The sequence below is a fragment of the Drosophila persimilis genome, unplaced genomic scaffold, assembly GCF_003286085.1.
Source record: "Drosophila persimilis strain 14011-0111.01,24,50 unplaced genomic scaffold, DperRS2 tig00000191-arrow-pilon, whole genome shotgun sequence".
In the NCBI taxonomy this organism is placed as follows: Eukaryota; Metazoa; Arthropoda; class Insecta; order Diptera; family Drosophilidae; genus Drosophila; species Drosophila persimilis.
In genome coordinates, this window is record NW_020825298.1 from 2,048,811 (window position 1) to 2,119,682 (window position 70,872).

Below are 70,872 nucleotides of genomic sequence, written 5' to 3' on the forward strand. Positions count from 1 at the left end.
GTAAGAGCAATTCAGACCTCCTCCACTAAGGCCCTGTCTACTCGTATAGCGCGCGAGTATATGGAGCACTCTACTCTGGATACTCTAACACTGATTTTGTTTGCTTTGCCATTGGATTTGCAGAGAGCTCCAAGACAAAGAAATCTGCTTCTGCTTCTGCAATCCATTTCAATTTGCATGACGCAAATGCTTATGTATATCTCTGAAAACCCTGGCTGAAAAACATGTGTTTTCTTCATCAGAGCGCCGCTACTCCATGGGCCATAGAAAAGTCCTGCAAGTGTATTTAAAACTCGTTTCAAGAGCATGTGGGCACTCCTCCTTTTCTGCCCCGTCATGATTGTTCAAGTTTCCATTAAAGGAATTAGTTGGAAAATAATAAAAGAGCCCAGAGCCCCGAGCGCAGAGCAGTGCTCCGACAAGATGTAGACCCAATATAAGATCCTGTCGCTCCACATAAAAATTGTCTTCCAAGGAGTATGTGTGTGTGTGTCGGGTAGTTGGCTGATTTATAGAAGGTGACAGATGTGGGCACCGAGTGATAACAAGCTTTTCCCTCCACGAGCATGTGCACAAAAATTCCATCAAATGTTCGGTAGACAAAGGCAGCCACTGGAAAAATGCCTTTAGTTTGGTGTTGGAAATTTTCCTTTTTACCACTTTGGTAGCAGGACAGCCAGACGGAGGGTCAGGGGGTCAGAGGCCGAGGAGAGTGGCGAAAAAAAAAGGAATTGGCCCCGGCTGTCGGGTCTTGGTTCTCCTCTATAGTAACAGCTGCAACTGACGGGCATGAAAAGTGGTTTTTCGGAGGGCGCAAATACTAGAAAATGTTGGCACTGCCCTGGCCAAAAAACGAATGTCGCACCAAAGAAGGCTAAACGATGCGAGAGAGAGAGTGGAAGTATTTTCACAGTTTTGCTATAAATTAAAGCGATGACGTCGACATCGTCTCTCTCTCTCTCTCTCGTGGCCATGGTCTCTGGCCCGAGCTTCCTAGTAAAATTTATTATTATTTTATTATCAGCGGAAGTCTGCTGGCTGGAATGAAAAAGAGTGCTTTCCATATAGAAGAAATGATTTTTCTTTCGACTAATAGATTTCATTCGGCGGTTAAGGCTGCAGAGACTTCGAAAGAAATCCACAAAAAATGCTTTTAGCTCTCGTTCGCAGTGAAGCTGAATTTTGAATAGTATTTCCCTTCAAGGACCCTTCAAAAACTTTTACAATTCTTCAAAAATGTTATAGAAAAATTCCACTTTAATATTTAGAACAAATTCCAGGTCTAGAATTTATTAATAATTTTCTGGATAATTATGCGCAATATTTATTCACTTTTTGTGCCTGCTGCACTTGTTGTGCATTCGATCATCGGTTAAGTGGCTAGTTCATTATTTTCGCATTATTTTTCAATGTTCAAACAACTTAAAATTCGATTCAATCGATTATTTTAACAAGCTCTATTCAATTAGCATAAGCCACAATTTTCCACACATCAAACCAGTTTTCCACCTCTCAAAAAAAAAGGTTTCCAAGTGCTGGCTTGCTTCCTTCGCTTTTATCTGGAATATCCAATTCCAATCAATTTGCCACTGCAGGAGAAACGGGAACTTTCATTGAAAAACTTTTCCAGCACAACAGAAACTGGAACAACAAGGGCAATAAATTGGCCAAATGTTAAACACTTGTGCATGGGAGGGGGGCATGGGGGGGGTATCTGCAACGAACAATTGAATTTATTAAAATTGGCCAACTGAAAGCAGTAACAACTACAACAACTACAAAAACTACAACAAAAGATGTACATTTTTTTTCGAAAAGTTCTGTTGGGTGGAAAATGAACAATTTCCATTTTTTTAATTGCCTTTCAGTAACACGCAAAACATGGTAAAAAATCATTTAATGAATGAAAGCGGCAAAAAAATATTTAAAAAAAACCTATACAAAAACTGGAGTTAAAGAGCCATCAATGAAACGCTTATTGGACGTTTCAAAAAGGTACAGAATTACAGCAGGGGCCAGGGGCCAGGGGCAAGGGGAAAGGGCACAGAAAATGCAGCAATTAAATTCGGTGGAGCTTAATGAGTACGGGACGGGAGGGCACTCCTGAGGGCTGCCCCATGCCGCATCAAAGCAAATGAAAAGCCGAAACGAAATTGTTGCGAAAAATTGGCAACGTTGCATATCCATTCCCATTTCCATTTCCATTTTCATTTCGGAATACGTATACGTAGGGGTATCCTTGGGGTAGCCATGTTGATTTCATTTCATTTAGTCGACTCGATGCCGTTGTCGTTGTGCTCCTGTCTGGCTATTCTGGCCTGTACTAGGGGAAATGTGTGCCTGGAAAACGCCACGCGGAATGGACGCAACAATGGCCGCCGCCATCCTCGTCCGCGGCGATTGCACGGCCATTGTGCTGGTGTCGGGCAATGGCGTCTGGGCCGGCCATTAGTATCCCCGAGAACAAAAACGAAAACGAAAAAACAAACAACAGCGGCACAAAACGAGAGGCGGAGCGATGTCTGCGCGAAATTATTTATAAATTTATCGAAATATTTATAAAATATTTATGGCTGATTGGAAATCAATCCAGCTGATGGAATGCTTTTTATTTTATTTGTGATTTATAGGGCCTAATCGGCCCAGAATCATTGATGCCTTTTAGGTATTTATAAAGGGAATATTATGTATCACACATATCTGGCATTAGATCCATTATATCCGTCTATAGAAACGCTGAATCTGCAAGGGTATCTGTCGTTGCTGGCTCCAGAAATCGCTTCCTTAAAAAGACTCCCCTCTGACAGGGACATCATTATCTTGGCTCTAATAAATTGCTCGACATCAGCAGGCCGCAAACGTATTTCCGTGGGGATGGCCTCGGATCTGACCAGCAGTTAGATGGATGGCCCTGCAGGAGAGGGCCGAGGGCTGTGGGCTGTGGGCCGAGGGCTGAAGTGGCGTGGAGATGGACCGTTAAAGGACCAAAGTTGACCAAGTTGCTGGACGCGAAAGCGAAACAGGACAAGGGGCAAACATCAAATATGGCGACAGGCCCAAAAACACTGAGGACTCTCCCAGAACGCATTCAAATGCCCAAAATGACGAGAACCACTCAAAGAGCGAGGGAGATGGAGAGGGAGACCCAGAGTGCTGTCCCCTGTCCCCTGTCCCCGCACCAACCACTCCTCTCTCTCTCTGGCTTTTCCCGTAGTGGTAGTAGTAAAAAAAACCCGGCAAAAAGCAACAACCGGTAAAATCGAATGTTCACTTTGCACACAAACACACAGGCGCTCACCCACACCCACACCCACCCACACACACACACATATATGTACTGGTCGCTCCGCCCGCACAAGGGCCCTGCACACACACACATAAATATATTCACGGAGACCTGCTTATGTGTGAGTGTGGGGCCTGAAATTTTGCACACATTTACAATAATTGTAAATGTGTTGAAAATCGTTTGCACAACTGTGAGCAAAACACGTCGGAGTAGAAATCACTCTCTCTCTCTGTGTGTGTGGGTGGGTGTACGTGTGTGTGTGTGTGTGTGGGTGTGCGTATACTTGCTCATTTGTTGAGGGGAAATGGCCTTTGTCTGTCTCTCCAGCTGCTGCGGGTGTGGGTGCACGAGTGTGAGTGTGCCGTCCGTCCTGGCCGTGAGAGCAGCCATGTTTTTTCCACCAAGCAAAATGGCGCCTGCGCACGGGCATACACGGCAAGAAATTGGGGGATCTTTGAAGATTTAAGCAGAAAACAAACAACGCAATGGATTCTTCTTGGGGGATTAGGAATATGTTAAGGAATATAGATTTTATAGGGTTTATCAACTTATTAGACTATAAAGTATGTCATATTTTATGGACAGGAATGGTATTCATGCACAAATATTCTGTTTCAGATATGGGAAGGCTTAAACTGGTTTTATATATATTTCTGGCTCTTTATAGCCTTTCCCATAAGAACTCTCCAAATATTGAAGACTTTCCAAGAGACTTGAATACCCAGCTGCCAAATTCGTTCATTTATCTATGTTTTTTGTGCTTCCCCGCCACCTTCCCCCGAGATCCGGATAGCATCTTGAACCAATCAAAAGTTGAAATCTTCTTTGACACACCAGCTCTGCCGATATCTCCAGCAAATCCCCAAACTAACTAAAAACGTTGCTTTTTCTCGAGTTTAAGCAACTTTGATAAGCAAGACAAACAAAGCTGCAGCAGGAGGAGCAGCAGAGGCAGCAAACCACTCGAGAATCGGGTTGAGAGCTGGGCTCAGGGCTCAGGGCTCAGGGCTCAGGGCTCAGGGCTCAGGGCTCAGGGCTCAGGGCTCAGAGCTGTTCAGAGGAGTGCGCCATCCACAGGCCACCTGGCAACGGCAGCGGCAGAAGCAGCTCTGCGGCGAGCTGTACATGGCAACGCCTTTTATAGCCCAGGCCCCCAGCACTTGTGGTGCTGCGCACAACATGGCGTATGAGCAACACTCACCCACACACACAGCCAGAGACCGGATGGAACGGGGGCGGGAGCGGGAGCGGGGGCTGGAGAGACGGGATGCTCTCCCAGTTATTGCTATGGCAACCTTGACTACCTGGTGCTCATGCCCTGCCAGCTTAACCTCATCAGTCGCTGCTCCGGCCTGGTCGCATCTGCAGAGTACGCCACATCCTCATCCACCTACGAGTCCTTGAGTCCTTTTTTGGACCGCTGCCGTTGCTGCCGTTGTTGCTGCTGCGGCCATTTGCTATTTTACGTATTCGTGAGCAGACTTTGGGTTTTAATGGATCGATGAGTTCTCTTTCTCCGGGTACGGGTCTGGGTCCGGGTCTGGGTCCGGGTCTGGGTCCAGGTCCTGGCTTTGCTGGGCTGCGGTGTGTCAATGGTTTTTTTTTTGCGTGCCACTTTTCGGGGAGCCTTAGCTGGGAAAAACTTTTCTTTCATGTGGGTGCGACGGGTTTTGCATGTAACGAGGAGATATATCCACGCAGGAGTCTTCCATATATATAAATGTATGCAAGGGGCTGCTGGATATACTCTCTGGAGGCCAAAAGTGGAGTTGACAGGCATTTGCTTATTAGATTTTGGTGTTTTCAGGCTGCCAAGATGCGGTCAGGTGGCCGTAGGTTTGTAGGTTAGCCGGCTACCCCCCGCCCGCCGCCCGCCGCAGAACCCCCCGGAATCGACTTTAAGCTGAAACTTATCCCTGAATTAGGGCTTAGGGTTTCAGCTGCTTATTTGCCCTGCCCTGTGCAATTTGCACTTGAATGCAACTGCAAATAGAATCTATTCTGCAATTGAGATTCATTTATTTGTCCATTGCTTAAGCAGGGCAAACATGCAACTGAATAAATAAACGTGGCACGGAGTACAAAAGATACTCGTACGAGTGTGTGTATGCGTATTCCCTCCGTCTTGTCCATGACATGTGGCATCACCACGCTCCTCCTCCCCCCCCTTCCCCTTGCCCTGCTCAAGGATGCTCGAACACCCACTCTGCCGTCGCATCTGTGCAAGTTTCCCTATTTATTGCAAAAATATTTATTCAGTAAGTTTCTGTTCATATTTGCCGGGCCCCCCCCTCCCCCCGTCTGCTGTTTGAACTACTGCAGAAGTATTTTTAATATGCGCAAATAAATATTGAATTATGGGCAGAAAGGCAAGAGTGCAGAGGACCCGGCCAGATCGATGACAACAGCAGCAGAAACAGAAACAGCGACAAATAAGCAGCAAAATCGGCACAGGCCACAGGAACAGGAGCGCCCAGGTCTGGGGCCTCGACAAGGCGATACCTGGTACTCCCCGAGATCCAATGTAGAAGCCATTTCCATCCAATAGCGACCAGTGCAGGCCATACAGGACAATGTTTAACAAGTCTTCGATCCCTCTAAAGCGCTTCCCTCGTTCCACCTTTCTGCGAATAAAATATACCCCTCCTGTCCAGCGATTACCGGGTATAAAAACCCGCAACAGAAGCACAAGCACAAGCAGCTGTCGTTTGAAAAATACTAAGAATATTACATTTTCTCTGCTTTGAGGATTTATTTCTCTGGGAAAACAGAATGGGTTTATTGGTTGAGAAGTATATATATATATATATACTTTTTTAAGACTTCTAGGCAGCTTATCTTATTGCCGCTCTAAACCAATTAGAAAATGTTGCAACTTTAAGGCCCAGGCCTTGTGGGAGGGGGGGGAGGGACATTTGACGGGAACATTTTCAATTTGTGTAACGAGTCTGTGGGCAAAAGTTTTGCCCTTCGCCCTTCGACCCCAGAGCAGCCCACATATGGCAGAGCTGCCATCACAAAGCCATCAAATGCATAAAGGCTTAGTGCAAGCTTGTGGGAGGCGCCACCTCCAGCCACCCACTTCCACTAATGGAAAACAATTTTCGAACGTTGCGAATTTTCCGCGCTAATGAAGTGCGACAGAAGCGACAGAAGCGACGGCCGCGATGGCAACAAAGAAGGTCCTTGTTCATTCCTGTAGCTATTAAAAAACTTTTAAAAACAATTATTAATTTCCATGGATGAAATTTCTTTGGGTTTGGGTTTTTCGGATTGCGGGCACAGAAATCGCATAAAGTGCATCTCAATGATGCTTTATACTGGGTCTGCATATAAATTGGCTTAATTCGCAGAAAATGGCAAAACTGAATCACAACAGCAGCAGCGGCAGCAGCGGCAGCAGGATGAACACCATCTGCATCATGAGGAGACATCACCAGCAGCATTATTATCAGGCTCCTCCTGCTACCCCTCCCCCTCCTCCGCCCCATCTGCAGCAGCTCTGCCGTTGACAACAGCAGAACGGAAAATATGTGGGGTATACCGAGAAAAAGTTTCGCAAATGAATAATCCACAATTGTGTGTCGGAGCACAAATTGCAATTGTTGCTTGCAGCCAGCCAAGAAACGAATCAGTACACGAGTTGGATGGAAAACAGTGTGATTGGTGGGTCGATCGAGTCGCCGTCGCAGCTACCCTAACAAAAAGGGACGGAAAAACCATGGAAAACTCCTGCGACTGCGACTAGTGCACAGCGAGGTGTCGGTCAAGAAAGTACTGGGGCAAAGCGCTTAGAAATACAAACCATACCCCACTTGGGAAGGACTGGCGATGGAAAAGCATTGTTTTTGTATTTGCAACTGGCATGCTCAAGTGGAAAAAAGCATTGCGTATACGCCCGAGTGCACTTGGCAATAATAATTTGAGCCAGCAAGGCAGGCATGCCTAACAGTCAGCCAGAAACAGGCAGAGAGACAGACAGTCGGTCGCACAGTAGGACTGACAGATAGACAGACAGACAGCCAGGCAGGGCAGGTGGAAAGCAGGGGCCACCAGGAGGCTGGGACCTGGAGACTGAAAACTGGGCGCATTTCATCAGCATGGTCCATACAATGACATAAATCACCAATGGCTAAGCAAGTCATGCCGCACACGGGAACAAACAGTCAACAAACACACACTCGAATGCAATGCGGTGCCTGGCAACTGGCAATATGAGAGATATATGTATTCTCGTGTGTGGCAGATGGAAGGCTGGATGGATGGATGGATGGTTGGTTGGATGGGAAGCCCTCTCGCCTGGGTGACTGCAGCTAAGCTGGAGGCTTTTCTACGTTTATTGCCAAAGTCGAAGGTGTGGTCTAGTCCTTGGCTTTGTTGCATGCTGCCCACGCACCAGGACAGACAGCCAGCACTCACATCTCCATCAATCAATAAATGGATGCGAGTATACCTACACGCAGACATGCAAATCTCCGGTGCTGTTGCTGTTGCCGTTGCTGTTGCATTGCGAGTTACGGGTAGTATTAGGTTTAAGCCTTTCACCACCCATCCCTCCCTGCCCCTGCCCTGCCCTGTCGGTCCATTGTTAATGCATTTCATTTAAATTAGTTGCCTTGGAGCGGCCCTCGTGCGTCTCTATCTCCATCTCTGCAGCTGCAGTTTGTCTTTGGGTCCATTGTGCGGGGGATCATTTGTAAATGAACTTTGTTATCTCCCGACCGGGCCGTGGTGGTGAATGCACCAGGATTTGTCCTCAAAATAACCCTTGAATGGCTCTGCGGGTGGCAGAGCCGACTTGATTGATTCTTTTCGGGCTTCGGCTTTCAATTGGATTAAGTCCGATGTTAATAAGGAAAAGCAATATATTATCGCTTCTCTGGCAGCGATGTATCGCATCTGGGACAAGCACCCCCCCACCCCCCCCTCTAAAGCGGCTCATTTGTAAGTCCTTGGGAACCGCTTTACTTCGTTAGGTTTCAGGCAAGAAATGATTATTTAGAGTGAGGCAAACGATTATGTAAATATATCCTTCAATTAGGCAAAACTTTTTCAATTTAAAATCAATAAATAGTCCGTGGAGTGGGCGGGGGAGGGGGGGAGGCACTCCCTAGAAATCGTAAAATCAAATGCTACCCACCGTTTGGCGGCAAACTTTCGGCGAAAGTAAAATACAATTTTGAAATTTTATTACACTTTCCATTCTGTCAATTTTGTGCGGACTGCGAACTGCGGACCGGGCAGGCAGTGCGCCAGCAGGCATGCGAGGACTCCCTGAATATCCCTGAATATCATATCGTAAAATGGAAATGAAATTAAATGCTGAACATTATTTATGACGCTGCGCATATCAAATGGCGGCCTCACCACCCCACCCCACCCCACCCCGCACCCCGCACTCCGAATGCACCCCTTTATTATTGGGAAAGCACCCTTCTCGATCCTGTACAGCCCTTGGACCCGGGGACCCGGGGACCGTGCTACGTGCAGGGATTTGAGTGGAATTTATTTTGTTTTCCATTTACATTGCGCCGGCACTGCGTTCCTTTCATTTTTTCATTTTTTTTCACTATTATTTGTATCTAATTTGCATATCGCTGTCGACATCCGCGGCGCGCATCCTGATCCTGACATGCGCCGCTCCGTTATCGTCCGGAGGCCGCCGCCTGGTCCCCCCGCCCCCGTTGTCTGTGGCCGCCCCTGGTCCTGACAACCGCTGGCAAATTTGTTACCTCCGCTCGGCTTTTCCTTAGCAATGGAGAACGGACCCGGACCCCGGACCCCGGACCCCGGGCCATGTGCATCTGCATCGCTGCATCGCGTCCTTCGCCGTGGCTGTGGCGGCAGCTCCAGCGTCGACTCCAACTCCTTCTTCATTTAAAGTTTATTCGGTAACTTCAAGTGAAAAGTTAAGTCAACTTTTTGGGTCTGGCCCCCCCGGTCCGCCCCGCTCCACCCCGCTCCATCCCGCTTGTCCGCTTTCTTCGTCCAAATTGCACAAGAACACAAAATGCCATTTCCGTTTCCGGCAACTTTTGCCCCAGGAACAAAGCAAATGGAGAAACAAAAATGTCCAAGACCCAGAGATGGAAACCGAGAGATGAATGCCCTGCCATTTGAGGACTGTCCTGGGACTGGGCTGTGTTCTACGAGAATAAGCGCTCCCTTCAGAGCCTTGTATTCTCGTGGAACTCCAAGGCGTTACAAACTAGCCACGAAAGTGGGCATACCCCTTCTGGGACACCGCCTTCGAGTCAAACGAAGTTGCTCCACTCTCCCTCGCTGCATGCATAAATTCGTCTCGAATAATATTTGTGCTTGTTGTGGAGCTCATTAGTAGCTTCTGGCAGCAACAGACAACAGAACTGGGGGGCACAGACACGCACACACACACGCACACACAGACAGTGCGGGACAAGGGGCAGCCACAGGAGCAAGGGGGGGGCAGCCGGAAGCTGTGGGCGAGTTTGCCACACCCATGACAGGGTTCTTGGCATTTTCCACACACGTGCCGGGACAAGTCTTTACTCCGTCCTAAGCGCACTCTTAGCCAAGTCCCTCCACACCTGTTGGGTGCGGGGTGCCGGGGGTGCTGAGACCACGGATGGATCCGGAGCCAGCTTAACTTATGACTGCCGAAAAAGTTGAAACGCTACATAAATTAAATTACAAGTTGCTTGAGTACGTGAGTGTCTGTTTCGAAGTTTGAGGACTCCTCATCGTTTCTTTCTTCCCTCATTTTTTGGGCTTCGGCGCGGCTGTAGCTGCCACTTGCGGTTGACATTCATTTGTGGAAATTTATGTTAATTAGAATTGAATTTCGACGCATGCAAAGTTGGCTCTCCGTCTTGGAAAATGCTGCCCGGCATCTTTGTTCGTTCCTCATTTGATTCAATTTATTTGACGCTGTCAAAGAACGACAGTGAAAGACCCGGCCAGGATGGCAAAACAGAGCACAGAAGAAGCACAGAAGAGAGAGGAGGAGGTGGGAGGTGGGTGTGGGTGGTGGGTGGTGGAGGTGTCCCCCCTCGCCGAAACTTATTTTTCTTCAATTTTGCCTCACTGAAGTTGGCATCACATCTCCTTATCCCTCTCCCTCTCTCTCTCTCTCCCTCTCTCTGGCTGTCAGAAAGTTTTCCTCGGGTTTCGTATTTTGCGGTTGTGTCATAATGATTTGTGGAATTTCTTTATTGCTTGAAGACTTTCGCCTAGCGCCGGCATTCGGTTTTGTTAAATTTATCAGTGACATACAGTATAATGCCAAAAGTCTGGCTATTATGATTGTTTCTTGCTGCAGGAAACTTCTTGGTGACTCGAGCCTCGTGCCTCGTGCTTTTGTCATTTGTGTCACTGGAATTTCATTTGGTTTTGTGGTTAACCAAACAATTTGTTTGCGGCCAAGTCTGGATTGGAGTTGAAGTGTTCGTCGAGGCCAGGAGGGTGTTCTCTAAGAGGAAGATTCTGTAACCATATTCGAAGCTGTTTGAATCAACGATTTGCTATCTTTAAGCTCATTTGACATTCAAAAATATTCCACTTGCTGGGGTCTGCGGTTCTTAAAGGTCCTGCAGCTCCTGCAGCTTCCTGTTTTAATCTGCTGCATATTCTAAAATGTAAATGCCTTTCCTTTCACCGACTTACAATGAAAATGCAACATTTTCATATACTTTCCCCTCCCTTTGCCCATATCTTTCATCATTCTTTCCTTCGTTTCATTATTCGCTCTCGTCCCTTCGTTTCTTTTTCTTTTTCGCCAAAGCATAATCAGCGGGGATGGCACAAACGAACTGAGTGAACCGAGAAAAGCACACAGAGAGCGGGGAGGGGGGAGCGGGGAATATACATAAATACTGGCGGTAGAGAACGGGCCAAGCCCCGAGAAGAACGCAACTTCGCTTGTGCGCATAATTTTCCAGAACGCTCCTGGTTCCACTCCACCCCCAGCTCCACCCCCACCCCCAGCTCCAATGCTGGACCTGCAGGAAATGGCAGCTATTAGCATTTGACTGCTTCACTGATGATGTTAACGATGGCTGCCAGCGACCAAACCGAACCGAACCCATCCAACCATCCGACCATCCGACCGACCCACCGACCGTCCGTTCCCAGGCTCAGGGCCCTGCAGAAGGATGAGGACAAACACACAAAAAAAAAAAGAATGTTATATGCACATAAAGTTTTAAGTCCCAGGGAGGAGCAGGACAAAGTCGTCGTCGGTCGCCGGTCGGCAGTCAGCATTTATTATTGCACATTTTATGCGCTCGACTGCACAATAAAATAAATGAGAACGAGAATCATCCAAAATGCAAAAATGGAACCCTAGCCAGCCCCCCCACCCCCGCCCAGAAAATTGGGCATAAATGCCAAAATTATTTTGATGTCTTCTCATCGCCCTCCCCCCCTCCCACATGTCTCATGTGGCCAAATAATTGCCGACGTGACACATTTAACATTGAACTAGCCCAAGACGGATGCCCAGGCCAGGGGCCCAGGGGCTGTGCAGGGAATCCTGTGGCACGTAGGCGGATACAATCAAAATTCCATTTGGGGAAACGCTGAGAAACGCACAATCCGTCATTAACAGCGAAAAAGGAAAACTAAACAAAATTTGAGGCGGCGTCTCCCCCCGTCACACGTCCATTCGATTCAATTGAAGATGTGACTGATGTTCCGGACATCGCAGCACACCTCCGCCCTGTTCCCGGTTTTCCAATGTAGCTCTCGCGGTGGTTGGTCCACGGCGGGGGCGGGGGCGGGGGCGTGCCTGTCGGGTGGTTTCGCACTAAGTCTAATCAACATCAGCGCAACAATTTGTTATGAATCCCTGGCCCTGGCCCCCGGCCCCTGTCACATCGCAAGTCTTGCATCTGGCCTGTTGGCCATTAATGGATGTTGTGGGCGTCACTAACGCGAATCCCAACGGGCTAGTGGCCGGATGGCGAGTCCACTATTAGATGGGTAGCAGAGTTTTAAACGGGAGCGGCTTTGAGCAGGATTTAAGGCAATTTCGGAGAGATTTCAGAGGGTTCCCCTGGGTTGTTAGATGGTTAGTCGGTGTAAGTGGATTGCTGACTTTATTGGTAGTCCTCTCTCTGGATATTCTCTCTGAAGAGAGCGAAATCTGGTAGTTTCCGATTGCTGGAACATCCCGAAACTCAATAAGTCCTGATTCAAATAGATTCCCATGGGTTTCCCAACAAACATCCCACACTCCACGAGTGGATACATTGTTCAGAGCTCCTGCACGCTCTGAACCACACCTAAGGCGACGGCCAATCTCTGCGGCCGCTGGATGGAGCCCAGGGCCGTGTACGTACTGTGTTGAAAGCATTAGAAATAAGGACACATCATTAAAGCCAGGGCAGAGCCATTCGCTGCAGGAGAGACTGCAGACTGTCTGTCATTCCGGAGGCGACATCGACATCGACAACAGCCACACGGGCACCAGAGCTCGGGGAGTGCATAATTCATCAAAATCAGCAACAGGAACCGAACAAAAGTTGACTTTCAGCCAGAGAGGGGCCTCCGCTCCGTCTCCTCTCCGTCTCGGGTGATCATCGGGGTTGGAGGAGTACGCATATCGAATGACTTTGGCCGTGGCCGTTACCTGGGCAATGCGAGACTACGAACTGTAATTGCAGTCCATGGAGCGACCTTTTCGGTACCGGGGGCACAATCAAAAATGCGTGTGCCAAGCCGAAAACGAAGCATAATCCCAAAACGCACCAAGGGGCATCAACATCATCATCATCGTCCTCGTCATCAATGGTGGCGCATACACCGGGGGTGCGAGTGGTCCAGCACGGTCCAGGCCAGAGACCAGAGACCAGGGACCAGGGACCAAGAGCTGACTCAGCCGGCATTTATCGAGCTGTACTTGGCATTGTTGCGTCCATCTAGCCGCCCGACCTGAAACCCAGTCCGACCGCCCGCCCACCCTCTGTCGTGTCAAAGTTTGGCCCTTTGTTTTCGCCTTGTTCCTGGTTGCATTGGCTGTCCTTTGCGTGGTATTCCGTGCCTGCTATCTGTGTACCCCGTATCCGTGGGGTCTGATGTGCTCAACAAAGAAGTGTTTCCGATGTCAAATCTGATATTTGTTTTTTGGTGGAACAAGAAGTAGAAGCATAGCTCATACACCGCCTGTTTATCGGTCCATATCGATCCATATCGATGATCGTATTCCTTAGATGTACAACCAGAATGAAGATATTCAGAGTAATACACCAATTGTTCTTCATGGGGTACACTCGTTTATCTTATATGCTCGTTTAGGCCTCAACCTTAGGCAAAAAAACATATATAAGAATATTTAAGCTAAAAACCCACTTGAAGCCAACTATTATAATAATTTCTATGTACCCTAATATTGTAAGTATAACCAGTATCATATTATACTCCGTTTTTCGCTAATTTTTACGATTACATTTTGGGAAAATTCGCTTTGTCATTCCCTGTCATTAATTTATCCCCTGAAGTGTCCATTAGACTAATTGTATGCAATATTTATAATCACTTAAATTTAACTAACTTTTAACTTCTCTTTTTTTCTCCTTTTCAAATAAAGTACCATTATTAACAGATAATTGTTAATTTAATAAATAAATAAATAAATTCATCTTTGTGGGCTCCGCTTTTAGCAACTTTTTGCTAACGATAGTGTCTCATTCCCAAACTGTTTTTGGAAATATGTGTATATTTTTTTTCCCGCTCATAAAAATTTATATTTTTGAAGTCGTAAGCATCTTAGGATATGCGAAAACCTATAATACAAACTTAAACTAATCAAATTTAGCAACAATGGATCCTGGTACTGTTAGCTGTTAGATGTCAGTATCTAAATATCCTTTAACTATCATCTTAATCGGAGATTTACTAACTACTAATTTTATTAATTAAATAAACGTAAAAGTTAAGCATATACTGATGATACTCGTGCCCAGAGTTCTTTTGATGTTTTTACCAGGGTATCCCACAGTCTGGATACCGACTCTTTTCGCTCGACTTGTTTTTTACCTCTTCTTCCTCTCACGCTCTCCTCCCACTTTTTTTTTTTGGTGTTCGGTTCTGATTCAACTTCTTCCTTTTTTCGACTTCCACTCTGCCGCTCTCCCTCTGCCCGGCCGTCGTTCTGCTTTTTGTTTGTGTAACATTCCATATCCATTTGCAACAACGCGCGCAAAAAAAAAACCTCTCGCACACACACACACATACAGACATACACACAGAGAAAGGCACAAACACGATGCCGACAAACAACCCCTTTTGCGCCTGATGCTGGGGTGGTAGGTGGTGGCCCTGCAGCCTCCTCCGATCCGATCCGCACTCGCACTCGCATTCGCAAAATCATCCTTAATCCGCCCAAACACGATGACTTTTTCAACGATGTGTTATTCTATGATTTCGAAAACTGTTCGATAGGAAACTGTTTCCAGTATACTTCCATCGGTTTTAACTCTACAGAAATTGTGCAGGAGATATACTAAAGAAGGGATTGAGACATGTTTAAACCTAAGGAAAAGGAGGAAGGTTCTATCAAGCATTGGGGTCTTTAGATTCCGACCATCCAAAGGCATAGAGCCGCCCACTTTCATCTGCCAGAGCAAACAGAAGGGACTTCGTATTGGTTTTTTCCCAAGTGATTTGCAGGTTTTAGTATTCACACGATTCCATCGCTTTCTTCTCAAAATTCATCGGTGAAAAAGGTATCGTGTGGCAACAGCTTTAATATCCATCTCCCCCGTTCTCTCGCCGAATCGGCAGCATTTTAATTCGAATTGGTATTGCTCTGGCACTGTTATTGTTGTTTTGTAGCCGGCTTTACTCCCTCTCATGCAGTGCAGTCCCTTCCCCTTCCCGTTCCTCTTCCTTCCCCCTGCGACTGTTTGGTTTCCATTTGATGCTGATAAATTGTAAGTACGGAGATGGGTGGGTTGTGGTGTGGTGTTTCTGGCAATGGGGTGTTGTTAAGGCCTCGGAACAGCGGAGGATGCTGCATACATCGCATAATTTGATAAAATATTGCACGCTCTCCTTTTGTCTGAAATTATATTCGTTCTTTTTCTGTTTTTCGGGAGGGACGGGGACGCGTACGAGGCATGACGGGCATTAGATGTAATCAATAAAAGCTCAACGCAATCCATTCAGTTCGGCTAATGGATGAGAAATCCTATCAAATGTGAAATCAAATTTACGGATGGAGCACCCACACACTTCCCTGGTTTTCGTTTCCTGTTTCGAGGCATGCTTTCCATATAACATTTAGAATTATTTAGAGTGTGAAGTGGTGGGGTTTTCAGGCGATTCCAAAGCAAAGAGCACTCACTATACATCTATATTTGTTCACAAAAAACAAGGCAAATAATTCCGAAAGTCCAGATCTACGGAATGGGATCCACGGACTGGATGAATATCAATCCAATATGGGTATCCATGTTTCATAGAGACAAGTCTCAAGCAAAATATCCCTCTACTCCACTGACAATCCAATATTGCCCCACATACGAGTATTGGACGAAATGCTCAAACTTTCACCCGAAGAACTTTCGGCTGGAACTCCAGTCCGGCGGGAAATGCCATAAATATATCTTTATTCGTACGAGACGGCAGGGCACATTTCCCAAGCGTACAATTGACACATTTTTGTATTTCCTTGACGTTTGCATATAAAAATAACGAAATAAAATATGCGACTGTCGAGTGTCGAAGTGTGTGTCTGTCTGGATGGGTTTCGGGGCTCTAATGATTGCCGGGAACGTAGCTGCTACCTTGAAAATGATACGCTAGGGAATCATTAGGGGAAGCGTCATGGTGTGCCATAAATATTGCCAATAGACGACCCAAAGCCCATCGATAATAAGGTTAGAAAGCCATAAACCCACAAAGTCATCGACTATGCTACGGGGGGAGGGGCAGAGAAAGACTCTCATAAATGTGCCAAATTGGGTTTTCAACAATAAAATGCTAATGATTGATTCTCATGGCTCCATAGAGTGCTGTTAGTGGTGGATCCATCCCCATGCCCATCCCCATGCCCAATGGGGTTGTCTAATTTCTGCATAGCCGAACATTAAATTGGGGTTTTCGGTTTTCGGCTTCCTCCCGAGGCTTTTGCATTCGTAATTTTCTCTAAAGAAACAAGTGGAAGATGATCGAGAAGGGGTATGGACTGGCAATTACCCTTAGCTTTAAAGGGGCGGAATCGGAGTCAAATATACATTGGAAAATTCTAGGAAATTCTTTAAAAGCTAACGAAAGAGGGTATAGAACAGAAGATCATGATATATCTCTTTCGAAACCTCCAATTTAGACTCTATTCCATTGACATCGTCCCCGTGCAACCCATTAACCCTTGCACCATCATTCCGGATTACGAGGTATGACAGGACAGGAAAAATCCCTGTGTTGGCCATTTACAATTGGTCCGCAGTGCGGAACCTAAGCTAATGATGACTGGCATGCACAAATGTACAAATCTTAATTATGCAAATCACGGTCGCGCATAAATTATGCAAATTATAATGAAATTCCTCATTGCCAGCGACAGAGCTAGGACTCGGACCAGGACCCGGACCCGGACACCGAGCCCGAACCCGAACCCGGGCCCAGACCCAGAGGAGGACCATCTATATGTATATGTATTGATAAAAATGTGGCTATAAAATGAAAAAACCAAAAATTGTACATTTCCTTCTATTCTGTGATGCGGCGGCGGGGTTGAAAGTCGAAATTATTCCGGTGACCGACCGTTCGAGGGGCAGCGGAGGTTTAAACTAGGGTGGTGCCCGTAAATTGCAATGTAAATGCTGCATAAAAACTGAATTAGACCCGGAACAATTACAACAAGGGAGAGGAGAGTCCAAAGAGAGAGGGAGAGGGAACAGAGACCTATATAAAGAGAGAAAACTCTCACCATCACGGACCGAATGGTGCATTGCCTAGAGGGGCTGTCCAGATTACGGATTCTATTGAAAATAATGGCATACGGCTGCCACTGCACCGAACATCTGACACAATAATTTCCCCTACATTAATGCGGCCCGAAAGGCCACGGCGGAGGGGGGCAGGACAGGAAAAAGTCAAAGGACTGCCCGAAAGCCCACTTTGAGTAAATGCTCTGCCTCCTCTGGGAATCCTCAAACTTCGATCTCTAACAAGACGAAAAACTAATGTGTTTTGCTGAGACCACCCTTAAGTGCAGCTCATTTGGGAGATATACCCATAGATCCCATCAAAAATGCTGAATCCATGGATTGAAAAAACTTTCACAGGATTATATTTTCGGGAATGACTTTATTAATGCTTCTGGTACTTATTGAACATCGAGTCAAGTTCTGGTACGCTCTTGTGGCCTCCCAGCACTAGCCACTAGAGTATGGAAAGTGACACCGAAGCGTAGAATACACTTTCTTGTGATTGAAATATGAAAAACTCATTTCGAACTCTAGTTTCAAGTATATATACATATATCGGTGGTAATTGTGTGTTTTTGACTACTAAAACCTACTACTTTTCATACGAAATACTATCAGAACCCTTTTGATCTCTTTCCCTGAACCAAACAAAGTCTCTCATGGGCAATACCCCTTCAAAGTGTGTGAGAAAACCCACCGAAATATATTTGGCATGTGCCATTTATGGCATTGTTCCAACTTTGAACAATGCGATACCATAATTTCCAGGCAGCTCTCTCGAACAAATACATAGGACACCACCACCAGCAGCAGCAGCAGCGCCATCAGCACCACCGCCACACACAGATGCATCGAATGGCATGCAGATGTACTGTGATGTACGAGCTACGAGCTACGAGCTCTATGGCCTGTTCCTGTTCAACCCCCAAAGGCGATGGCTTTGTCGCCCTGCTCTCCTCCTCATCGCCATCGCCATCGTCATCATCGTCATCATCGGAATAGGCAGCGGGGCAAGGATCAGCAGGCAGCGAGCATGTGATTAGATTCAGTTTCAATGGAAATTGAAATCACAGACAAAGGACCCGGACCCGGACCCGGGCCCATGGACACGGGGATGAGAGGTAAGTGCCGAGCAGAGCAGAGCCGAGCAGAGCAGGGTTGCAAACAGGCAGGGGAGAGCGACGATAAAAATTCTTGGACAACAAGAAAAATTGCTATTTCAGAGAGCATTAAAAACTCTACTACCACTACCACTACAACAACTACTATTGCTGGCTGTGACTCATACAGTTTCGGCATTGAATTGGTACTGGGATTGGGAGATTATTGGGTGGGGGATGGGAGGAGGCTGCATTACAAGGGGACAACCACTAAACGTCAACCACCGGCGTCAACACCGAGGCCCGACCCACATTTTCATTTTTATATAGTGCTTCATAATATTCTCACACAGACGGAGATTAACACCCAGCCAACGACCAGGCCCGGAGCCCCGAGCCCGGCACAAATTTATAATCGACACCGACGCTGCGTCAGCGCTGCGCTGGCCGAGGCAGAGGCAGAGGCTGCTGCGACAGCGACAGAATCAGGAGAGCAGGAGCTAAAATGGAGAAGAAAAAAAATCGGAAAATCGTTATGCGACTACTGCTATAAACCACCACAAAATCGCGGTCGTCTGTTGTTGCCGGGAACCTCACACTCGCGCATCGCAGCGAATCGGACTCGGACTCGGACTCGGACTCGGAATCGGAATCCTCGGCTCTGACACGGCAGCCGCATTATAAATTGTTTGCGGTGCGTACGCTTTTAATATATTATTCGCATTTCTTTTCGGTCTGTGCGGTGGTTAATTTAAATAAATAATCCTTAAAGTGTGCCATCAAGAGAACATTGAAAAACAAGTGAAATACACAGAGGAATAAATTAATTATACAACAAACGATAAATATTTATTTATTTATGGCAATATATGTCTAGATTTGTGAAATGTTTACGTGTTTAATTGTTTAAAATATAGTTAAACATTTAAACTACAATATATAAACAAATGTTTCACTCTTGAGCGAAAAGCCACCTGGCAACAGCTTCGGGAAGCTCTAGTTTGCCCTAAAGCCCCGCCAGTTGGCGCCACGCCACCGCAGAGCTTCCACCCCCCATTGCCAGCAATTGAACAACCCTGGCAACTCTGCAAAACTGCTGTGACAGCAGTGACTACCCTGAAACCATTACACATCCCTTCATCTGGACAGCCCATCTTTATCCTTTCAGATCTGCAGAATCTACGAAATAAAAATGGATCCATCGAATCTGCCCTTCGGCTTTCCCGGGCTGCCAAACCACGGACACATGCCAATACCGCCGACGGCCAACATGCTGGGTGGAGGACATCCTGCGCCGACCGCCAGCCCACCCCAGAGCGTGCCCGGACGCCGCACTCCGTTGGGTTCCGTCGGTCTGGGGGGCTTCTACGCCCAGGGAATGGGCATGTCGCAGCAGAGCCTAGCACCAACGGATGAGAACAAGCCCGGACCGAGTGGACCGGACAAGCCGTTGAGTCCGACTGCGGCTGCGATTGCTGCCATCAGCGGCGGCACCACCACAGTGGCCCTGTCGAGTGGTTCGAGCGGCGGGCCCGGAGGCAGTGGCTCGAACGGGGGCAAGCAGAAGAACCGTCAGGGGAAAACCGTGCGATTGAACATAAATGCCAGGGAGCGCAGGCGGATGCACGATCTGAACGATGCCCTGGACGAGCTGAGGAGTGTGATTCCCTACGCCCACTCGCCGTCGGTGCGGAAGCTCTCGAAGATCGCCACCTTGCTGCTGGCCAAGAACTACATTCTCATGCAGCAGAATGCCCTCGAGGAGCTGCGAAGGTAAGACTGGATAGAATCCCACCTAAGTTCGGTTTCTCATGACATTCCACTTCTGTTGCAGACTTCTGGCGTACATTCAGACCACTACCGGATCCGCTCCTCTGGATTTGGGCGCCTTCCCGGCTGCGGCCAAGTTGCAGGCCCTGCTCCAGGGACCCCACCACGAGCCGCCCACCAGCAGCAGCAGTTAAACGTGTATTTCCCGTCTACGAGCATATGTTCTTCGGATAAGCAATCGATAAACAAGCAATTTTTTAAGTCAATTCGAAAAAGCCAAAAAATAATTCTAGTCAGACGAAACGGAGGTTGAGAAGATTCCTGTCCAGAGCAGCCCAGTGAGAATCTGTTGAGTGATATTTATTTCTTTAATAAGCAATTCTTTTGTGCGCATTTTTATGATGTCAGTGTACGATTATACGAGTACGAGTATGTATGCATAAGATGAACATTACCAAATAAAGTATTACGTATTTCATGATAAATCAAGAGTGGCATATACCATCTGGATCAAGTTTGAATTTGAGCGCATGAGAGTGTGGAAATTCCTTGTCCGCAGCTGCAATCCGCACTTTCGGATGAGCGGAGTTTTTAGTATTTGGCTCGTACTCGGTGTACGCGTGGGCGTGTGCGTTGTCTACCATTTTCTCTGAGAGTCCCCTCAACTGTTGACTGGTTTGATGGGTTGCTTCCCTTCCCAAACCTTAACCCTTTGAAATATCAAAATTCAAACACCACAATAACTATTAAAATACAATAATTTAATCTTAATTCCGTTTCAAGTCTTGACAAAACAATTTAAACACACAAAATATATAAATATTCGCTGAGCGACAGGCGATGATTAGGCAAAGGCGGTTTGCGGATTGCGAAACTGGAAACTGATTAGCTTTAGGAACGAAGTAGAATACTCTTAAGAGATACATATATATACAAATAACGTAGTACGAGTGTGTATGGGAATGTGCGTAGATGGACGGCGGCATTGCGAGTGGATCGAAGAGGAAGTGAAGTGAAGTGATCGGCGGATCGGTGGATCGGCTGACACTATTCCGGTATGCCCGAGGACAGCACCCTGTTGTTGTGGGTCGTCCGAAAGATGCGCTGCGGTTCGGGTAGCTCCCCGATCAGGAACTGGCGCATCTGCTCAATGGCAGCCCGGGAATGGCCAGTGCCGTGGAACGCAATGGTGGCATCGCGTCCGGCATGGTCCATGATCACATCGACACCGCCGGGGTGGTCGCGCAGGAACAGAGTGACGTCGTACACCCGATCGTAGATCACAATCCAGCAGTCGTCGTAGCTGTCGTGCTGGGCCACCTCCTCCAGCGCGATCTCCGGCAGCTCCTCTCCCTTGAGCAGCGTCTTCTCCGTGGCAACGACCACAACATTCTTGCTGGCTTTGCCGTGTCCCAGCGGCACAATGCGCAGAGATTGCAAGAGATTCGTCAGCGCCGACGACATTTTTACACGTGACAGATTCACTTTCACTTTTTTCCCGGTACTATGATTTCTGCAGTCGCCGTCGAAACCCGTCTTGTCTGAGTTGATGTTCTGCTTGAGCGGTTGGGCCTGGGGTCCAGTTTCGTTGCGTCTTGGGTCGCCACTGGCAGTCGAGTGTCATTCATGCCGACGATTGTAATCGTTTTATAAATGAAAACACGTGAATCGAGCGAATCGATCCAAACAGAGAGCTGATAAGGCTTCGGGATTGAACGATCGAAGAACCGAAGCACCGAAGCACCGAAGATCCAACGATCCGATGAGACGAAGCTCCGCTGCTTCGGCGATGACTATATTATATAGCTATTAATCCACATTAAGGCATTAAGGCAAACGTGTTTTCATTAATATTCATGGGAGGGCCTCCAATTGCGATGATATTTAATAACAATAACAATTACTAGAACTAGTACTAGTACTCCCACTAGTCGATAACAAACTTGTTCTCTTCGCAAACCTGTTAATTACCCAATTAATCTGGATTACTTAAAAGGGAAACACTTGGGGCCTTATCAGTATTTCAATTGATTTATTGGCCCAAGTCAAACGTGCATCGGTGCAACGCAAAAACATTTACAGGTTAATAGCTTCGAAAAAATGCTGAGAGGAGGCGTTCGAAAGCCCACCAATCAACGCAGTCCTACGATTATAACTACTCCGATCTGAGGCTTGTCCCCATTTTAAATTGAAATGGGAACAGCGATAACTATTTCTGTACTATCGCTGAATAAAACTTTGAACTTGAAAACGCTTGGCTTTGAGTTTGGAAATAATGCCACGCTTTTGAACTATTCAACTATCTGCGAGATTTTTCTATAATCAAAAGTTATGAAACCCCAGGGCTGATGAAATATATTCATCAATTTCTAGTAAAGCCAGACAAAAAATAACAAATCACAAATCACAAACTGCAAAGCAAACTAAAAATTCCCACTACGCCATAAATACATAGGAACAAAAAATAACTATAAGATTTTGCATAACAAAAATATTATTCACCTCTGGGAAAACGTCACAGAAATCTCGAATTTCGAATGATGTTCGGTTTTGGTAACTCAATAATCTAACCACACAAAATGTTTGATGAAAGAGATGGAGAACTGGGCTAAGGCTTGACTTTGACCTTGAGGTCGGTCTGCAGTCGTATGAAATATCGTTTGGAACAAGCCAGAGATCGATGCAGCCACAGTGGGTATACGGTGTGAATCTAGGCTCCATTTGAACCCCATTAGTGGGGTTATCACTCAAGAACTGTGCGTCAGATTTTGGGTAAGCGTCGATGTCATGTCCCAAAAAAATGATGTCGCGTCACAATCAGAATAGTCCAAATAAAGATTACTAAACGGTCAAAGATCGGATTTTATATTGTTTCAAATTAGTTTCGAGATTACAGGAAAAGTGATAATATTCATGGATATTGCATAAAATTTAGATTTGGATGCGGGTCTCAGTATTAATGAAATAAGAGAAAAGTACACTCAGAAATATCAGCATATAATGATTAGTAATCATTATTTTGTTGGGATGTTGTTGAGACTCGGGGGGTAAAGATCTGTGCAGAATTTCAATGTATTTCCAACGTGAAAAAGCTGAATTAATGCCTATTCATTACCTCTTCTGATAAGGAGGGAAGCAGCCTGTCTGTCTCGAATCAGAATGGTATAATCTCGAGTCATTACTAGATACCACACCGGGCACTGTTCCTTAGGACTTCACGTCTATGGATTCTGTGAAATGGAGCAGGAAACATCGGAAAACATCCTATTTGAATGCCCTGCACTGCTCTGCAGCCCCTCACACCTAAATATTTTCCACAATTGTAAAAAAAAGCCAATCGCCCGTGCCATGAATTCGATCGAAACATGTAAAATGCCAGCCACAAGGAGTTTTACTGAAAATATGGCAGACAGTTTTCAGTTCCAGTCGAGTAAACAAGTGACAAAAATATTCGGAATAAATATTTTAGTGCATTTTTTTTGTTTTTTTTTTCGGTAATCTCTCCGTCTGCCTTTTTTCTCTACAATTATGGGTTGTAGTTCAAAGCCGCAAAAAAAATACAGGGCCCAAAAAGTGGGACCAGTCACTAAAAACGGGTACCTGAACTACCTGCGGATCTTCAAGAAGAAGCACTGCGGCCTGTCGCCCCGGGAGATGATCAGCAAAGGAGCCAAGGCCTGGAATGCCCTGAGCTGCGAGCAGAAGGCGAGCTTCCGCAAGAAGACCAAGTCGGGAAGGAGGTCTCGCGGCAAGAAATGTGAGTACATCTCGAAAAAGTGGTTTACATTTAGTTGATTATCCACACCGAATCCCATTCTTAGCCGGGTGCAAGCCCAAGCGTTGCTGAACCGCGAGGGCTCTCCAGAATATCCTACGGGTTGTGCATGATTCTATTCTCAAAATTTCAAGTGATTGTCTAGTTCCGATATGGGTGTTTCCAGCTGTTGCTTTCCACCGTTTCCGGGTTCCATTAAGCAGGTTAGTTCTAATGCTATATAGAATGTATCTTAAGCTTCACTTGGGTATCCAACATTTCATCCTAGGTCCCATCAAAGCCGAATCTTGCCCTTAAATGGCCAACGGATTTCAGCTTTTCGATGCGGGAGTTTCCATTTGTAATCTGCCTTTGTAAAAGTTTCCCCAAAGTTTCTGTATGATGAAAATGGCAGCAAGAGAGATGTGCGTGTAATTTTTGTAATTTATGAGTATTATTGAAAATCTGTAAGTGAATAAACGGCTTTAGCAGAACCAAAAGCTAACAAGACTTGCTCAAGAATTTTTCCCATTTTATCGCTGAATAAAGCTTTGAATTTGGAAATAGTCCACTTTTGAACTATCTGTTAATCAGAATGATCAATTTCTAGAAAATCCAGACAAAACAAGTCATAAATTGCACAGCAAGCTACAAATTCCCACTACGCCATAGACACGAAACTAATTATAAGATTTGTTCTAGTAAAAACCTCACAGAAATCTCGAGTTTCGATTGGGGGCAAGTGGCGATGCTCGGTTTTGGTAATTCAATAATCTAACCACACAAAATGTTTGATGGAAGAGCTCTAGGAGGGAGAACTGGGCTAAGGCTTGACTTTGACTTTGAGGTCGGGCCGCAGTCGTATTAAATATCGTTTCGAAGCCAGAGAACGATGGCACCCCAGTGGGTATACGGTGTGAATCTAGGCTCCATTTGAACCCCATTTGTGGGGTTATCGTTCAAAAATGTAGCGTCAGTTTTTGGGTAAGCGACGATGTCATGTCCCAAACAAATGATGTCGCGTCACAATCAGAATAGTCCAAATAAAGATTATTATAAGGTCGAAGATCGGAATTTAGATTGTTTCAGAATTGCTTTGAGATTAAGTTTTCGCTTGCTTTGGTTTTCAAGTCCATGGAACTCGTAAGTTAAAGCGAGTATAGACTGGAACGAAGTGATAATGAGAGAGTACACGCGTACTTTCAAGTCCATGGGCACTGCCCAAAAAAGAGCCATAGATGCGGATTCTTACGATTTCTTCGGGTTTAGAGAGCGATGAATACTATTCGAAAAGCCCACAGCCCACAGCCACGTGGCAACGTTGAGCCACTGGGAGGAAAGCTCTTCTAAGCGCGACGCTTTTATCCAGGCAACGCACTCCCCGTTGGGCGGGCTTTTCCAAATGTGCCAGCTGTTGCTTTCCGGAGAGCTTCCAAGATGGGGGGGATTTGCCGCCGATTAGTGGAGGATTGCTGGGGTTACAGAATATATCCCGTACTTAACTTGTTTAATCTAATTATCAAACATTCCTCTGTAGTTTCCATCAGCGACTGACTCGAGCTCGAGTTTTGGGATGCCGGAACTTCCTTCCGCATTGCATCTGCGAAAGTTTCCCCCCAAAAGTATCTGTGTGGCTTTCACCTACGGGTGTGTTTGGGGGAAATGACATCGAGGGAACTGCGTGTAATTTTGGGCCAGCCACCGACGAAACAGTCGAGTTTCAGCCACGCACCGACCAAGTTGTTCGAGCGCGTGAGTCCCCGACCTGCCCAGTGGATATATTGTTTAAAATCACTTGATAACCGTGCCGTAACGCGCCGTAAACTCAATCAAAAATTTATGAACGGACTGCTAATAAGGAAATTGTTCTCGTAAATTCATCAGGAGCCCCAAAGAACGGTCGGTATGCGTGTCCTCTAGAGCATATTGCGCATTCGCCACGTTGAGCGCACAGGATTTTGGAAACATATTGTGGCGGAAAACACACAAAATGCACTATACTTTGTGTCTCCGATTTGTAAATAATAAACAGCCAGCTGGCTGCTTTCCATTTGCATACAAATTTGGCGATAAAATTCCGATTTGAACTCCAGCCAGAAACGGGTTGACTCGGCAAACAGATTACACGGAATTATGTTTAGGTTTTATTGACTCCAAGTTGTTGTCTAATGTTTGCTCGCGATGGGAACTTGTTGGGGGAGAACTAAATTGCTTTTCCAGCGACGCGACTGGCGAAAGTTTAAGTGAAAAAGTTTAGTTCTGTGAAAGTTACAGCATGTTATGTTGTGTGGGGGGGGAGGGGGGGAAATTCCAGCAAAAGGTTTAGTTTCCCGCATTGACGGATGGGTTTAGGATTACCCCAGGGGCGGCACTTCAAAGGAAAAGTCGCCGGAACAATGGGAACTTTCCTTCAAGGGGAATACGAAATGCAGGGAAGCCAAAGGCCACGGATTTCTCTCCGATTTGGTAATCGATCTTTAAGATATGTAAATGTTTGCTTAAAAAATGAGTGGAGGCGTAACACACCTTCCCGAATAGCTCTTGGATATCTAAGCACACAGACTCTTCTCTGCTGATTACAGATTAGCCTGATTGCATTGCGTATACGAGCCGTGCGCCGCGGTGTGCATTTCCTCTGAAGCCCACATTATTTTTAATTAAATTACTCTGCAGCTTCTGTAGGATGCCAACATATGCTGGCATTTCCATGCTCCCTGGCAGTGCTTCGGAAAAGCCAGCAAGGACTTCTTCCGTCGAGAAATTACTGCGCCGGCGGCTGTTTGAACCTGGGCGAAACTCTGAGCCACTCAAACACGGGCCTGGGTCCTTGAAACACCCGTATTTGGCCCTGACCCTCAGTGGCACCTCGACCTAGACCTCGGGCTCTGTTTCGACCTTCGGCTTGCCCGAAACAAATTGCGTGTCGGGCGGGCAACAGGCTGCATTTAAAAAGTGCATACATTACAGGACACAGGACACGGGACACGGCCAGCAGCCATGAATATTTATCACGTGCCCAAAGATTAATGCATCTTTAATGCAAAAACCTACCGCACAAAAGCCCCAAGATAGACGACTCGGGGGTGCCCATAAAGAAGCCAAGCGGCCATGTTTGCTAACTTGTTGAGTTATTGGCAGCCCAGGCAGGGCTTCGGCCTGGGGCAGCGGCAGCGGCAGGGAGGGAGGGGTCCCAGGGGTCGAGGCGGAGTGTGTGCTCGAGGCCAAGGGTTCTGCTCTGTTCTGTTGGCTTTTGTTCCGAGAACAAGTATTAATATCACACTTATTATTTCCGTTTCGGCTTCAGCCGCTTGTACGCATATCTTGGGTATTTTTTGCTTTTTAATGAGCATTTTATTGTTTATTTTTACGCTCCTCTCGGCTCTCCTCTCGGCTCTTGGCTCGGCTCTTGGGCCCATAACTTTGGGTCACTTTATTAAATTGCTGTTTATCTTGCTGTCGCATTTCTCCACTCTCTTGTATTTTATTTTCAATATTTGCAGTCAGTCCCGGCCCCCCTTCCCGCCCCCCTTCTCGAGGTTTAATGGCCTGTGGTTAAAGGAAATATGGTTGTTGATTTTAATGGAACATTTTATTCGCATGCGGGACGAGTGTTTCAGGCCGGTTTCTTGTGGGAAATAAAAGGCTTGAAAGTTGCGGGAAAATTCCAGGAAACTTGCTGAATGAATATATCGCCAGATAATGGGTTTTCTTTGGAAATTGTTTTCCTTGATTGACATTTCGCTCCGAAGAGCCTCTCAATGGCTGTGAATAGCCTTTTCGGCTCTCGGCCAAGCCCTTAACGCACAATCCCTCATCCCTTCATCCCTTTATGCCATAAATAACAAACATTGATGGCTAATTAAGCAGGTCCGGGGGATGGGCACAGCCTCCAATTTGCCAGGCTCTGCACAGCCCTTGCCGGCGGATAATCAACTCGAATAACAAGACAAGACAAAACGGAAGAGTGCTCGACGGGGAGATACTCTACAAGTCTCTAGATCTCGTTTCAGATCGTTGTGTTCACCTTCAACACTCTATGCCCCACATACCCTGTAGACAAAGCCGACAAAACAGTCCTAGATGGCACACGATAATGATGTTGTTGATGCCGACAAGCCAGCACCTTCTCTGTGTCATTCCAGCGGGCATTACAAATGGCTGTTGGCAGTCTATTGACGGAACAGACCCTGGCATGACTCTGCTGCCCCCTCCCTGACCGGGGGAGCATTCATCAACTCCCCCCATCCCCACCACCCCCCCGGATATGATGGGCAAACTTCTGCTGCTTGTTTATGCACACAGAAGGTTGCCCTCTCCAAATAACAGGGGGGTGAGACATTGCTGCAGTTTACGGATAAGCTAGGGCGGAGAAAGCCGAGCTGCTGGCAAAGGTACGCGCAAAGACTCCTCCTGCGAAAGGCATGGCCAAGGATTCCCAGGAAGGCAGCCTTCGTATAGTTGGCACATTTGTATTAAAGCATTCCTTCCGCTGCAAAGAGCACAAGTGGCACTGTTCTCCGCCACTGCGGATGGCTTTGTCCCAGCGACAGACAGGCAAACACGCGCCACCACACGGACCCGTGGCCATAATCTAATTACTGTCCCAGACCAGCAAAACACGTACCACCTGAGGAAGCAGACGCCGCACAGAGCTTCAGAGGGAAGCTCTTACCAAAGAGAAAGCCCGCAGTCGGAGTCGCATTCCTGAGAGGCAGACAAAGGCGGAGACAGACAGATTGTTTCCGGATCTGAAAGATGATAGTATAATGGCTTTGATGTCACATGTTTTACTTAATTAATGGGCTTTTCGTAGGAAAAAAGAAAGAAGCCTCTCCTCACATGAATCAAAGATGTTTTCTGTGCTGTTTTGGGCTGTGAAGACGAGCCGAAGGATGAAAGATATCTTCTATGGAGAATTTTAGCTTGAATTTCCAGAATCTGTGGATAACTACTGACCCACAAAGATTACAGGGTATATTCCACGCAGGAGGGGCGTTTGTCTGTCGCAAAAATTGGGTCTTTGAGCCACAAAACACTTCATTAGACTAATGAACATAATTTGCCATAATTGTGCAATTTGAGGGCGCTGCGAGCGTGGCGAAAAAGATACATTTTAAAGCTAGAAGCTAGAAGGGAAGGGCATTTCTATGATGAAATCGTTGGCCAAAGTTGAAAGAAATCACGGGTGGGGGAGGGGGAAAGGGAACGGCAACAGGCAGTGAACCATGCGGTTGATTTTATCGATTAGATAAACTTAATTTTAGTCACTCTGTCAACACATTACGGCCTGGACTTGTGGACTTGCGGACAGCTGGCCCACAATTGGGGGAGTGGGGGGTGTGTGGGGCGTGCGGCGGCCCCCCGAATGGCCTTGACTTTGCACACATTAGCGGAAGTAGTGCCTGCGACTCTTATCTGAAGGCTCAAGGCTCGAGCCCGGCCAAAAAGTGAAAATGTGTCCGATAAAAGCCAGAGAAATGATTTACAAAGCCAGCGCTCACTCAACCAACAGACCGTCGAGGCGGCCAGACCTTCGGCAGAAGGGCTGCAGAGCGCTGTGCGGTTTCTCTATTAAAATTTACGACAATGCCCATAAATCCCTATACACATATATAATACATATGTAACAAATGTGGCAGCGACAGATGAAAGCTCGAAAATTCATTTAAACACACGGCCGCGCACTCGTATCCGTCGGGACGAAACATTTTGTAGCGGGCGAGCGTCAAGCGAAAAACCTCAAAAAAGATACGAGATTTTTTGGCTGAAGGTTGAAGGTGAACCAGTGAATGCCCTTTCTCTGATTAAACGAGATAAAGGGCATAGAAATTGGATTGTAACAGCAATAGATACTATATCTTCGGAGCGAATATCTAAAATTTCATTGATTTCTGTGGCTTTTTCGGAAGGATTTGGCTTCAATATTCAATTTCAAAGTATTGTATAGAAGAGATTCCATTCTTTGAGCTATCATTCCTATTGTATCTTCACTACAAAGTGATCTGAAAGTATCTTTCATATCAAAACCCCCAAACGGAATGTTGAGGAATAGAAGAGGGACATTCAGGAGGGAAATACTTTCCTTTCCAAGGCACAAACGTCGAGTAAAAACCAAACAACCCTTTGTAAGAGTACTCAAATTGTTTGAGCGACCTCGAACCCAACATTTTGAGTGACTGACTGATGATGCAGGGCGTGGCAGCTCCTCTGTGATCCGCCCAATTTGACATTGATTGGGTTATGTGTGATTTACATGGCCTCCCTGCTCCGTGCTCCGTGCTCCCTCCTCCATCCTCCAGCCGAGCCACCGGTGATATCGGTTCGATGGCATTTTGCGTGATATTTCCCAGGGGATTACCGAGGGATTGACAGGCAAATAGATTCCGAATTTCACTGGAAACGGCTGCATAATGCACTTAAGCGGGATATGCCGTGTTTTCCCTTCGATTTATGGGGCCACAGCCCCCTGCAGGTACCCTGCTTATCGCTCGGTAAACTGTCAAACTTGAAATTAGAACTAATTTCATAAATTACTTTCGGTGGCAGCAGCAGTCCTCCCACGCAGCAGTCCCAAGATGAGGCCGAAAAAACCCTCACTGGCTGCCCCCAATGCCCAGATCCACACATAAGGGGGCACATAAATCATTCCGCAGAGATTTTACAGAATGAAATTCCCATTCCTATGGGGGGGGGGGGGGGGGGGGGGGGGGGGAGTCGCCTCCCAGGCTCGGGTCCAGCCCGCACACAGCACACCTCTCATGCAATTGCCATTAAAGAAAGGGAAACCCGAAAACAAAAGTTGCCCTTGAATAAATAATAAACTCGGGAGCAAATTTTGCGGGAATTTCCAGGGAAGGGCGGGCAGAAGGTAGTGGCATTTGGGCCATCAAACGAATGCAGGCCCCCCCAACCCCCCGTCCAGAGGTGGCCGTAGCATTCTCCTAAATATACTTACTAATTAATTAACAATTCGGTTATAAATTTTTCAACTGCTTAGACAGACAGACGTCGGACCCAACTCCGGGCCTCTGCAGTTCTTTAAACTTCCGCATATAGGATCTTGGGGATTTGCGGGATTGTGTGGCTGGTAGTTGCGGGGTCACCTGGCGGTTTGCTCGGCTAATTGCTAGCTAAACCGAGGTCGAGGCGGGGGCGGGGGCTGGGACTGGGGCTGAGGCGCCTTTATGGGCAATTTGGTGGCGGCGGTTGAACAAAGACCAGGCCTGGCCTTCGTTTCTCTTCTCTTTTGATGCTGGGGGAGTGGAAAAACGTTGGTCCTTGTGGTTACTAGGCGACCTGGGGACTGGGAAAACTGTCAGCACGTGCCTGTGGCCACCTTAAGCCGCTCAATTAATAACCCCAGGCCAACCACCAGGCAGGGGCAGGAGCAGGGGCAGGCTTTGATTTATTTATGAGACTCATCCCGTAGTCCTGTAGTCCCGTAGTCCTGACTTGCCAATGAATGTTTTATGGCTAGTTTGGGTGTCATTAGGCGATGTCGAAGTCGGGTCGTGTGAAGGAATTGAACCACGTTTTGCCCCCCTCTCTCCTGCAGCCACAGCCATGGACATTGTCATTCGCGAGGAGGACATTTCGCTGGCCCAGATCGGGGTCTACGCCTCGGTCTCCTTTCTGGTGGTGTCGGCCGTGGGAGCGGCTCTCTACACCACCTGCTCGAGGCGCTACCGTCTCAACTGGTTCGAGCAGAACCTCCTGGAGTCGGCCAACGAAAAGGACGAGGATCAGCAGAGGTACTCGTACTGGCCTGAGCCCCCACCGTTTTTCCCAAGTCAATATCCCTCTCTATCTCTGCAGCAGGGAGGCCCTGGTGGCTGGTGCCGCCGGCTACAATGTGGACAACCTCAACGAGTGCTCGCGCGGAAATCTGAGTCCCACTTCCCTGAAGAACGACGAGAACGACCCGGCCTTCTGGGTGCCGGCCTCGGTGACTTCCACGGCCGCCATCCAGCAACAAGTGTCCAACACCACGGAGGAGTCGGCCCCGCCCACTCCCACCTCGCCCACTGGCAGCCTCAAGTCGAACACCCTGTCCCTGTGCTCCACCGCCTCCGTGCCCATCGCCCGATCGGACAAGCACGTCGTCCTGGCCATGCACCCGACGCGTCCCCGCGTCTCCTCCATGAACGCCAAATTGGATCACACCAAAATCGACATGACCCTGTACAGAAGCGTAAGTGTAATCTTCTCCTCGAGGATTTCTCCATACTTGAAGCTTTTGTGTTGCAGCACGCTCAGCCAAAGACCTTGGACCCCGCTCCGGCCATCGAAGTGCGTGGAAATCTGCACGTGGGCATCAGCTACGATCCTGTGGGGGGTCTGCTCAACGTGCGACTGCTGGAGGCTCAGAACCTGCAGCCCAGGCAGTTCAGTGGCTCTGCTGATCCGTACGCCAAGGTGCGCCTCTTGCCCGACAAAAAGAACTTTTGGCAGACGCGCATTCACAAGAAGACCCTGAATCCAGGTGGGAATTAGATGAATCCCCATCCCCACCCCACTATCATTCCTTCTCTTCCTTCAGTTTTCGACGAGCACTTTGTCTTTGAGGTGGCCGCTGGGGTCATCGACAAGCGAACTGTGGAGATTCTCTTGTACGACTTTGATGCCTACTCGCGGCACGTGTGCATTGGCGGCACGAAGCTCCACTTGGCGAACATCGATCTGAGCGAACAACTGCAGCTGTGGACGCCCTTGAGCTCTGCCTCGGCCCAGGACATGAAAGTGGATTTGGGGGACATAATGGTGTCCCTGGCCTACCTTCCCTCGGCCGAACGCCTGATGGTGGTGCTGATCAAGGCCAGAAATCTGCGGATTGTGGACGATGCCAGGAACTCCTCCGATCCGTACGTGAAGGTGACTCTCCTCGGACCTGTGGGCAAGAAAATGAAGAAGCGCAAGACCGGCGTACAGCGGAGCACCGTCAATCCTGTGTACAACGAGGCCCTGGCCTTTGATGTCAACAAGGAGACGCTGAAGAACTGCGTGCTCGAGTTTACTGTCGTCCACGACGGTCTTTTGGGTATGTGGAACGCAAGTTTTCATCGGGTTTTCCCTGTGTAATCGATGATTTTCCCACAGGATCGAGCGAAATCTTGGGCCGCACTCTCATCGGCAACTCGTCCGAGGTGCGCACTGAGGAGAAGATCTTCTTCGAGGAGATGTTTCGCGCCAAGAATGCCACCGCGCAATGGGTTCCACTCCAGGAGCCAGCCACCAATTTGGCCAATGCAGCCAAGTCCACCACCAACAAGAACTAGCTTCCACAGCTCGGTTTGTGTCTGAGATGAGGTCGAACTGCTTGGTGGAACGTAAGACGCATGTAGAACTCAATGGTTCCGCAAACAGTCGTGGCGCATTTGGCGCCACTGTACGATGCATGCGACATGTCAAGTGGATGTAAAATTGCCAAATTTTGGGCATTTCCAGCCAAAAAAAACTTCTATATTTCCAATTTATATCGGACCGACTCTTAAAAACTAACAAATTAAGTTCAATTTACTGCAACTCAGCTACAACAAAAAAACAGGTAAAAATTGTAAAGGTGGGCCACGAAGGAAAGTAACGTAAATGTAGATGTAGAAAAGAGGAGAAAATATTTTCAAAAATTTTTAAAAAATCAACAAAACAATCAAATCGAACTTGGAAACAAAGGGAACTGCAGGGATACGTTTTAAGAAGGATGTCTGAATCGGTAAAAAGAGTGTCAAATGGTATTTTCCAAAATCTAACCTAAATCAAATACTTTGTGCTTTCCAATGGTATCAATTAATCAAAGAATATATACAATACATATACGCTAATCGTATGCTTAAATATTTATGAAACATTGTCTATTATATACACATGCAAGTTTCTTAGAGGAAAATTTCGTAGGAGAAAAGCTTTTTATGATTTGGTCGTTTTCCAGGAGTTGGTTTCAGGGCAAAGAGGGCACAAAGTGGTTGAAAGCGAACGTTCGAATATGATTTCGAATGCAGGTATACAAGTATGTGTATGTATGTGTATTTTAGAAAATATAATCCAATCTATTGCAGTAGAAATCTATGGTATATATGTATATGAACTTGTATCTGATATATAGAGTCAATATAATAGATTTAGTTTGAGAGCACTATGTATTCCATATTCGTGTATGTCCTATCTATTGGAAATAAAACACTTGAAAGTATCTTAGATATAAAATGGGGATACGAATTCTTTTTTTTAAATAATATTTAGTGGAAGGCACAAGGCTGTTCTATAGGAGAGGGCGTTAGGACTAGCTCTATTTATACCTCAGAATTCCACCCAAGATAAGAGTAGATAAGAGTATCATTTGGGGAAAAAGATGCAATGGTTTCATACCTATTTCTAGAGGTAGGAGGAAACTCCACAAGCCAGAATCCCTATCCCTAGGCTGTGATCGAAATTTAGTCATTTTCTGATACGATATTGTGTATTGATCCACATTCTTCTGGTTTTTTAATCATCTCGTCCTGTACCTGCAACAATCTCTCTGAAAACCGATCTTCAAAGGGCAGCTTTAGGAAAATCCCTAAGCTTAAGGCTTTCCTTTCCCCACTAAAAAAATTATGGAAGCCTTTCGGGTCTAAATTTCACTTTGAAGCAGCATCTGAAAGCGGAAACAATGGGAAATGGCAAGCAAATAATTTAACTATCCTCACGGTGTGATTTTGCGAGTATCTCTAAATCGAATCGAGCCTTCTATCGGGGGGTCGGTGGGTGGCTCTGTGGGTCGGTGGGTCAGTTTGCTTTGCAGTCGTTATCCCGGGGTCACTACATAATGCGAGCAGATACTCGTGCTCGGACTTTGTTGAAATTCCAGGCGAACGTTTCCGGTGAGCAGCCCATGCCCCACGCCCCACGCCCCCTGCCCCCTGCCACTGTGTGGCGCCACAACAGCTCTTTGCTCTTGGCAATAGTTCAAAGTTGGCTTTGCAGCTTTGCCTCACACTCGGTGTCGTGGTGTCGTGGTGTCGTGGCAGCCGGCTACTTACCTCGTCGCCGGCCCCTCCCCCGCCCCCGCCGACGCCCCGCAAATTGAATGGAAGCACATTTTGATTGAAAAGGAAATTTACGGTGAACTTATAGACAGATTCCCCCGGTTTCCCCCCCTGTGGCGTCTCCGTCACCTCTTGCATGGCTGCTTTAACAGCCAATGTAGCGAGGCCCCCTGCCCCCGCCCCATGCCCCCTCCCCTTCGATCTATCAGTGAATGTTGGAAAATTAGTTAACGGGTTTGCGGTAAAGTTTTTTCTGCCCCTAGCCCGGTCAACAAGTTGGCCAACAGAAAATATTTAAGTCCACCCAAAAGAAGATTAGGAAAAGGGCCAATCGATGGGAATTCTTTTGGTTTCGGCCCAGGCCATTGAATGGCAAATCGGGGCCAAAACCTCAACCTCATTTCAAGTTTTAAATTAATTTAAGAATCCAAAGAGTTGGCCAGCGAAACGTTTAGGCGGAATTAAAATTAAAGTGGAATCATTATAAGTAGTTTATTCTTATCTATAACAAAGTATAGAACTTTTACACTTAAAGAAAATATTCCAGTGAAATTAGAGCACATTTAAAGAGTTTTATCTTTACTCTACTTGAGGTACAGTCGTACTTCTCAATGAAGAACTATCGTATAACAAATTTTTCTAAATAATGAATTTATTTCCAGAAAACCGAAATTTCTTTAAATTTTCAGTACATTTTGCTCTAATTATAACGAATTTCCTTATAGAAAATATTTCTTCACTAAGATTTTTTTCTACGGCCGTAAGTCGAACGCTTATGCGCATTCGATCTCCCTTTAACGAATTTTGATTGTGGTTTCCCCCCAAAAGAAATTTAAAAATGTATTTGGGAAAGTCCCGAAATATAAATGCAACGTTAACAGTCGATAAACAGGCAATGGATACCTTTTTGGAGATGGAAAATAATGTTCCGGAAAATCCATGGCTTCCTTTTGCGTCGTTGAAGTTTTTGCTGAAAAGAAAAAGTGGAAAAATCAAACGAATTATTTTAAAACAAAATAAACTTAAGAACTATTTTTTGTTTAGGAATTTTCTTTGTTTTTCCTTGCTTTCCTTGAGATACGCTATATAGAAGTTCGATTGTGTTTGTGGCTCTTCAAAAGAGATTTAACCAAAGAATAAGAGGGAAATACCCGAATAGATTCACTTTACAACTAATTTGGGATTAAAATGATGTATTTTTACCATTTCTTGGCTGGAGATCTAACAATATTTCATGGATAATCATTTGCATTGCAAGTCAGTTGGCAATAAGCTGGAAATGCGAGACTTCGAATGAATTTCAATTTTAATTTCGTCCCACACTCTCCCTTTCTCTTCCTCTCTCTCCCCCTCTCTCTCTTTCTCTCTCTCTGTCTGTCTGTCTGTCTGCCAATTTTGTGCAATGATTGTGCATCATCTCTCTTTTATTGTCATTGCTATTGCCTCCCACCACCCCCCACCCCCACATACCGCTTGGTTCTGGCCATTCCTCAGCCATTTTCCCTGTCTTTTCCCTGGACTCTGGACATCTTTTCGTCCCTTTCCGCCCTTCGGTTTGTGGACAGTTTCAAGAGCTTGTCAGCGGAAAACGTAAACTAACGGCATTTTCGTTTTCTTATTTACACAATCAATTTTGCGCTCCCTTTGTGATAGGGGGGAAAGGGGAGCAGTATTACTAGTGCACATCCTTCCAGCAATACGATATTGCGTACATCTACACGGTTAGCACATCCTTTTTATCACTCTCGACTGATGCTCTCCCGTTTTATACCCTCTCCAGGAATTATGCCAATCATTTTGGAGGTACTTCCGCACTACATTCGTATGGAGCATCCAAGGATGATTTGGCTTCATTGAAGGCAAGAAAATGGTGTCAGAGTGGGGACCAAAGGTTGCCCCTTTTCAGCTGAACTCTAGGCGATCCCTAAGGATCCCCTCCATCGACCAAAGCCCAATGTTTCAGGCACAGCAGAAGCCTTCTTCCATGTTCAATCCCCTTGCAAGGGTATCACCTGCTTCGAGAGGCCAATGGGTTCCTCCGTTGTCTTGTTTTCGGGAGTTTTCTGCTCCTGCTCCTGCTGCTGCTTCTGCTCCTGTGTTCTGTATCGTTAAGTCGCACCAGCAGTGGCGATGGCGATGGCGATGGCGATGCCTGTTGGTGCCGCGAGGGAAATTGTCGTCAAAGCGGAAAAAATGTCACATTGTTGTTTTAGCCATCATGGAGTTGCAGATTGGAGGGGGTTGGGGGATGGGGGATGGGGGTTGGGGGATGGGGAGTAGCTGCACACGTTGCATGCATGTGTGGCACTTCCAAAAGGAGTAATAGTTCCAGTTTCCTCGTTTCGTTTCGTTTCGTTTCGCTTTTCTTTTCAGTTCACCCTTTCTACTGTCCCGGATACTGCTCTCCTTTTCTTCGTCTCTCTCTCTCTCTATCTTTCTCTATCTTTCTCTTTTAGGTTTCTTTTGATGTTGACCGCAATCGCTGTCTCGTTGCGCTGGTCCCCCCTCCCCCCCTTTGGCCCTGGCCCCCCTTTTGGGTTGCCTTTTTTTTATTGTTTATGCAACTGTCAGCAGTTTTCGCTTCCAAGTTCCATTTCCATTCCCCCTCGCCCTCCGGCTTTTCCCGCCATTGCCACATTTGTCCATGTGAGCCCCACTGTCTGGTGTCTGGTGTCTGAAGCACCAGCCCTATCCCCCCCCCTCGCCACCCCTCCTCCTTGTAGGTGTTTGCTTTGTATCTGTATCTCTGTGCGATTCCATATTTGCTGTCATTTCGAATTGTTTCAATGACTTTTGACAGCCAGCAGATTAGCTTGGTGACGCCTCCTCTTGGCCGGAACTTCTGGGGCCACTGCCTCCACTGTCTCCACTGTCTCCACTGCCTCCGCTGCCTCCACTGTCCAGGGAAATCAGAGGTGTACATTTTGATCAGTCGCCATTTGCCACCATTTCCCCTCCCCTTCCACCCTTCAAGCGTTTTCAGCAGTGACAAACTTTTCGAAATATTGATTCCATTTTTATTTACTTTAAAATAGTTTTATGGGCATTACGTCTGCTTTATTGAATTCGAGTGGCTTTTGCCATCGTTTCTTTTAGGGGATATTATGGGAGAATACATAATCCTTAAAATGTAAATAATTATCCTCCTAAGTAGATTACAATCAAATCTCTTACGGGAGATAGCTGGGCCCTTACCTATGGGTCGTGGATCGTCTTCAAAGCTTTATTCAAGGCTTGTACGACCACGTTTTAATTAAATAAATTAAATTAAATTTAATTAATTGATACCGAAGACTCCTTATACACTTTCAATATTCCTTCATAAATTTACTACGCTTTAAAAATCCTAAAAATATTCAATCCCTGCAATCCCATACTTGATTTTTTCCATATTAAAAAATAATTTAAAAAAAGACAGATTGAAATGATTTTTCACATACATGAAAAATGTACCAAAATAAAAATAATAAAATTGATCTAGTGCTTCCCGCTCGAACCCTTCCCACTATCGAACCGCAGAACTGATTGAACACCCTTGTACCCCCCATCCCTGCCAAAAACATATCATTTTATCCACTAAACATTCCCCCGCACAGTAATCCCCCCTTCAACCAATTTTAGCCGAAGTTTCGCATACATTTTCCTGATTATCCCAATCCCGGATCCCCATGCCATTCCCCGGAATTTCAGTGCAGAAAAGCGTTCGCTAAACCAATTATAAAAAATCCATTTTGCATGTCAACACAAAATCGAACTAAAAAGCGCAAACAAAAATTAATTAAATTATTTTTAGCTAAGCAATGAGACGTGTGCGTGTGTGTGTGTGTGCGTGTGGGGATCGGATGTGCCACCATGGATGCAACTCATCAATGAACAAAATTTATGGCAACCGCCAAAAGAGCAGCAGCAGCGGCGGCAGCGGCAACAATGGCTGGAAATGGCTAAAAGGATGGCCGGACGGGAGGCTAAAGCTAAAGCCAATTAAAGATGCCCACCACCCCGCAGTGGAGCCCCTGAAAACAATGTCCCTGGAGGAGCGAAACGGAGGCCCGGCGACCGAAATTCAGCCCCCCAATCAGCATATTTAAATTGTGTTGTGTTTGGTGATTGAAATGCATGAAGTACGACAACGTAAATAGGACAACGCACCGCCAGTTAGAAGGCCACCCACCACATATGTACAGGGCACACGGTGCAGAGCACAGAGCCATCCACATGGAGCCATGCGGGAAGGACACATTGGAAAACATGAATTTTTACCATGTCGGTGACTCTGCGGCTCTGTGGCTTTGCCAGATGCCTGATGCCTTGCCTTGCATCCCGCCCCCTGTGCCCCTCCACGTGCCAGTTCCTGATGGCGACAACATCCACACTTTAATGGTTCTGCACAACACAGGACACAGAGCACAGGACACAGAGCACAGGACATAGAGCACAGGACACATTGCAATACCCATTCCGGCTGCCATTCTCATTCCCATTCGGATTCGGATTTCGATTTCGATTCCGATTCGTCGTCGTCTGCCATAGATCGATGCTGGTCAGCAGTTTCGTTTTGATTGTGCGATTTTCTACTTTGCTGTGCATTTTTCTTTTCATTCATTCCGTTTTCCCCCCCTCCCCCTTTAGAAGGTATTCCGGGGCTCCAGAAGGGGTATACTTAATGGGTGGAGATGTATGTGACGGGCATCGTTCGATATCCATCTCTAAGAGAGGAGCTCTACGATGCATAGCCACCATTCGATCGTTTCCCTGGGAAGCCTTATCTTTTCTATACTCCTAGAACCTTCTAGGTCCAAATCCCATTACCAGGTATCGCTTAGCCCTCGTTTGACATTCCTAGTTGCTTCCGCAATCCTCTGCCCGCCGTACTCTGCTTCCTGTTGTGCGTTTTTGGTGCTCTGCGAATACATCTCCGGTGGTCACGGGCACGGAGGCGGTGGTCAGCCACTGTAGAACTCTAATTGCTGGGCAACGGCCAACGGTTTGGTCGAGTTGGCAACACATGCGAAGGTGGCCTATGCATTTTTTAGATCGCCCGAATATTGTCCTCCCCCCCTGGGGGCCCCCCTGGAGGGGTACGGGCAAAGACAAGTCCCGACGGACTGCAGCACTTAAAGGCATCCCAGTTTTAATTGGAATTTAGGCGAAAAGCCGTAAATATTATTGTAGTCGGGGAAGAATCGGGCCAAAAGGAGAGCCCCGGCTATTATAACAGGGCCGCACGTATTCAATTTTTGGGCCAACCAGGCTGCCTCGGAGCCCGGAGTGCAGATATTGAAGTTTCAAGTGGTTTATGGCCACAAGAGTGGGCTGGTAAATTGTCCATTGGAGAGACAGAGAGAGAAAGATGAAGTTGTTTCAGGATGCCAGGATATACTAGACAAGGATTTGTTGCTAATATACGTACGAATGCAAGGAAGAAAGTCTGGAAGCTGCACCCAAAAGGAATATATCAGAAATTTGACAAAGAAAATATGGCAGTGTTTGGAATATCGCAATGTCTCCCAAATCTCAATGCATCCACTCGACTTCCACCCACTCAATGCAGATCTTTGTTGTTTATTGGATATTGGAGAGGTCTCTAAACAAAAGGTTGCTCCGTACCGCCCCCACAACGAACGAAGATCTATGGCATTCCCTATTTTGAAGAACCGAGAAAAAGGAATCATTGTGGATCAGATCGGATCATTATTAAAGCCAGAAGGAGCTACCCCTTCCATGTGCTTACTCATTCGCTCTCCCTCTCTCGCACACACTCTTCCTCGTGCAGTGTGCACCCCCCTGGCGGTGAGGAGAGAGAGAGAGAGAGAGGGAGGGACAGATATAGCGGGTTAAAAAGTAGTAGTAAAAGTAGCAGAAAAATGGAAAGAGATCGAATATTTTCAAATGGATCACTAGGTGGGTGGCATGGGGTTAAACGATATGAAGGCTCAAGTGCCTTCCCGCTCGTTTCACTTTCTTATCGAGCGTTTAAACGGCTTGTCTTCCTTCTCCTTGTCTTCCCCATTAATGTGCACGATCTTAATCGTCTCTTATTGTGGGGTTCTTTGCCCTACATAGGTGGTACATCTATGCTTCCGATTATCCCCCGATTTTGCCCACTGTACTTCCTTTCTGTTGCTCAATACATGCTCCCCCCCGCACCCCGCACACCCTCGAATCACTGCCTGTCCACTGCCTTTCCACTGCTTGTCATCTGTTTGCCAAATTTCGGAGCAGTAGCAGAAATCATTGTCACATTTGCCTGGCGACACGCCCTCCGCTTGCAGGGACTGCAATGGGGGCGTCCCAAGGGTGGCAGCAAGTGGGGAAGGGGCAGAGACGGATGGCTGGCATCGGGGCAGAGCAGAAAACATTTGTACCCCAAGTAAAGCGATGTTTGCATGCGTTTAGCAAATGCGGAAAGAGTGAGGAGGGGCCACAGAGAGGGGCGGCGGTGGCAAAGTGTATGAATAAAAGGTGGGACACTACCAGTGCCCGCTCTGGAAGTGGAGAGTGGGAAAGAGAAACGGTTTGAAGAGTCGTTGGTATATCTAGAGTGTTCTCATTGTGGGGTTACGCAGCTCGATATTATCCAGTAATCCATAGATTAGCCATTGCTGCAGCAATAAAGGAGTGCACTGCCCACTCCACCACATTGTAAGCTAAATACATAAAAATACTCATACAGGTGCTCCCGCCCATGAGGAAATTATACCAAATGGTCCGCTCTTACAATGCACTCTCTGTTCGGGTCTTATTTTGCTTCGTTTTTCTCTCTCGCATGGCGTCAGAGCGCTCTCAGTGCGTAGAGAGCGTAAAATAAGACCCGAAAGAGAGTTAGCGGACCAACGCGTTCGCCTCGCAGCCTCTGCAGCCGTCCTCTCGCGTCTTTCTTTCTGTATTTCGCCTTCACTACCGCTATCTCTCGATCTGTCGGGCTCTCGCTTAGGTATTCGGCCGTCTGCCGCCTGATCCCGTCATCCAATAGACTCGTCGTGCTCTCGAAATAGCAGAGGGTTCTAGCTTCCCTTCACTTCGCTTTCTCTTCGAGATTGTGTTAGCAGTAATCACAATGGAGTTTAATAATAGGCGGGGACTTTCGAGAGAAACTCTCACGTGAATCCAATATTTTGGATCCCCATATTCGACTTTCGCTTCACATTATTTTCTGTAATAAGGAGAGCGAGTGGCGGAGTAGTTCCTCACCTCATAGTAATGGGTCTTGGTGCTCGTTCACTGAAGGAAACAGGCAGCAGAGCAGCCAAGTAAGTAGAGCGCGAGATTTCAGCAGAAGGAGGAGCAGTGGTGGAGCAGGAGAGGGGAGGCAGCAGGAGAGCGGGAGGAGAGCCTAAGAATAGGAGACTGGGAGTGCATGAGAGCCAGAGAGTAAACATGCCAAGTCGTAGCGTTGAAAATCTTAACGTGATTTAAGCCTCGTGACGTAGGATTCTAGGAATGAGGGATACGCGGCCAAGAGAGGGGGAGGGGGGGAGAGGGAGCGAGGGGGAGAGTGAGTGTGTGCTCTGGGCCACTGAGTGCCGCTGACAGGGTAAGAAGAAGGGCAAGAGAGAGAGGGGGGAGGGGGGGGATCAGACATTCGGTGCCCGCACAATTGCCACGTCACAGTGCACGGAAAGATGGGGGCCACAGAGACGCCTCCCAGAGAGTCCTGCCTCCTTCCGCCTGATGTTTTGACAATGGCTGGTTCTGGTGCTGCTTCTGGCTCTGGTGCTGCTGTGGATGCCACAACCAAACTGGCTTCAGTACCCTAATCATGAGGAGGAGCTGGTGCATGCAACGCCGCACTGACTTTGATGTACTCGCTATTTATGTGCATACCCATACCCATACCCATACGATGGTCCTGCCCCTCCCAGCCCAGCCCCGCCCCCTGGCCGCCCCGAAACTGCACGTGACACAAATAGGTAATTGCACTTTGGCCAAAAGTGTGACACGCACACATCATTCAATCGAGATCAAAGAGGTGGCGCGGCTGGGGTTGCCAAGGGGGGGGTTTTGGCTGGTTCTTCTTGCCAACAGTCGATAAGTTTTCACAGTCAGGAAATGCACTCAATTGCTCGGATAGGTTTTCCCCTTAAGTTGCTGCGGCAGAAGGCAACTTCTTGCCTCAGATCTGAAGCGAAAAGGATTTGCGAGGCGTCGAGAAGCCATCAGATGACTCAATAAGGCGGGGATTTGTGGCTCTATTCGAAGGCTATCTGCATTTGGTATTTTACTGGGATAAATGTGGTATTTTCCAAACTAAATTCGGGATTTTTGGTCTTCCAGTCCAAGCCTTATATGTGATCTAACAGCGAGGTATGGGATAGAATTTTGGCTCCTCTTGTGTTGGAGGAGTGTTTCTCCATTGTGTTTTGTTGTCCCACTTGTTATGGGGTCTACAGATCTCCGGTAACACCAGAGATCGGGGGAGAATGGATTGCGGATTGCCTTTGACTCTCTTGTGCTACGGATAGAGGAGGAAAGGCTTAACATCTGCTGTAGAAATGAGGCTACTGCCACCTACATCCGTTCCCAGATCGATTTCAATCCACTCTCCATTGGCGAGGAAGCTCAGGGATCGCGTGAGTCCTTGGCAGTGGGACGATGGCTCCAGCAGCAGGCTCTGGGGATTCCCGCTTCCACCAAAGTCCATTAGTGATGTTTGAACACTTCTAGTATAAAAATCATCTCCCTCTTTTGTTTAAATTGATTTTTAATCTATATATCTATATCTTTTATAAGTATACACAATCTTTTATACAATTTTTATATCTAATATATACTTTTTTCGAACTATTCTCAACCACCGCCTCGAATGCATGACAAAGCATTATTCTCTATCTAAATTTCTGCCCCGTATTCACTTCAATTGAAATATTTTCCAGTTAACTGCCCCCGAAAGCAGCAACAGAGCAAATGCAAATTGCGCAGAAAATTCCCAAATGATGAAAGCAAATGAGATGAAGATTTTCATTTGAAAAGAATGAAAAGAATATTCTCTGGCATTAAAAAATGAAAAGTATCGCAATTTCAATTTGAATGACTGACCATTTGGCAGGCGTTCAGGTCGTTCCTCTGTCTGGCACATCATTTGCACGGGACCGACAGGACATACACCGACCGGCAGGACATAGAGAGGGGATTCCTGCACAGCCAGCAAATATTTATCATAAATATCGCACCAAAAATCGAATAACAAGCAAGTTTTGAAGGCCTTTCGGGGCCCCGTCTGGCCGCCCGTCTGCCTGTCTGCCACACGGTCAACTGTAAATTGTGTCCAGTGTCCAAAACTGTGACTGTGACTGTAACTGTAACATCGCGTATCGCGGCGACCATGTCAGGGGGTGTCCTTGAACACGAGGCTGTACAGGGATGGACACTGAAGGAAAAGGCAGCGAAAGAAATTCTTATGATCGAAAGCTCTTGCAAGGGGGCTCTGAAACTCAATGAAATGGGTTCTCCTCCACTCAATTTTGATTGCTACCCCCCTCTACCCCCTCTACACATAATCTATAACCATTTTTCACAATCTTTACTTCGAAATTAAGGAATGAAACCCCCAAACAGTTGCAGATTTTCTCCAATTTCGCTTACCCCCAAATTTCCTTCAGAGTTGTCGATATTTCTCCCAGTGTAAGTGTGCGTGTTGGCGGGCTTGTATCTGTGTGTTGTTTTCACATGAACGCCACAGTCGGGAAGGGGGGAGGGGTAGGGGGGGTGCGTGGGCGTGTGGCACGGCGCGATAAGTGAAATCACTATGCTCTCAGAGCGCCACTAACAAAACATGAACTACAAATTGTTTAACACAAATCGCACTGGCACCGCGCGTCCATTGTGTTGTCGGGGAATTATGTTGGGGATGTAGACAGCCCCCCGCCCCCACCGCCCCCCGCACCGCCGCTGATGAGGCCGGTAACAGACAGTCGGCGTTGACAGGGCCCGGCACAACGGGCAGGTGCGGCATTGGGCTTAGAGCTGATAAGGAGAGGCGTATATGGGAGGATTTCCCCAAAAGTTGTGTTTGCCATTGAAGGAGAAAGGATTGCCAGGAAGCCCCCAGCTTTCATCGCCTGAGAAAACGTGAATAAATCCCTAAAATATACTCGAACCCCCAGCACTACGAATGTTTCACTTAATCGCCTTTTAATGCATGTCGCAGGACATATAGCGGTATTTTCACGCTTCCAGAAACCCGGTTCATAATTGAAATATGTTGGCCACAGTCGTGGCCCGCCAGGAACTCGGGGCATGCCTCGTATTTTAGCCCCAGCCTCGACATGAGTTATACTTGAACTTCTTTTCGAGGAGAGCCACGGATAGGCTCCCCCTAAAAAAAAAACACTCTCCTCGCGCCAAGAATCGCAGACACATTTTGGTCATAAAACATAAATCTGCAACAGCAGCAACAACAAAGTGCAGGAAAAAGTTCAAGAGCTCACAACTGGATCTAGATCTATGTATATAGCCCGCCCACTGCTCCAGTCCCCCCCTGCCGCCTGCCCCCCGCCCTAGTACAGTCCCAGCCATCGTATAATGATGCCAAGTTATGTTTTCATGTGTTTGGTTTTCGTTTTGTTTGTTTGTTGCACATTGCCCCCTCCCCTCCCCCCACCCCATCTTTGCTAACTCGCTCGATAGCCATAAATTCAGTGGCAAACGAAGAAAAAAGTGCTCGATACAAGTCCGAAAGGCAGGGTATAGCCACCGAATGGCCCGAATCTTGGGAGAATTTTGCATAGAAATTCCTTGTCCATCAACACTCGAAGGAAAAACCTCCCCACAATCCCCTAAAAACCTCTATCTTCCAATTTCAAGTGCCCTTAGGTCCGTCTTTTCCTTGGAAGAGACCCTTAAGAGCTATTCCCCATATTCCCTGCTCCCATTGAAGGGTACAAACCCCTTCGGTGTCAGCGAAATGTTCCAACTTTTTCCCATCCGAAAGTTCAGTTACCCCGTGCCTCTGTGTGTGTGTCTGGTTATGGCCAGCATTTGGCGGCCGGGCCATAAAACATAAGCCGGGGCCAAGAAACGCGAAAAAGATGAGAATTTCTCTCTAATAATTTTGGGCGTCTTTCCAGTTTTGTTGGTTCGAGGGCATGGCCAGGGCCGGCACGCCCACACAATTTTATCGCCTGCTGTTGCATAAACTAAAAATTCAATTGAAAAAAATCAGCCAAAAAGGAGGGGCAGAAAGGCAGGGGCGTATGGGCTGTGGTACGTGTCCTGCCAAGAGATTTTTTTGAAGGAAGGGCGGGTGTGGGTGGCGGTATACTCTTTGGCTTTTGATGGGGTTCCGGAAACGCAAGAAAGCTAAAATTGATCAGAATCAACAGCTGAAACAATGATTTCCTGGGAAGTCAAGCCTTGTAGAGCCAAGGATCGGCGAGTGTATCCACCAATGGACTCCAGAAAGCTCCCCGAAGCCTCCTTCCACGGCAGCCGCCAAAGCCGCTGCACCGCTATTATGCATTTTTGGTTTATGGATTCAAGCGCCCAGCCGGAAATGGGGAGGCAGGAATGCCAGGACCAAGTACTATTTTTAGTAAACAATTTCAATGTTAAGTTTTGCAATGGAAACGGATGGATTGCTGCTGTTGCGGAGCTTGTTTTCCCTGTCCCTGGTATGCCATTCCCTGCCTCCCGTCCGACCAATTTTAATTGGCCCTCTCGTCCGGCCGTCGGCCGAAATGTTTACATTAAATTAAATAATTAATTTGCAAAAGTCAAACAAGTGTTTCGCTGGCACACTCGTGCAAATTTGCGATGAACTTGCTTTGATTTTAAATTGTTTAAACTGTGGAAAATCCGGGGGTGGGGGGGGTGGACAGATAATTACAGAAATACACAACAATCGCAGGCCCGATTTGGTAACAGATCTGGAAACCCCACAAAAGTAGAAGAGTTTAAACGAGTTTTTACAGAAAATTCGCAGTCTTTTGTGTGTGTGTGTGGCCTCGATTACACAGCAAACGGAAAAGTTTCCCGCCCCCTTTTGCGAGGTTTTCTTTACTCCTTTTTCCTCCTTTTTCCTTTTTCCCAGACGAGAGAGAAATTCTGCTCACGCCGCTCAATTATGGCGCTAATATGCACTTGACAATGTAATGACATTTATTGAGCGGCATTGGCATTCTCTCTCTCTCTCTCTCTCTCTCTCTCTCTCACTCGATGGCTGTCACGGAGCGCAGAGATGTCTGCTGTATAGAGTGCCCCCCCCTCCATTCCCCGTTCCCTGATTGAAAGTGTCGAGAGTGGCAAGGGGGGAGACTAGCACGGGCGGGGAATTCTGATTCAACAGCCAGACATTTGTCGAAATGTGAAAGAATTTCTCGAATGGCGCGCGTCGCTCCGCCGAAGGCTTGAATAGCGTTAATTTCATGTTGCTGACAAGGCTTATTGACAGCAAATCGCTGCCTTGCGGTGCCCCAAAGGGTGTTCCGGGCCGTATTTGCCAGTGCGCCACAAAAGCGCGACATTTATTAATCAACGGAAGGGCGGGGGCCCCTTGGGGCATGTCTAACGGAGGGATGGAGGGCTTGAGAGGGTGCAAATATTTGTAGACGTCTAATCAAACAATTTCCACATTTCCACAGTTCCTCCGCACTCCCCCTCGCCCTGGCACTCGTAGTTGCAATTAAATTTCGTTGCTTTGAGTGAAGTTGCACAAAATTATTATTTATCAATATGGTTGCACACATGGCAGAGACGCCACGCCACGCCATGCCACGCCACTGGTAATCCCAGTCGTGTGTATCTCCGTGACGAAAATGGAAAAATAACACATCAGAAGGGAGGGAGGGAAGGAGTTTGTGGCACCAGATTTGCCTGTGCACAGGAGCCATGGTTTGGGCGGAAAGAGATGCAAGTTTGGAGGGAAAAACGTGTTACTAATAGTACGAAAATCATCGCATTCCCAACCTGCAAAGATCGCTCATATATCTCCCACAGATATTCGTGGTATTCCTGGAAAAGATGCTTCTGGTGGGATGATTTATTCCGCCATCAGGGATTACATGGGTAAATAAACAATTGCCGAATTATCTCATTGCTCCGCTGCGCAGCTACCCCTTCATCCAGTCCCTTCCCGGCCTTCAGCCCCACCTTGGAGCTCCTGCTACCACTTTGTCTTTGACTTTCTATTGGCTTTCCCCCTGGCTTTGCCTTTGTCTGAAAATCTACTGCCACTTCCATTTAAATACGCATATCATTTGTACACCCCCCACACGATGTGGGGGAAGGACACGTATACCCATACGAAGGGTGTGTGGGGGGGGAGGGGATGGAGGGAAATCTCTTACATCCATACGTTTGGGATACACCGCCCCCCACCCATCCGGCCCCTGCCGAATCATCAAATGAGCTTAAGCTAACAAGGTTTTTGTGGATTTTCCAGGCATTACGGCCTGGTGCTGGTTCTGGTCCTGTTCTGTAAGCCAGAATGTGTGTTTTCGTGTGTGGTGGAGGCGTGGCTAAGTAGCCGCCCCCCTCCCCTCGAAGGGAGCCTGTGAAAATTGCCAAAAGTATTGTGAAAAACTCATTTCCTAATGTCAAGACGAGACGAAAAGATTGAGTGGGTATCCAGGGAGTCGCCACGACTGAAAAATGCTCTAAAGACGTAGAAGAAATATCCAAATATTTTGGGTATATTTTTGGAAAATCTAAACAGGGTTTTTCCCACTTTTCCCAGGAAACTTTAGAGGCAAACCCCCTTAAAATTCCGTTAGGACTTTCCCTCTAATTAGGGTATTCCCGTAAGTGGGGGAAATATGGGAAAATGGGCTGCATAAAGAGGGGAGGGGCACATCCTTTGCATATCCTTGATTTATATGCGAATCTCCCAGCCCCCGTCCCCCGCCCCCATCCTTTGCATATCCTGCATGTTTTCGATTATTTGCTTTCCTCCCGAAGCGAATGTGTTTATTGGTCTTGGCACATAATAAAATTATTTATTGCATTATAAAGAATAAAAGCAGAAATACGGAATACGGAATACGTACTACGGAATACGGAATACGTACTACGGAATGCTCGTGATCGTTTTTCATTGAGGCATGCCACGCTTTCACTTGGCCTCTCCACCTGTGCGCGCGTGTGTGTGTGTGTGTGTGTGTGTGTCGTGCCTCATGTTCCTTTTCAATTTGCATGTTGCCCCATAAATACACCGCCAAACAAAAATAAATAAAATTAAACAAAAATATATAAAAAAGGCGCGAAAGTTGGGGCCGCGGATGGCACTGCTCTGCTCTTCAGAGCGGAGGGATTTTCCAGGTGCAATGCGATGGCTGGTTTTATTGTTTATCAATAAAAAAGCTCGTAAAATACGTGAACAGCACACCCACACACATATGCGTGTGTGTGTGTGTGTTCCTTAGAGATGAGCGATTTATGGGGCTGCCGTCGGATCTAAGACAGATAATCGTTCTGTTTTAAGGATTATAACTCTGTGATTCTGTGGCTCAAGGGATCAACGAAATATGAACCTATCTAGAGGATCTATTCATATACAAATCCTTGTGTAATCTTCATTGATCAAAGCACAGCCCTGAATGTATATAAATATTCCCAAAAGGTAGAAATTGAAGTAAAAGATGCCTCATCGATGTGCTGCTGCTTTCCTTCTCCAGATACAAATTTCCCCATATATAGATCATCGCTTTTCCTAAGCCCAATGATTTCCCTTTTGGAGCATCTCTATCTTCGCTTTGCCACAGAATTTATTCAGGTTTCGGTTGGTTTCCCTTTGGCTTCGGTCGTTTTGTTTGCATAATTGAAAAATTTCTAATGACTTTTCAAGGTTTATTGGACAAACACGTCGCTGAACGAGTATAAAGAGAAAGCACACAGACACACACACACGCATACCTTTTAGCCGTTCAATGGAGGGAGGGGAGGGGTTCTCCCCTTTCCCAGCCTCTTCTCTGGGGGCCATCTCCAATGCTCATTTGTGGCTGCCTTCGTCTGGTGCCACTTTGCGGGTGCCTTGCGGCCGGGCACACACTTTGCTTTTAAAATATAGTTACACAAAATGCTGTTGCATAGTTTTGTGGAGGCCACAGTCGCAGGACTCACAGGATAGGCATCTCCTCCTCGGCGTCTCCTCTGTCACTCCGTGTGTGTGTGTGCGTTATAATTCTACTTTATGCCTAGGGGCGTCATTCACATAAAGTGCTTATGTGTCTATGTCGCATTGTCATTTGTTTCCCCCCCCCCCCCCACTCCCTTCCCCACGCCCTCTTGTCTGGGCTCCACTCTCTCTCTCTGTCGTTTCGGTGTAAATAATATTAGCACTAAACAGACAACAGGAGTGTCAGTGGAAACAATAACTGGGAAAAAAGGAGAGACAGATGGCAGCGCATTTCATAGATACCCTTCACAAACTATCGTTTCGCTCTATGGAGGAGATACGAATACGATATACGACTTTGATTCGCTGGAAAATTTCACATCTTTTCATTCGATAGGGATAATACGAACAGAGACCTTACACAATTCGAGGAGTTTTTGGAGGTTTCTAATAAAATTCTAAGAAAAATAGAAAAGTATAATTTATAGCATGCAAAAAATATTGGAAAAATACTCAAAAATTAATGGCGTTTGGGAGACCCCTGACTGCCAATCCAAACACATCCATTGTACACTTTTCGATAACGAAATAATCGTAAACAGAATTATCTATAATCAATGTCTGATTTTTCGCACTGTAGCCGCAATCGCTTTTGGGGTCCCAGATTGAAAGAGAAAGAGGAGAACCATAATCTAAATATCGTTTGGGAGGCAATGACTTCCAATCCAATAACATCCAATATCCTTTTTTTTTGTCACCATGCCAAAATCTGCTCTACAGTACGTGTGCCACCGTTTCCACTCCCCTGCATTGAGACCCAACCCTTTTGCTGTCCTGCAGAATCGTACTCCTGGTAGAGTTTTCGGTAACGAAACACATTTTAACTGCATCTGTAAATGCATCGGGTATTGGAGTAGGCCTTGGAGTACAAGTTTTTCATCCACTTCGGCCATCCAAAGTGCGTTTGGGAGTCCAATGACTTCCACTTCCACTAGCCGTTGAATGGTTAGAGCTTCGATACGGCGTGATTGTTTCAATTCATCGGAAAGCTCCAATCCATTCATGTCCGAGTCCTTTTCAGGCAACAAAAAGTGTACTTTTCTATTGAATCTGGGTATTCTAGCAATTGAGAGGGAATTGTGTAAGGGGAGAAGTCATAGAACAACCCCAAGGAGTTTCGTGATCAAATCTTTGCCTGACAAAAGCGAGAGCCATGCCGAGCAGAACTTCTGTTGTGAAGATTGTATATTCGTCTCAATTACTGTTTAAAATAAGGAATACCTTAGTATTTTACCCAAAAATGAGACACCAGGAGTTTACAGGGAGGATAAAGACTCCAATATCCAAATTCCAATCCAATATTCCAGTTTTATTATCCAGGCTGTCCCCAGACTTCCAGTTAAAGTCACAGCAACCTCTAGAAGAGTATCGGTATCACTCGTAAGGAGAGACCAGGAGGCATTGCATATGAAGCAGAGGTGGAGGCATTCCAGAGGCCATTCCTGCCAGTCCACGGCGGTCCATGGAGGCAGCAGCCCTCTAAGTAGATACAACCCCGGAGCAATAAACTTTTCATTAGCAAGTCAGTTAGTCAGTCAGTCAGTCAGTTAGTTGTTTGGCCGCGACAAAAGGCTTCATGTACGTGTCCACGGGTGTGCGGGAGGTGTGTGGAGTCCGCCTTAAGTGCAGGACGAGTCCTGCGGTGCGTAACAGTGGCGGCAGCGGCAGCGGCGACAGTCGCGGGACTGTGACGGTCGCAAAAGTTTGTCAAAGGTTGTGGCCCCTCCTGGTTTTTATGCGGTGCAGCGCGGGGACCATAATTGTTTTATATCCTTTTTGTTTTTACTGTTGGCCAAATAACTATTACCGCCACAAATGAAGTATGCCTAGGCGGCGGAAAGGGTCCAAGGATGTTCAAGGATATTAAAGGAGACGGAAGCGTAGAGCAGAAAGCGTGTTTAATGTATAGATCCCTTTTAAAGCTCCCTTGAAGTCAAGGACATGGCACATTTCGTGCTGTTTGATATTCGCATTTATTTCCACTCATATTTCTATGAAATAAAATGTTAAAGGATAGGTGGATTTGAGGAAGAATAGTTCCACAAGCTAAAAGCGCATCCCGCTCTGCGGTAAAGCTTAATTTTGTCCACAAATTTATTTTTGAAAATACTTAAAATATAACTTTGGGGATTAAGTGGTATTTTTCGGATAAAATACTAAGAAAAATACTAAAAAATACCAAAAATGCTTCAACAAAAAATACTAAAATGAATACTAAAAAATACCACAAAAATACCATATAAAATATTAAAACAAAAGATAAAAATACTAAAAAAATACCAAAAAAATACTTTAAAAATATAAAATAAATACTATAAAAATACCACAAAAAATACTAAAAACCAATACTCAAAAATACAAAAAAAAATGGATTACAATTACAACGAATTGCCATATTTCGGTGGTATTTTTTCCAAATATTCCTGGGATCGAATTCCGCGAATGAATTGTGTTGCAATCCCTGAGCTAATTACTGCCACAGCAGCCGCCACTTCATGCAACAACGAGAGTCTGCAATATGGATTTTGTTTGCCTCTTTGCGAGTCGTCTCCCCGCCACCGCACCGCCCCCCGCACTATCTGGGCGCAGCAGAAGCACTCTTGAGATCATTTGAATAAGCTTCAGCCTCGGCGAAAGTCGCGAACATTTGCAATGCTAAGCCCCACAAATACACGGGCACACACACAGATACCAGTGTGTGCATATGTGTGGGGACACATACACATACATAGAAATATGCAAATTCATATGCAAATATGGGGAGTCTCACTTTTCCATTTCCCCCTTCCCTTCTCCTTCTCCTTTTCGGAATCCTTTTTTTTTTGTTGTTGAAGGGAAACTTTTTTTTGCTGCCTTTTGCTGGTAGTTCGATTAATTTTCCCTCTGTCCCCCCTTTCTTTTTTAGGTTCATTTGATTGGGGATATATTATGGATTTGCTTGTTGTTATGCAGGCAGGATCCAAAAGGATCTAGAGGGGTGGGGTGGGGCCAATGCCTAATGCTAATGATGATGACAAATGTTTATGCCATTGTTGACTTGGTTCTGCTTTGCGAAATTATGCATTTTCCACTCGAAAAGGTAACAGAAACCCGACCCTCCGCCTCCGCCACTTGATTTATACGCAACGTTCGAGAGGGTGAAAGTTTTTGCCATCGACATAATAAGCTTTCTGACTTTCCAATTTACTAATTAGCTGGGAAAATGCAGCGGCAGCAGCGGCAGGCTCTGCATCAAGGACTGTGGATAACTTTGGGTAGATCTAGGGGTCGGGTCCAGTCGAGGAGTCAAACCTGCCTCAAAGGAGGCCACAGAAATGTGCCTTCTTCCCGTCAGCCTCGTTACATTTTGCTGCCCCATAAAGGGTGTCGCGGTGCCACAGGAACCCGCGAAAAAGTCACCAAATCAAGGGAAAGATATCACCGAAGGTTGATGGTGGCGGGGATACCCTTCAATGTCGTCTGATTTTGATCAGATTTGAGGAGGATATTCCTCCCATTCCTTGCTGAACCTGTCAAGATCCCGTGTAATCCGTGGTACCCTTTGGGAAAGGGTAAATGAACCCTCCACCAGCACCACCAAAGTGCCCTTCCTTTTGTCTTCTTCTGGGGTTTTTTTGTCCCAGGTTGCGGACTACACACATTCCAATGGCTTCGTCACGACTTTGGTCTTGTTCTTGCCGCCGCTGCCACGAGTGCCATTGCCATTTTATGAATAATTCATATCAACACATAGAGGCGGAGCAGAGCGCAGCAGGGGGGCAGGAGAGCAGGGGAGGACAGCGAAAAAAAATGGAATAAGAAAACCGCACGCATTCATTTTCATATTGACACTCGTCGGGCGCCCGGCATTGAGTCCTCCAAATCCAGGCGGGCCTGGCCTCTGCTCCCCCGGCAGCCCTGTGTGTGTGGCAGCTCCTCGTCAACGATTTCGGCGACATCATTGTCTCCTGAATAGAGGGTCCGTAGTCTGCGGTCCCAGCCTACAACTGAAACTGGGCCTGCCCCCCGACCCGACGACTCTGAGGTGGCTGTTGCTGCTGTTATTGTCATTCTTAAAGCCCTTAGGCGCGGCAAAAAAAACGGGAAATGACAAGGAAGAGACAAGGCAAGGAAGAGAGAGGCAGCTAAGGACTAGGCGATACCTTAATTGGGACTCAGGAAGAGAGGCAGTGCGATGAAAGGGCAAAAAGTATCAAAAAAAAGCAGAAATATTGCTCCATTCAAGCTGCTTCTAGGTGAATCCATTCACAACATTCATGGGTGTAATGAATCCCATATACCCTGGCACTCTTTCGGGCCACTGATGGGTATGGCCTGCCATCGGCCGATGGCTTCATTAGACACTCACACTTGCTTACAATCACTTACAGTCACGCCACACACCCACACACACCCACACACACCCACACACACCTTCACACACGCACACACTCGCATTCCGCAACGCCTGCCTTTGTTTTTGCATTGCATATCGCAGGGCGCCAGCCCGAAACACTTTTTGGACTTCATCCTTTCGGTGTTCGCAGTTCCTTGTTTTGTTCTCCTTTACGGGGAATCCTGTAAACTACTCCTGCCTCCTGCCTCCTGCTGCGTGGCCCTGCTGCTCCTCGCCTCTGTTTTGCCCCGTAAAAGTGATGCTAATCGCCAATTGGCCACACCGTCGTTATGCGGCTGTCGTTGGCCGTATCTTGTTGCCAAAATTCGCCGATTCACGTAATTTGCCGCGACTGCAGGCACAACAGCGACGGCAGCGACAGCACCGACAACCGACATCATGGTCCAGGCCCAAAGCCAAAGCAATGTCATGCCACTGCCCCATTATACACTTGCAACACGGGGGCCAATGCCAGTGCCAGTGCCAGTGCCAGTGCCTCTGCCGTTTGCTGTCATTGTTTTGCACTTAAATGAATTTTAAATAGCAACGTGAGCCACACACACACACACTCACAGATACAGATACAAATGTGTATCCCATTTGGAGTATCTTTTTTCGGTTGCTTTTTCCTGTGTTCGCTTTTGGGTTGTTTTCCTTTTTGGCTTCTTTTGTGTCTAAACCCTTTGTCCTGTGGTCGTGTCCCTCCCTCTACCCCTCTCCCCCTCTCCCCCTCCATCTCCCCCTCCCTTCGTAGATCTTTCGATGACTGAGCTGAATTTTTAATGCATTTTTGGTCCACAAAAGCGGGGCACGAATCATAAAATCATATCTAAGTTTAAGTCATTATCTAATGGACAATGGCTGCTGCCAATAATCGAAATATAATTAAAAGCAAACCGAAAGCCCCACCGAGCTGAGCCATGACCAAGCAGAAGATACATTAATTTAATGGATGGATTTCCGCTTGAAGTCTGGCACCAAACTAAAGGTAAAAATAAAGGTTATTTGGTTCTTGGTTGTATCCCAAGAAGGGTTTAAGGGACTCCATAATCTGCATACCCACAATATGTGTATTTTTTGTGCTGCTAAAAACTCTGGGAGCCAAAGCACATGATTTATGGTGTCACGTGCTCGGATTTTGTATTTGTTTTTGGCCTGAAATTACTGACCTATGCCGCCTGGCTAATGGGCGGCGCGAACAGCCTTAATGTTGTCCCGGCTAACAGGGCACGCTCTTAGCTGTTGGCAACAGTCCGAAGAGCGAGGCAGAGACGAATGTTAGACTTAACAGCGCCTGCTCTTTGGGATATTTACTCTTCAATGCTGTAGGCGGGACTCTTCCACTGTTAAAGGAACGCTGTTAGGGCAACGCTGTTAAGGCATCGCTGTTAAGGCTTCACTGCTAATGCTCTTCTGCTAAAGCCCTGTTAAGAGAGAGAGAGAAAGAGAGCTCGCATAAATCACAGAAGTCGACGGCTGTCGACGGCAATGCGGTTACATACTCGTACCCCGCCCCCGCCACAGCCCGTGGCAAGTGCCCCAAATGTGCATTTAAATTAGCAGAGAGCCACCCCCCTGGAGCCACTGCCCAGGGGCACCCCCTTCTGGTACTGCAATGTCATTTCTATGCACAATGAATGCATAAATCATTAAGAAGCGCCCGCTCGCCGCACCGCAGAAATAATAACAATAATGCTAAAAACTGCAACAAACCGATGGCTCGATGGCTCGATGGCCCGATGGCTGCCACAATGCCCCATGTGAATGCCACCCAATCAGCAATAAACCACTTCCCGAACCTCGGATGGCCAGGGGGGGCAGCAGCCACATGTGCAACCGATTACAGGCATTTCCGGCAATCAGTTTTTAGCGCCCCCGTATTTTCAAACACGGATAGTTGTAATAATTCCTCAAAATTGTACCCGAAATTCAATTCAATTCTCAGTCGCGGGCCATCGATAGCCGCGCGGCTCGTGACAGTCCCCGGCAGTCGAACGACTGTGTTGTGCCGTCACGCGCTGCCCCACAGTCCCCACAGTCCCCCGCAGATGGAAAACAGTCAAAATTTATGGTCCCCGTCATAGATCATCACAAATGACAGTCGCGGGAGCCCAGCGATTGGCAGGAGTTTAGTGCAAGTGGTTGTCATGCGAGTATCGGCCGCGGAGAGGGGGTTTGGGGGGGCCTTACAGTGATTTCTTTTTGAATTCAATTTGGAAAGATTTGACTGCTTTCGAATGGAATTTCAGATGAATTTAGAACTGGGAATAGACTTCGATTGTACTGGGGAGATATTTGTGTAGGAATTAAGTTGTATCTTGGTTGTTTCTTCATCGCTTTTAAATGAATGGAGATTTTCCCCACTAGACGGACAAAGTAGGGTCTAAAGTGCGACATTTTCAAAGGCCAAAGGGTATGGAGTCTTGACTCGGGCTATAGCCAATCCCTTGCCCAATTCCTGGCTTGAAAAATGTTCCTTTTTTCCCCTTTAAATACCATTTCCATTCTGCATATGTCTGGCCCATCGCGTAGGTCTCACGGCCGACTGCCAGATAGATCTCCCATTGACTTGTCACTCAGTTGAGTGCTGGCCCAGTGACCTCGCCAGCCTCCTCCTCCTTGTCCCCCCCACCCCTTCGTGCAGCCGTTGTCTGCATTTCGTTCTGGGGACAAATGTCAAAAATTGTATTTGCATTTCCCGTGAGTTTCTTTTCCTCGCAGGCGGCTTTTAATTGAAATCGAAATTGACTTTGGAGGCAGATGTTCTACTTTTTTATTCGTTTGAGCTTCGGATTAAGCCCTGACAGGGTTTAACCTTGAGCTAACCTGGAGGTAGGGCTAAGGGAGAGTAAAGGAATGGATTTCGCGGATATGGAATGAGAGAAGGATGGGCGATGGGCCCAGAAACACTGTACTCTATATAGATTGATCTCTAAGATCTCCTCTAATCGGCAAATATAACCCCACTTTAACCACAAATAGATCCCCCAAAAACACAGGCAATCTAATTAGAAAACTGTGTCAAAATGAGGCCGCAGTTACGGCCAAATGTTGTCATAAATGGGAATTTTGTTAATTAAAAACAGCAGCAGCACAATCATCGAATCACCGGATGATTGTGATGACCCATCAATGATGATTATGATTATTTGATACGAGTGCATAAATGATTCACAAACAAAGGCCGTAGAACGTAGCAATTAGCCAGGTCACGGATTGGATTCCATTTACCACTTAAACGCTTTATTTTTTGGCATTCCATTCAATGATTTTTGGCATCGTATAAATTGCCTTTAACAATGATTGAAAATGCTCCATAATAATTCTTTAATTCTCAATACATCAATAAATGTAAAGAGTTGAAGGAGAAATTTAATTAACTTTTCAAAACGGATGTGCCAGTGAAAGCTGAAACAAGGAAAAAAAGGGAGTGGAGAGGAAAAACTTGAAGGAAACTAATAAATGGATGGCGAGAAGGTAAGGACTAGGGGATATCCTGTAGGTGGGAGGCGTTTCTGATGATGTTTTGGGGGACTTTATTTGCTCTAAAAGGCATTCTGTGGACAGACTCCCTTCGACCTCGAGCATAAAGGCGAAATTGTGGCTTTACCCACAAGGGATACCCTTTAAGGTTTCATTTTGGTTGTTTTTTGGAAGAACCAACGTTTAAAACTGCTTGAAAACTACAATAAATGATATACCATCGTTGATTAATGCTTCGATTCGTCGGAAATGTAACAAATTTGAAATGCGTCTAAGCCAGAAACCAATCACTTATCATTTTCTGCAGCTGGAAAAGCGCTGGGAAAAAGTGTTCCACGCTAATTGAATGTCAATGGGGGGGTGGGAGGAGGGGGGGGCCATCGACAATGTCATTTTGAAATATTTTTAAACGCGATTTACATGCAGTTTGCACTTTTCCGCAGACCAGGAGGAAGGAAGGAAGGACCTTAAAGGATGTGACATTTTGGGGAGTGGCGTCCTGGGGGGAAAAATGTGCGTCTCTTAACAAAATTCTCTTTAAATATTTGCAGCTCTGGCAAATATAAATGACACGAAAGTTTATAACGAATGCAAAGGGAAATAGTACCAGGAAAGCAGGAGGATAATGAAGGCAGTAAGCTCTCAAAGAGAATCAGAATTTATGGGGGAGGGGGGGGCATGGGAGATGGGAGCGGGGAAATGTATTAGGGAGCAGCAAAATACCAAGGACATGGAACGAATGAAGGATGGAAATTCTGCAATGCAGCAAATAAATTAAATTGGAATTAAAATTCCATAATAAAATGTAGGGGTTTCTATTCCTCATCGAACTTATAAAAATGGAACTGTGATGCCTCATAAGGTGTGGCGAGTCCTTGGCAAGAAAACTGTATTAAAAGTCTCCATTATTTCCCTCAGAGATCTCTGAGATATTTTGTGGCTGCTCGCTTTTTGGGTCTCAAGCCTCAACCCAGTTGCAGCGACAGACGTGACACAATCCCCACTCCACTCCGCACTCCACGGAAAAACAAAAGCCGTACTCCGCACTCTTCACAGGCGTTTTGTTAACATCCCGACTGACACTGAAACCGAAAGCCTTTCTCCGCCAAAACAGCAAAAAAGCAAAACAAAACAAAAGAAAAAGTAAGGAAAAACCCAACAACGAAGAAAAGCAAACTCCAGAGAGACGTTTTATTTATAATGAAGTTCATTTACTTTGTGCAAAAATACGGGCGGAGAACAAAAACGCTTTAGTTTCATGTGTTCCGTTCTGTTCGAGAGTGGGGCAGGGGGGGAAAGGGCAGAAAGGGGGGCAGTGCCAGGACTCACTGCTGTCCTGATGCTCGGCTGTCTTCGCGGCTCTGTGTGGAGTACGGAGTACGGAGTACGAGTATGGCTATTGTTTTAGCCGCTTGTTGTTTGCAAGATTAATATGCTGCTGTTTTCCACTACTTATGCTGCCTTTCAAGACGGGACACCCCCTCCCCCCACCCAGCCGACTGCAGGTCCAGGCCCTGGCCCTGGCAAAAGCTCCTTCCAGCACGTCCTGCCTAGGCACATGTGTGCAAAAGTACTTTGCCAGCAGGCAGGGTATATTGTAGATGTGGTGAGGCATGTAACGGGGTGCAGGAAGGGTCTAGGAGCACAGTGCCCACAAACAGTAAGCTCTGGTATTTATTTAATGAAAGTTTGATAGATTTTCCTCGAACCTTCTCGATTCGATCTCCGATTTCCCTGGTAAAAGCTAATTAAAAACGATCTAGGGATACCCATCTAAATCTTCCGTTGATAAACCTTTGTTTGGGCAGCTTTTACCTGCCACTAAAGGGCATCCCGTAATAGATTCACTGCCGGGTTTCAGTTTAATGAGTGTGCGTGTGCTGGTGCTTGATGCTTGATGCTGGATGCTGGATGCAGGATGCAGGATGCTGGATGCTCCTCTCATCTCAGTGCGTGTGTTGAAAACTTAAGTCACGAAAGCAGAGCCAGAAGGCAGCGACAGCCAACGAAATACTTTGCCAACGAAAATATTATACAACTACTTTAAAGGAAAGGAAAGGGAAGGAAAGGGATTTATTGTGTGCCTCTGTGTGTGTGTGTGTGTGCAGACTCCTTTTTGCCCAGTGTGCTGCTCAACGAGATGCAATGAAGCCGAAATGCAGCAGCACTCAACTTGAGCTCCTCTTTCGAGCTCCTCAAAGATTCTGGGGGGGGGGAAAAGTCTTGCCGTCGCCCCTTCGCTCTGTGCGAAAATGAGCAGAAATTCTGGGGAAGGGCTCCTTGCCTCTTGTCCTCTGAAATTTTCATTTGCATCGTTTGGCAAGCTTCCTTCCTGCCATAACTGGCGGCGTTCTGCACGCAGTTACACATCACAATTTGGTGCGCAGCAAAAGTGGCAGCAGCAGGATCCAGCTCAGCCCGGCTCCTGGCGGCACACAGTTTGTCTTTTCATTAGTTTCGCTCCTTAGTGTTATCCTGCTCAGATATCCTTCTCTTGGCCAGCCCATAGCATTAGGAGTCTTTACCCGAATCGCTTAGAATCGCTGCAATGAAATGCTCAGGAAACACTGCCAGGGATTTTTCAGGGATTTAATTGCTCCAAATTTTATTCCCCAGGAGATTCCTCTACTGCCCTACACTCTCCTCCCACTTTTATCCCTGCCCTACTGTTATTGGGCTCATCGGGGACTGCGACTGCGTCTCAGATTCGCCATCTTCCTTCGGTGCGACTCCCCGTCCGTGTGGTCGTCGTCCCGCACCAGTTGCAGGGCATTGCAGACGGGAGTGATTATGTCGTCCACATGCGGCACCTTCGCGGCGAACGGCACCCGCCGCAGACCCGTCCAGATGTGCTGCCTGTCCGAGGGGGACTCGGCGGGCGTGGCGGCAATCGCCACCTCGAAGGCGCCCTCCTCCTCCGGCGGACCGTGCTCGTTGATCCGCAGCTGCAGCTTGACCCGCGGATGGAGGGCCCGCAAAGCCTCCGCCAGCGAGACGTGCAGCTGGAGGGCGTCTCGGCGGAAATTCTCGCGGTACCGACAATGATCAATGTACAGCACCGGCTGATTGGGGTCCAGTGGCGTCTTGTCGCTCATTGTCGGGCTGGACAGGACTGGACAGGACTGGACAGGGCTGGACTGGACAGGGCTGGACAGGTGGAAGGGCCCGAAATCGTCGGGGGGGACAGGTGGCTAGAACTGACGGCAGAGCTCTCAGGTTTCGACAGGATTCTCCTGGGTGGCTGCTTATCAACTCTTGGCGGCCGCCGCCAGGCCCCATTGTGTGGGGGCACCATCATAAATCAAATAAAAAAGAGCGTATCTGACAAATAAATCTTCGAGAGTGAAACACCGCAAAAAAAACAACGAGGTCGTGGAAAGAACATGCAAATGGGCATAAAATATGCAGAGGCCACAAGTCCAAAAAATGAAATAAAATAAAGTACAAGAAAGGTGACTGCCAGTCGGGTGTGGACGATTGGGATACCCTGGAAAAAGTTATTAGATTTATTTTTAATTGGAATAAATATAAAAAATATAAAGATCCCATACGTATTATTCTACGAATGATAATTCGCTCGCACAGATAGGATTTTCTTAGAGCAAAATATTATAAATATTCTAAAAAACGCGTTTTTCGACCGATATTATAACGGATATTATAATATTATTATTATAGTAGTAGAGAACAGAACACTGATCTTGAATAAGCTCATATGACTGTGAGAAATGCTTCAGATGCCATTTTGGGACATAGCTGTAGATCTATTCTATATTCTATATAGACTTTGAAAATACCCTTTCGGCATTACAAAACTCCTCTAAAAACCATAATACCCGACACGAAAAAATAGTACAAGATACAGCAGAAAATAAATACATATTCCGTATATATCGTCCAGTTTCAGCTGACATTTTGACCTGCGGCGACTCGAAAAAAAAAAGAAAAGTATATTTTAAATAAAGGAAATTTTTTGCAAAATTTACCAAAGCTAAAGAGTAAAGAAAACACACACACAAAAGGGAAAGCTCACTCCTTGTCCCTCTCTCTCTCTCTGTATAGAAAAAGGGTGGTGGAGAAGTGAGGGGGTGTCCGGGGGGAGGGGGGAAAATATATTTTAATAAACTGAACACAAAGCAGAGTAGCAAAAGAGCCCTGTGCTCGGTGCCCCAGAACCAGCGGCAAGGTTAGCCAGCAGTTCATTCATTCAGTTTTTATTCAGTTTTATTCACAGTTATTGAATGTAGAGCAGCTCCCCCTCCCCTTCCCCCACCCCTTCCCCTTTCCCCTTCCTTTGCCTCTGCCTCTTCCACTGCCCTCGAATAATATAAAAATAAATATAAAATACGAGTAAAATCTCTACCTCCACCTCTACCCTCTGCCCTCCACCATCTACCATCTACCATCTATGATAATATTGCAAGCTCAGCCAGGGGTTAGAGGTCGGAACGTGAGCAGCAGAGCCGCCACCGATGGCCCACCAACGACAGTGACCGACGACAGTTGACAGACGCCGCAAATCCCAAAGAAAATATATTCAGCCAAAACCGTAATGCGGCGGACAGCGGAGAGTGGATTGCGGCCGGAGTCGGGCGGAGAGTCTTTGGGCTATGGCCGGGACGTGGCAGTGACGATGACGATGACGATTGGGTTGCTGTTCCCTCTGATTGGATCAACATACTTATCCTTGTGTTGGCAAAGCACCTAACAAGGAGTCACAAATAGCCAGAGGACATCCCTCCTCCTAAGCCCCAACCACTTTAATATGCTAAGGAGAAACTATTTGAAATTTTGATTTAAAGCTAGCGTATGATTGGTGCAAAACGGTTTTTCCCTTGGGAAACCGTAGTGGAGGGCGGCAGGGGGGCGGTACGATGAGATAGAACCTATTAAACGTTAGAAAATGTGGCATTATTTTCACTCTCTTTGGACCACGCATTAGCCTTTTTCTAGATTATTTCGATCTGACATGGGCCCCTTTACCAGACTGAAACAATCCCCTACAATTTTGTTGTTGAACCATGAGATTTGCTCGAATAATGATTGGCCTTGGGTCCATGTGTCAACTAGTTCCCGAAAGCATAGCATGCCTTACGATTTTTCAGTTCATTTGACAACGAGCATTCGTATCTATCAAAAATTTAATCTAAAAAACAAAAAAAAAATCCTGAAATGGAGCCCAAAATAGAGGAAAAGTGGAAAAACAGGCGCAGTACTGAGGAAATCGGCGACTGGCGGGACGCTTCACTCCACACGGTTCTCTACGAGTACTTCGTGAAGAACATGGCGCTGTCGTCGGACCTGGGAGCGCTCATCGGCTACGTACTGGTCTTCGTGATCACTTGGTATGTGATTATCTGGATGGCTCGCTTCGTGCTCTCGCTGGTCTGGCCGGTTGTCATGCTGGTCCTTGCCGTGATTTTGATCCGCTTAGTATCTGCTTTCGATATCCCGGAATTGACAGACATGCTCTTCCAGGCCGTAGTTGTGGTTTCAGACATGGTAATGGCAGCCGTGACCAAAGCCCTAGAGTTTGGTTTAACTTTTTTAAATTAAGGGACCTCCAATAGTAAATCTCAGCTAAATATGTATTTTTCACATTCGAAACTACTCGTTTAATAAGCAAATAAGCAACAAATTTCTTATTATAAATATGTATTATAATGTTTTTTTTACTTACCATCGCACCGCCGTAAAAACATCTCTCTAATTTGATTTAATTTGATTAAATTTAATGTAAGGTGAGGCACTGGGGGGCGGAAGTTCGTGTGAATACACCAAGCGGGAGAGTGTCAGATCAGCGCGTATTGGGAATGCCTCACCCTATCACGAACTTCACTTGGAACGAGAGCACTCTCTCCATTTTGATTCTCTTCCTCACTGCATCCCACTACTACTCTCCATTGAAGGGAGTGGGAAAGGGACGAAACTTGACGAATTTTCAAGCACGCACACAAACACACACACATTGCTAGAACTCACGGGATCCAGCGAAAAAAAAGGCGAGACAACGAAAAAATAACACATTTTAGATTTGTACACATAAAAAAAAACCAATTTATGCAAAAGTATTATGTTCAACAACATACATATGTACATATGTATATATCAAACATTTCACATATAAGATACATATTTTTTGCACTTTTCCTTCTTAGATCTGCATTTTTGCGGCCATTTTGCCTCCTTCTGCGCCACCGGCCAGTCGCAAACACTTTTCTTGCACTAAAACACATTTAATTTGTACATTTATATATGAACTTCATTTCAAACAACTGCGCGACATTTTACACGATCGATTTTCACCATTTTCCGAATTTTCTCGATTTTAAGCGCGGAGCCGACATACGAACGCGCGCTTTGCCGACGGTAAAATGAAAGTGAGAGCGCTGCAAAATCCGTTTATTCTTTGATCTCCTGCTCCTCTTCCTTATTGCTCTCTCTCGCACTCACTCTCCAGCTACTTGTACGAAAACGAAAAGCGAAACGAAAAAACGGACAACGAGACAAAGAAAACTTTTTGATTTTCCACACGAAAAAAAATAATTTTTGCACAAAATATGTTTATCCACATATGTATATACATATCACATATAGAATATATATAAACGTATGCCACAAATCGGCTCACTTTTCCTTCGTTGATCTGCATTTTTGCCGCCATTTTGCCTCCTTCTGCGCCCTCGCCCTTTTCCAAACACTTTTCTTGCACTAAAACACATTTATTTTGTACATTTATATATGCACTGCACTGAACTTCATTTCACACACCTGCTCGACATTTTTCCCGATGGATTTTCACCATTTTCCGCATTTTCTCGAATTTAAGCGCGGAGCTGACTTACGAACGCGCGCTTTGACCGGTTGAAAAAATTTGAGTGAGAACCCTGCAAATGCGTTCATTCTTTGATCTCTCATTCTGCTGCCAAGGGCGTACCCAGTATTTCGCGAAGGGGGTCAGTGATTGTTATGCGTTTGATGAAGATGTTAAATGCATTTAGAAACATTGATTCATATCAAATCAATTAAGCAGAAACCTTTTTATTTCAATATGCAGCGAATATTAAATTCTAATATGTTTTCCACTAATAAGCACGCTGAAGGGGCGGCCAGTTAACCCCCTTCTGATAACTGTGTACGCCCTTGCCTGCTACTCTTCTTAATTGCTCACTCTCCTCCCACGCTCTCTGCAGCTGCTTAAGCTCATGATGGAGGTCCGCTCTCGCAGCGCGCATTCTTCTCACGACACCTTTTGCTCAGTGCAACAGCTTAGTGCTGCTCTCTCTCTCACTCAACCTTGTAAAATTTCATCATGCTCATGCTCAAAAGAGTGTGGGAGTTTGAGTGTGATCTAGAGACGAAACAGGTGAGTGAGTTAGAGTGCGCGTTGATGGTGCAGCGTATGGTGAAATGACTTAGTTTTATTAAATTAACTGATCTCTCTTTGTAGTAGCAGAGAAAGAAGTTTAAAAATCTAAAATCTGTTATTGTCTCGTTGTCCCAGCTTTTTTTTCGTCGCGTTTTCGCAAAAGTAGCTGGAGAGAGAGCAATTAGGAAGAGGAACAGGAGATCAAAGAATAAACGCATTTGCAGCGCTCTCATTCAAATTTTTTCAGCCGGTCAAAGCGCGCGTTCGTAAGTCAGCTCCGCGCTTAAATTCGAGAAAATGCGGAAAATGGGGAAAATCCATCGGGAAAAATGTCGCGCAGGTGTGTGAAATGAAGTTCAGTGCAGTGCATATATAAATGTACAAAATAAATGTGTTTTAGTGCAAGAAAAGTGTTTGGAAAAGGGCGTGGGCGCAGGAGGAGGCTAAATGGCGGCAAAAATGCAGATCTAAGAAGGAAAAGTGCAGCGATTTGTGATATATATTATAAGTATATATTTTATATATGTATGTGGACTAAAAAATATATTTTTTTTCCATTAATTCTTTTTTTTCATGTGTAAAATCAAAAATGCTTCGTTGGCTCGTTTTTTATTTTCCTTTGATCCGTGATTTGCAGCAGTATGTGTGCGTGCATGCCTGAAAACTTGCCGAAAAATTCGTCTAGTTTTGTCCTTTTCCCACTCCATGGTGCAATAGGCCACTGAAGAAGAGAATCAAAAATGAGAGAGGGCTCTCGCTAAAAGTGAAGTTCGTGATGGGGTGAGGCATTCCCGATACGCGCTGATCTGACTCTCTCCCGCTTGGTGTATTCACACGAACTTCCGCCCCCTAGTGCCTCACCTTAAATTAATATGCGTAAAATTTGTGCTCTTATAGGAAATCGTGTTGTGCGTTTCGTTTGCGGTTTCGGTGCGGTTTCGGTGCGGTTTTTTCGTAAAAGTCGAAGTCGTCGTGCGCTGTCTTTCTTCATCAGAATCGAATCTCAAGGGAAAAGAACAGCAAATAGATAGTGGGTGAGTGTATATTTCAAATATTTCATTGGAGCGCATTAAAATCGGTATTTCCTTTTTCTCCTCTAATTTCGGCTCTTCTGCTCCAAAATCTATGCCAAAATTGGAACAGAAAGTGACACCAAAATTTGTAATGAATCCCTCAAATATTTAAAGAAAACTGCGACCATAAAAATAATCCGTTTATTTTCAGTGCGGATGACGCGATACGACTTTCCATTTCTCCCACTCATTAGGATAATTGTCCAGAGGGTTGTGGTCGGGGAGGGGGTGGGGTGGGGAGGGGAGGGGAAGGCTCTTGGCAAGGACGCCTCAAAATGGAGGCTGAAACTTATAGATGACCGAGTAAACCGGTCAGTGGCCTCGCTCCATTTGTCAATGCCTCAGTTCGTGGCTGCCACAGGGCCTGCGGCGGCAGAAGCCTTCAACCTTCAGTTTCACTTGTTCGTTTTTTCTTCTCTCTTCTTTTGTAGCTTGCCACAAATTGGCCAATGCGTTTGTTCAGGAATCCAGAGACGCCCCAACAATGCTGGGGATTAAAAACCGTTTTGCATGCCCCATGGCGAGGAGGCAAGATCTTGGGGCGGCAGGAACCCAAAACGAAAATGCGTAAATGAATTTGCAGAAATAATTCGCCGGGTCCGTCGCTTGATTAAATTTTCTTCTACTGCAGGGAGCACACGAGTGTCCGGCGGGCATATCCGTGTTATTTATAAAATATCCGGCCTCCGCTTGTTATGGCTCCAAATGAGTTTTCATTGATATAAAAACATAGATTGTGCCCCCCGCCCCTCATCGGGGGATTTCCCAGGCGGTTCTACGACCTCTGCCATCCCCCAAAAATGTTTACTTCCTTTCTTTCTCTTTCTCTTTCTCTTTTTGTATTTTATTTATTTCAATTATTAAAAGTTTCGGCCCGGCACGTTGCCCACAGAAATGCCTAAGAAAACCCTAAAGAAAAGTCGCAAATGGTTTTCTTTTTCCCACTTGCTCTCCAATCTTCAATTTGAGGCACATTCCCTCGTCCATCCCCCAGTACTACCCTCTACAATCCCCTATTTTAGGCACTGTTCTATCCCCAATCTGGGGGCATGGCTTTCCCCACCATTTTCCCCCGTAGTATCTGAATTTTTTATCCCACGGTTTTTCCACCATTTTATTCCTCGTGGACTTTGGGCAAACAAAAACATTAACTGCTCAATTGTTTTCAACGCGCGCTGCCTTTGTCCTGAATTGATGGGCTTTAAATTGTTCAGGCTTCCCTCTGCCTCTCCCTCTGCCACTCTATCTCTCTCTTTGTTTCTTTTTGTATCTCTTTGTACTTCTATGGCTTTGTATCTGTATCTGTTTCGCCTGTTTCTTGCTGCAATTTATTCATTATCAACAGCGTTAGCCTAATTGGTTTGTCCGCCAAGCAAATCCCGCGGACTTTTGTTTAATTTTATTGCGATTCTGAAATTTAATTTCGCCATTGAACGGCATTGATATTGATGATTTTTTTTGTAGATATTTAAATATAGTTTTTGTCAACGAATAACCCTTAGAAAAAAGATTCGCTTTTATTTTATTCTTTCTTTCAGAAAAATATGCGCATTTCCATTTCGATTTCCATTAAACCAGCTGTGATTAATCCCTTATTATCCTCTTTATTGTATTTGAAAGCCTTCCGTTTTTTAAGGCAATGAACGATAAATAATAAATAAAATACCGGCATACAGGTAAGACTTGTATTTCCCCTCAGAAGGAAATCCACAACTGGAACAGCATTCTGTCGGGTATCTTGTGTTTTTTTTTTGTAATGTGTACTTTATTATTGCATTATCATAAATTTCTTTGCGGACAGGCAGAACAATAAATTCCATTAGCTCTTCTTATGTATGCTTTTGGGGGCTTTTCCGCATTTTCCCCGCGAGATGAGTTTTCTTCAACAGGTAAACGCTTCACCGTCTGCTTTCTTGCGTTTATAATTAAATATTTTCTTTTCAATTGGTATGCCACAAAAGAGGCACGGCCGATGGTCTGGGTTAACCAGAGGGGGCTTTCCTGGGGGCTTTCCCGGGGCGGGGGAGGAAGTCTGGCGGGGAATGTTGCGGCTCTTCAGTTCATTGTGATTTTTAAAGTGTTTTGTTTGTCTTTAATTAGCAGTTTATGGCCTGCCGCTTATCTCTGGACAGAAGGAACGCATAGAATGGGGGCTCTCAGCCAAAGGAAAATATAGAATGGGATGTGTGGGTGGGTGTGGGTGGTAGGGGCTCCCCCCCTTCCCCCTGACTTAACGACCAATTGGCAGTGGGCAGTGGGTGGTGGGTGGTGGGTGGTGGGTGGTGGCGGTGGGCCAGCGGTGCGTGCGGTGTGTCTGTGTTTGATATGATTAATTACCTAATTATTGCATTAGATTACTGTACAGCTGCGGCTATTACGGGCATGACTTAAAGCCTGTCCTGCGGCTATCATTGCCTACCACCGGCCGTTTAATCACTGCTAGCCTGTCCCAAACTCAATGGCTTATCCATGCCGCTTGGGGTCAACACTCTTTCCAATTCCCAAAGCAAGGACTTTGATCTGTAATTGGGGGGGAACTGTGGTCCGACCTCTGGTCTTCAATAGGTAGAAGTATGGCCTGGAGTCTGGTCTGTAATGGGGAGAAGATGTTCCAGAGACCCATCATCATGGCATGGGCAGGGCTTCAGGGTTTCCGATTCGATTTTAGGGGTTACGGAAATCCTCAAATAAACACTAGTGGAGTATCGTTTAGAACTTAACAAAAACTAAGCTGAAAAGAGTGCCTATATGGCTATAGACTATGCCTGAGCTCTTAAACCTAGTCGAAAATCTTACTTTTAAAGGTCGTAAGGGATCCGGAAGATCTATAAAGTGTGTAACATAAACCCATATCCATCCGATCATATGTTCTCTATAGCCTCTATGCTCTAGCAACAGGTCAGGGGCAATCGATGTGGCTTGAATCGAATGTAGAGAGATCTTTAAGATCGTATCTTTTGCCAATAAAAAACCTCACAGATATCTACATTCAAGGTAGATATATATCCCAGATACAAAGCAGTATAGTAGCAGAGTTTGCCTCTCATTTTTGCCCAACTTTGGGTCCCCTTTTCAGGGTCTAAGCAAATATTATTAAATAGAATCCAAAGTTTCCTCATAAATCCCGACAGCATGATGTGGTCTGTAGTTGTTTGGGTTGTGTGTGTGTGAGTGAGTATCTGTGTCTGTGTATCTGTTTATCTGCGTATCTGTGGGGATGTCTGCCTGGCAATGAATGTTGAAATGCCATTTTGTATAGAATACTTAACAGAGCGCCGCGGGAGGCCCATTCAAACACATCCACACTACACACACACACACATAGGAGCATACACCATTTTCAATATCAAAGTCACGTGCAACTGTTGTATATTAGTTTCCCGGCCTCTCCCTGATGTTGTTTTTCCGTATTTTTTGTTGGTTTTGCCAACTGCCGTTGCTGCCGCTGTGGCGGTGGCGGTGGCGCTACGGCAACGCTCGAGTGATTTTAGTTTGAATTTTACGTGCCCATCAAAATGATTATGAGCACGCACATACCCGTAGATACAGACACACACCCCCAACCATAGATACACACACAGAGATACACTCTCCCGCACACACGGACATAGTTTCAGGTTGTTCCACATGTTGTTGAAGGTATTCATGCACTTCATTAGGAGCGTCATGTCAAGCGGCAGAGCAGGGCAGAGCAGAGCAGAGCGAGGAGCAGTGGAGCAAAGTGTATCTACGAGTATGTCCCACCATCAATGTGTGCCATGGAGTATCTGTATCTGTGTCTGTGTCTGGGGTATCTGTGTGTGTGTGTGTGTGTGTGCGGTTTGTCGCCTGGGGGCGTTGATGTTTAGCGCTCGGTAAAGTCGTTTTAATTAAAGTTTGTGCAAGCATTGAAATTATGTACCGTTACGCTTTTATGCATACTCAGCTAAGTGCGATACTCCCTCCCCCTCCCCCTCCCGCCTCTGTCTCTCTGTGTATCTTGCGGATACATTTTCGGTTGTACGAGCATCCCATCGAACAGCCACAGGACTTGACTCTGGTGTGCTGCAGCCCGGCGGATGCCTACCCCTGGAATTAGTTAAATAGTTTCGCCATGCATTAAGCCGATTAAAAGTTTTCCTATCAACAGAATTATAATTGTATCTTTCTCTTTCAGATGCAACAAGTTGCTCCATTCAGGGTTGGGGGGGGGGGGGGGGGGAGTATCTTTTGCCAGCAAAGGCAAGAGGAATGCAATTGGAGATGCCACAGATTCCCTTAGAAACTTATCCAAATGTATCTTATGGTCTTTTTTGGAATCAGGGAGGACTACTTTGACCTCCTTGGCCTTTATTTTCCAACAAAATCAGTGCCTGCCCTAGACCTTGAGAAGAAAGTATCTTAAGCTTATCTTTCAGTGGCCTAGACTTCGACAGCAATATAGATACCATTTTCATATGGAATTTTTCCGCTTAAAGTCAGGTAAATGCAACTGAGGATTGGTTGAGGGTCCGCTGACAGGATGCGGTTGACCGCGGAATCGCTACACAAAAATGCTCCAGCAAAAGTGTTGAAAAGCCAGGCAAAAAGAATTGGCGGAAAAATGCCGAAAAACCGCAGAAAACAAGCCAACGGACAGG

At 46.3% G+C, this 70,872-nt stretch overlaps 5 protein-coding genes across 6 annotated transcripts; 3 read left to right on the forward strand and 2 right to left on the reverse strand.

The window, feature by feature from the left end:
• Positions 1-18,769: 18,769 nt before the first annotated feature.
• On the forward strand, positions 18,770-20,543 carry LOC6595653 (class E basic helix-loop-helix protein 22). 2 transcript variants are annotated; one of them, XM_026988723.1, is made up of 3 exons: positions 18,770-18,993; positions 19,468-20,072; positions 20,134-20,543. In XM_026988723.1, the coding sequence occupies exons 2-3, from the start codon at positions 19,492-19,494 to the stop codon at positions 20,261-20,263; spliced, it is 711 nt and encodes a 236-aa protein (XP_026844524.1). In that variant the 5' UTR covers positions 18,770-18,993; positions 19,468-19,491; the 3' UTR covers positions 20,264-20,543. The 2 variants fall into 2 exon arrangements, with proteins under 2 accessions (XP_026844524.1, XP_002020777.1); XM_002020741.2 differs by lacking the exon at positions 18,770-18,993 and having other exon boundaries at positions 19,383-20,072.
• Positions 20,544-20,809: 266 nt separating this feature from the next.
• On the reverse strand, positions 20,810-21,689 carry LOC6595652 (cytochrome b5). Its single transcript, XM_002020740.2, has one exon. It carries the CDS (start codon positions 21,531-21,533, stop codon positions 21,117-21,119), a length of 417 nt encoding a protein of 138 aa, XP_002020776.1. The 5' UTR covers positions 21,534-21,689; the 3' UTR covers positions 20,810-21,116.
• A 1,875-nt stretch (positions 21,690-23,564) lies between these two features.
• LOC6595651 (protamine-like protein 99C) lies at positions 23,565-24,148 on the forward strand. The gene is made up of 3 exons (XM_002020739.2): positions 23,565-23,826; positions 23,891-24,047; positions 24,113-24,148. The coding sequence occupies exons 1-2, from the start codon at positions 23,598-23,600 to the stop codon at positions 23,914-23,916; spliced, it is 255 nt and encodes an 84-aa protein (XP_002020775.1). The 5' UTR covers positions 23,565-23,597; the 3' UTR covers positions 23,917-24,047; positions 24,113-24,148.
• A 1,370-nt stretch (positions 24,149-25,518) lies between these two features.
• Positions 25,519-33,098, forward strand: LOC6604574 (synaptotagmin-5). The gene is made up of 6 exons (XM_026988168.1): positions 25,519-25,722; positions 31,379-31,574; positions 31,642-32,014; positions 32,071-32,305; positions 32,363-32,860; positions 32,920-33,098. The coding sequence occupies exons 2-6, from the start codon at positions 31,387-31,389 to the stop codon at positions 33,096-33,098; spliced, it is 1,473 nt and encodes a 490-aa protein (XP_026843969.1). The 5' UTR covers positions 25,519-25,722; positions 31,379-31,386.
• A 27,391-nt stretch (positions 33,099-60,489) lies between these two features.
• Positions 60,490-60,906, reverse strand: LOC113565632 (selenoprotein BthD). Its single transcript, XM_026988169.1, has one exon. It carries the CDS (start codon positions 60,904-60,906, stop codon positions 60,490-60,492), a length of 417 nt encoding a protein of 138 aa, XP_026843970.1.
• Positions 60,907-70,872: the final 9,966 nt, after the last annotated feature.

Coding starts and splice junctions, on each gene's coding strand:
- LOC6595653 (XM_026988723.1), top strand. CDS start 19,492: ATGGATCCATCGAATCTGCCCTTCGGCTTTCCCGGGCTGCCAAACCAC. Junction 20,073..20,133: donor GCCCTCGAGGAGCTGCGAAG/GTAAGACTGGAT, acceptor CTTCTGTTGCAG/ACTTCTGGCGTACATTCAGA.
- LOC6595652 (XM_002020740.2), bottom strand. CDS start 21,533: ATGTCGTCGGCGCTGACGAATCTCTTGCAATCTCTGCGCATTGTGCCG.
- LOC6595651 (XM_002020739.2), top strand. CDS start 23,598: ATGGGTTGTAGTTCAAAGCCGCAAAAAAAATACAGGGCCCAAAAAGTG. Junction 23,827..23,890: donor GAGGTCTCGCGGCAAGAAAT/GTGAGTACATCT, acceptor TCCCATTCTTAG/CCGGGTGCAAGCCCAAGCGT.
- LOC6604574 (XM_026988168.1), top strand. CDS start 31,387: ATGGACATTGTCATTCGCGAGGAGGACATTTCGCTGGCCCAGATCGGG. Junction 31,575..31,641: donor AAGGACGAGGATCAGCAGAG/GTACTCGTACTG, acceptor TCTCTGCAGCAG/GGAGGCCCTGGTGGCTGGTG. Junction 32,306..32,362: donor CAAGAAGACCCTGAATCCAG/GTGGGAATTAGA, acceptor CTCTTCCTTCAG/TTTTCGACGAGCACTTTGTC.
- LOC113565632 (XM_026988169.1), bottom strand. CDS start 60,906: ATGAGCGACAAGACGCCACTGGACCCCAATCAGCCGGTGCTGTACATT.